A 72,089-nucleotide genomic window follows, 5' to 3' on the forward strand; every position below is an offset into this window, starting at 1 on the left:
TCCCTTGCTCTCCATGCCACTGGAATCAAGCTATCCTGGCTGACGAGGGCTGAAAGCCCGAAACCGGTCCTAGGATGCTTGTTTGCAGTCCAGGGAGGACCTGGCTTGGCAGTTCGGGCTGGACTGTTCCCATGGGCACAGGATCAAGACTGATTTGCATATGGCTGGGTTCAAACTGGAATGGCATGGTGAGCAAAAAAACGATGGATTTAGGCCCAGATCTCTGTACTGGGGTGAATGTATGACATTGTTCTGCATTCTGTCCATCAATTGTTGTTTTTGCATTTGTCACCCCGAGTGGGAAGGGTATGCTCAGACGTGAGTTCCTTGCTCTCCATGCCACTGGAATCAAGCTATCCTGGCTGACGAGGGCTGAAAGCCCGAAACCGGTCCTAGGATGCTTGTTTCCAGTCCAGGGAGGACCTGGCTTGGCAGTTCGGGCTGGACTGTTCCCATGGGCACAGGGTCAAGACTGATTTGCATATGGCTGGGTTCAAACTGGAATGGCATGGTGAGCAAAAAAACGATGGATTTAGGCCCAGATCTCTGTACTGGGGTGAATGTATGACTTTGTTCTGCATTCTGTCCATCAATTGTTGTTTTTGCATTTGTCACCCCGAGTGGGAAGGGTATGCTCAGACGTGAGTCCCTTGCTCTCCATGCCACTGGAATCAAGCTATCCTGGCTGACGAGGGCTGAAAGCCCGAAACCGGTCCTAGGATGCTTGTTTCCAGTCCAGGGAGGACCTGGCTTGGCAGTTCGGGCTGGACTGTTCCCATGGGCACAGGGTCAAGACTGATTTGCATATGGCTGGGTTCAAACTGGAATGGCATGGTGAGCAAAAAAACGATGGATTTAGGCCCAGATCTCTGTACTGGGGTGAATGTATGACATTGTTCTGCATTCTGTCCATCAATTGTTGTTTTTGCATTTGTCACCCCGAGTGGGAAGGGTATGCTCAGACGTGAGTCCCTTGCTCTCCATGCCACTGGAATCAAGCTATCCTGGCTGACGAGGGCTGAAAGCTCGAAACCGGTCCTAGGATGCTTGTTTCCAGTCCAGGGAGGACCTGGCTTGGCAGTTCGGGCTGGACTGTTCCCATGGGCACAGGGTCAAGACTGATTTGCATATGGCTGGGTTCAAACTGGAATGGCATGGTGAGCAAAAAAACGATGGATTTAGGCCCAGATCTCTGTACTGGGGTGAATGTATGACATTGTTCTGCATTCTGTCCATCAATTGTTGTTTTTGCATTTGTCACCCCGAGTGGGAAGGGTATGCTCAGACGTGAGTCCCTTGCTCTCCATGCCACTGGAATCAAGCTATCCTGGCTGACGAGGGCTGAAAGCCCGAAACCGGTCCTAGGATGCTTGTTTCCAGTCCAGGGAGGACCTGGCTTGGCAGTTCGGGCTGGACTGTTCCCATGGGCACAGGGTCAAGGCTGATTTGCATATGGCTGGGTTCAAACTGGAATGGCATGGTGAGCAAAAAAACGATGGATTTAGGCCCAGATCTCTGTACTGGGGTGAATGTATGACATTGTTCTGCATTCTGTCCATCAATTGTTGTTTTTGCATTTGTCACCCCGAATGGGAAGGGTATGCTCAGACGTGAGTCCCTTGCTCTCCATGCCACTGGAATCAAGCTATCCTGGCTGACGAGGGCTGAAAGCCCGAAACCGGTCCTAGGATGCTTGTTTCCAGTCCAGGGAGAACCTGGCTTGGCAGTTCGGGCTGGACTGTTCCCATGGGCACAGGGTCAAGACTGATTTGCATATGGCTGGGTTCAAACTGGAATGGCATGGTGAGCAAAAAAACTATGGATTTAGGCCCAGATCTCTGTACTTGGGTGAATGTATGACATTGTTCTGCATTCTGTCCATCAATTGTTGTTTTTGCATTTTTCACCCCGAGTGGGAAGGGTATGCTCAGACGTGAGTCCCTTGCTCTCCATGCCACTGGAATCAAGCTATCCTGGCTGACGAGGGCAGAATGCCCAAAACCGGTCCTAGGATGCTTGTTTCCAGTCCAGGGAGCACCTGGCTTGGCAGTTCGGGCTGGACTGTTCCCATGGGCACAGGGTCAAGACTGATTTGCATATGGCTGGGTTCAAACTGGAATGGTATGGTGAGCTAAAAAACGATGGATTTAGGCCCAGATCTCTGTACTGGGGTGAATGTATGACATTGTTCTGCATTCTGTCCATCAATTGTTGTTTTTGCATTTGTCACCCCGAGTGGGAAGGGTATGCTCAGACGTGAGTCCCTTGCTCTCCATGCCACTGGAATCAAGCTATCCTGGCTGACGAGGGCTGAAAGCCCGAAACCGGTCCTAGGATGCTTGTTTCCAGTCCAGGGAGGACCTGGCTTGGCAGTTCGGGCTGGACTGTTCCCATGGGCACAGGGTCAAGACTGATTTGCATATGGCTGGGTTCAAACTGGAATGGCATGGTGAGCAAAAAAACGATGGATTTAGGCCCAGATCTCTGTACTGGGGTGAATGTATGACATTGTTCTGCATTCTGTCCATCAATTGTTGTTTTTGCATTTGTCACCCCGAGTGGGAAGGATATGCTCAGACGTGAGTCCCTTGCTCTCCATGCCACTGGAATCAAGCTATCCTGGCTGACGAGGGCTGAAAGCCCGAAACCGGTCCTAGGATGCTTGTTTCCAGTCCAGGGAGGACCTGGCTTGGCAGTTCGGGCTGGACTGTTCCCATGGGCACAGGGTCAAGACTGATTTGCATATGGCTGGGTTCAAACTGGAATGGCATGGTGAGCAAAAAAACGATGGATTTAGGCCCAGATCTCTGTACTGGGGTGAATGTATGACATTGTTCTGCATTCTGTCCATCAATTGTTGTTTTTGCATTTGTCACCCCGAGTGGGAAGGGTATGCTCAGACGTGAGTCCCTTGCTCTCCATGCCACTGGAATCAAGCTATCCTGGCTGACGAGGGCTGAAAGCCCGAAACCGGTCCTAGGATGCTTGTTTCCAGTCCAGGGAGGACCTGGCTTGGCAGTTCGGGCTGGACTGTTCCCATGGGCACAGGGTCAAGACTGATTTGCATATGGCTGGGTTCAAACTGGAATGGCATGGTGAGCAAAAAAACGATGGATTTAGGCCCAGATCTCTGTACTGGGGTGAATGTATGACATTGTTCTGCATTCTGTCCATCAATTGTTGTTTTTGCATTTGTCACCCCGAGTGGGAAGGGTATGCTCAGACGTGAGTCCCTTGCTCTCCATGCCACTGGAATCAAGCTATCCTGGCTGACGAGGGCTGAAAGCCCGAAACCGGTCCTAGGATGCTTGTTTCCAGTCCAGGGAGGACCTGGCTTGGCAGTTCGGGCTGGACTGTTCCCATGGGCACAGGGTCAAGACTGATTTGCATATGGCTGGGTTCAAACTGGAATGGCATGGTGAGCAAAAAAACGATGGATTTAGGCCCAGATCTCTGTACTGGGGTGAATGTATGACATTGTTCTGCATTCTGTCCATCAATTGTTGTTTTTGCATTTGTCACCCCGAGTGGGAAGGGTATGCTCAGACGTGAGTCCCTTGCTCTCCATGCCACTGAAATCAAGCTATCCTGGCTGACGAGGGCTGAAAGCCCGAAACCGGTCCTAGGATGCTTGTTTCCAGTCCAGGGAGGACCTGACTTGGCAGTTCGGGCTGGACTGTTCCCATGGGCACAGGGTCAAGACTGATTTGCATATGGCTGGGTTCAAACTGGAATGGCATGGTGAGCAAAAAAACGATTGATTTAGGCCCAGATCTCTGTACTGGGGTGAATGTATGACATTGTTCTGCATTCTGTCCATCAATTGTTGTTTTTGCAATGATACATGTGTGCGTGAAAATGAAATCGAATCACTGTTGTAGAAATCACCCGATATAACTCCTCCATCAACCCTGAGTCAGAAATTCATGGTTCGGCAGGTCCGGTGACCTAGGCCTGAGGCAACGGATTGACAGATCACAGGTGGGGTGGCACCTAACCACCAGAAGAAACGTGCAAACAAGGAAAACCCAGACTAGTCCCACAGATAGGCAGCAACACCACAGTGGTCGGGGGAGATTGGCCCCAATAAAGCACAGATGGCCGAGAAGCGTTCATTCCCAAAAGACCATAAAGTTAGATGCCACATGAAGTCAGAAACACTCAGCCAATCAGGACATAGTACAGACAGCACATGCAGTGATCACATGCTCCCCATGCCAGGAATCTAGTACATAACCCACTGGCCCGCATTGTGTCCACGTGAGATCAAGAGCCATTGGATTTGCTATTAGGTGGAGAAAAATTATGGTTGCATGACTATGCTCACATTCCTCACCCTTAACTGGGTCAATGAATTGTTTTATGATGCTCCAAGAAATATATAGAAAGGCGCTCCAAACTATTATACTTTGAGTCAGTCCTAAGACCCATTTCTGTATGCTGTACTCCTAGCTGCAGTGTTTAATTAAAACAACTGTTCCTGGTTTGACGAATGCATCTTGTCTATGTTTTTCCAAGCTAATTTCATATTTGAGCAACATTTTTATAGATATGAACATCATATATGATTGGTTCCTTGTCTTAACAAAAAACTCTATCAGAAAATAGCATTATAGATCCAAATTATAAAAGGAAACAAACATCCAAAATATCTTCAAACAATGTTCATGGTGTTGTCAGGGCTTTAAGTAAGAAGAGAAAGGTGGCACGGGGGTCTCAAAAAATGGGTGTAACCTAAGAAGTGTGACCAGGAATCCTGCCAGAGATGGATGATCTACATAATTAGGGGATTGCTAACACATGTAAACTAAAATGCTTCCCACATTTTATCTCCCAACTACTATTTCAGTGCCTCTCTATTAACTGGTCTGTACCTACAACATGCCAAACCTATTGGATTTCAAAATGCTTGCTAACAGTATCAGATGCATGAGTAAGAACAATCATTTTGTTGTGAATCATTAGAATTGAAAGTGTTTCATTTCTGAAAATATGAGACTGTGAATTACAAATTACTAAGGTCTGTGAAATGGGTAGTGATGTTCAGAATGTCTCCATCACTCACATTCTTCCCTTCACACCACTTTACCCTGAAGATAGCCTGTTAGACAAATACGCTTTTTTTCTCTACACATCTTTCTGAAATCTTACATCTGCATAGCTCACATTTCATCACTTTCCTATTCAGCTCTCTTCTCCGTGTACTTCCTTTCATCATCCCCCCCTTCCCACACTACACCCTCACTCAACTGTGAGCACTGCTTTTTCTTTCACCCTATCATATTTTGACAGCTGTGTATCTAATCCACACATACTTCTGGAATCACAATTACAAACACATACATGAGCATAGCTGAGTATGATATGCAGAGAGGCCAAGATTTAGATGAGCATGTAGTTGAACACCTTTATAACCCACTCACAGGCACCCTGAGCAACACAAACTGGCCTCAGACTCAAATTCAGGGCTGTCCATTGTTGTTAATTACAAACAGCCACTCACAACCTGAACCTGCATGGACACCAGTTACAACGCGCACTATAAAAGAGTAATACTCAGCCCAAAAAAACACTACTGAACATCTTCGAGAAAGCAAGCACTCTTGGGGATTTCAGGGTTAAGAAAAACATGTCAAATGTGAACTGAATCCACATTACTGACATTGATCACCTAATGGTTTTTACAGTCATTGTTTAGAAAAAAACTGTGTGTTTGCCTGCAAAGTTCAGAGCAGGAATATGGGGCCTGACAGGGACACGTTTCAATGTCAGTTTTTAATTACTGCAGGGTCTGAAACAAGGTAGGACCCGCACCACTTAAAACCCGTGGCTGTTGTAAATTGGAAAATTGTCAAACGAGTTAATTTAATTGTCACTTCAATTGTGATATGACACATATTAAGTACAAGTTTAATGTAATTCACCAAACGTTTTTTCACTTAATTTAACTAAGCAATTGTATACTTTACATAAATCACTATAGAAAACATAGAGCACAGCTTTCCAAACTTTTCATGTTGGTGACACACTTTTTGGAGATGTATCATTTTGGGACACAGTAAGGCAGTGTAGCGAGCGAGCGTTGCAAGCGAGCCTGAACCACTTAAGAGGGGTTCGGGGGGAAAGAAAATGTTGAAATAAAAGTGGGCAAATGGTGCATTTTCAAGCAAATTTGAGACCATGAGGTTGAACACAGGCCCCTGCAGCAGATGCCTTTGTCCACTGAGGCACCAGACCCGGCATACACACATCTCTCTCTCTCTCTCTCTCTCTCTCTCTCTGTCTCCCTCCCTCTCTCTATCTCTCCCTACCTCTCTCTGTCTCCCTCCCTCTCTCTCTCTCTCTCTCCCTCCCTCTCTCTCTCACTCTGTCTCCCTCTCTTTCTCTCTCTCTCTCTCTAACTGTCTCCCTCTCACTGTCTCCCTCCCTCTCCCTCCGTCTCCCTTTCTCCACCCTCCCTCTCTCTCCCTCTGTCTCTCTCCCTCTCTCCCTCTGTCTCCCTCCCTCTGTCTCCCTCTGTCTGTCTACCTCCCTCTGTCTCGCTCACTTTGTTGCCCTCCTCCCTCTGTCTGTCACCCTCTGTATGTCTCCCTCCCTCTGTCTGTCGCCCTCTGTCTCCGTCCCTCTGTCTCCCTCCCTCTGTCTCCCTCTCTCTCTCCCTCTGTCTCCCTCTCGCTCTGCCTCTTTCTCCCTCTGTCTGTCTCCATCTGTCTCCCTCCCTCTGTCTCCCTCTCCTTCCCTCTGTCTCCGGCTGACTCCCTCCCTCTGTCTCTCTGTGCCTGTCTCCCTCTGCCTCCCTCCCTCTATCTCACTCTCTCTCTCTCTCTCTCTCTGTCTCCCTCCCTCCCTCTGTCACCCTCTGTCTCCCTCTCTCTCTCTCCCTCTGTCTTCCTCTGTTTCCCTCTTCCACTCCGTCTCCCTCTCTGTCTCTCTGCCTCTCTCTGTCTCAGTCTCTGCCTCTATCTGTCTGTCCCTGCCTCTGTCTGTCTATCTGTCCCTGTCTCTGTCTGTCCCTCTATGTCGCTGTCCCCCTCCCTCTGTCTCCCTTTCTGTCTCCCTCTCTGTCTCTGTCTGTCTCTGCCTCTATCTGTCTGCCCCTGTCCCTGCCTCTATCTGTCTCTGTCTGTCCCTGTCTCAGTCTGTCTCTGTCTCTATCTATGTCTGTCTGTCTCCCTCCCTCTCTCTATCTCTCTCTCTGTCCCCCTCTCTCTCTGTCTCCCTCGCTCTGTCTGTCTCCCTCTCTCTCTGTCTCCCTCCCTCTCTCTCTCTGTCTCCCTCTGTCTCCCTCCCTCTCTCTCCCTCCCCCTGTCTCACTCCATCTGTCTCCCTCTTGTCTGTCTCTGTCCCTCTGTCTCCATCCCTCTGTCTCTCTCCCTCTGTCTTCCTCCCTCTGTCTCCCTCTCTCTCTCCCTCTGTCTCCCTCTGTCTGTCTCTGTCTGTCTCCCCCTGTCTCCCTCTCTCTCTGTCTACCTCCCTCTGTCTCCCTCCCTCTGTCTCCCTCCCTCTGTCTCCCTCTCTCTCTGTTTCCCTCCCTCTGTCTCCCTCCCTCTGTCTCCCTCTATCTGTCTCCCTCTCTCTGTCTCTGTCTCCCTCTCTCTGTCTACCCCGGACTCCCTTCCTCTGTCTCCCTCCCTCTGTCTCCCTCTCTCTCTGTCTCCCTCCCTCTGTCTGTCTCCCTCCCTCTGTCTGTCTCCCTCCCTCTGTCTCCCTCTATCTGTCTCCCTCCCTCCCTCTGTCTGTCTCCCTCCCTCTGTCGCCCTCCTCCCTCTGTCTGTCGCCCTCAGTCTCTCTCTTTGTCTCCCTCTGTCTCCGTCCCTCTGTCTCCCTCCCTCTGTCTCCCTCCTTCTCTCCCTCCCTCTCTCCCTCTCTCTGTCTCCCTCTATCTCTGTCTCCCTCTCTCTCTGTCTCCACCTCTCTCTGTCTCCCTCTGTTTTCCTCGTTCTGTCTCCCTCCCTTTGTCTCCCTCTCTCTCTCCCTCTGTCTCCCTCTTGCTCTCCCTCTTTTGCCCTCTGTCTGTCTGTCTCCCTCTGTCTGTCTCCCTCTGTCTCCCTCCCTCTGTCTCCCTACCTCTGTCTCCCTCCCTGTCTCCCTCTCTCTTCCTCTGTCTGTCTCCCTCCCTCTGTCTCCCTCTCTCTGTCTCCCTCTCTCTCTGTCTCCCTCTCTCTCCCTCTGTCTCCCTCCCTCATCTCCCTCCCTCTGTCTCCCTCCCTCTGTCTCCCTCTCCTTCCCTCTGCCTCTGCCTGACTCCCTCCCTCTGTCTCCCTCTGCCTGTCTCCCTCTGCCTCTCTCCCTCTATCTCCCTCTCTCTCTCTCCCTCTCTCTGTCTCCCTCCCTCCCTCTGTCACCCTCTGTCTCCCTCTCTCTCTCCCTCTGTCTCCCTCTGTTTCCCTCTCCCTCTCTGTCTCTTTGCCTCTCTCTGTCTCAGTCTCTGCCTCTATCTGTCTGTCCATGTCCCTGCCTCTATCTGTCTATCTGTCTCTGTCTATCCCTCTATGTCGCTGTCTCCCTCCCTCTGTCTCCCTCTCTGTCTCTGTCTGTCTCTGCCTCTGTCTGTCTGCCCCTGTCCCTGCCTCTATCTGTCTCTATCTGTCCCTGTCTCAGTCTGTCTCTGTCTCTATCTCTGTCTGTCTGTCTCCCTCCCTCTCTCTATCTCTCTCTCTGTCTCCCTCTGTCTCCCTCTCTCTCTGTCTCCCTCACTCTGTCTGTCTCCCTCTCTCTCTGTCTCCCTCCCTCTCTCTCTCTGTCTCCCTCTGTCTCCCTCCCTCTCTCTCTCTCTGTTTCACTCCCTCAGTCTCACTCCGTCTGTCTCCCTCTTGTCTGTCTCTGTCCCTCTGTCTCCATCCCTCTGTCTCTCTCCCTCTGTCTCCCTCCCTCTGTCTCCCTCTCTCTCTCCCTCTGTCTCCCTCTGTCTCCCTCTGTCTGTCTCCCTCTGTCTCCCTCTCTCTCTGTCTCCCTCCCTCTGTCTCCCTCCCTCTGTCTCCCTCCCTCTGTCTCCCTCTATCTGTCTTCCTCTCTCTGTCTCCCTCTCTCTGTCTACCCCGGACTCCCTTCCTCTGTCTCCCTCTGTCTCCCTCCCTCTGTCTCCCTCTCTCTCTGTCTCCCTCCCTCTGTCTGTCTCCCTCCCTCTGTCTCCCTCTATCTGTCTCCCTCCCTCCTTCTGTCTGTCTCCCTCCCTCTGTCACCCTCCTCCCTCTGTCTGTCGCCCTCTGTCTCTCTCTCTGTCTCCCTCTGTCTCCGTCCCTCTGTCTCACTCCCTCTGTCTCGCGCCCTCTGTCTCCCTCCTTCTATCCCTCCCTCTCTCCCTCTCTCTGTCTCCCTCTATCTCTCGCTCTCTCTGTCTCCCTCTCTCTCTGTCTTCCTCTCTCTGCCTCCCTCTGTTTTCCTCCTTCTGTCTCCCTCCCTCTGTCTCCCTCTCTCTCTCCCTCTGTCTCCCTCTCGCTCTCCCTCTTTCTCCCTCTGTCTGTCTCCCTCTGTCTGTCGCCCTCTGTCTCCCTCCCTCTGTCTCCCTACCTCTGTCTCCCTCCCTGTCTCCCTCTGTATTCCTCTGTCTCCCACCCTCGTCTTCCTCCCTCTGTCTCCCTCTCTCTGTCTCCCTCTCTGTCTCCCTCTCTCTACGTCTCCCTCTCTCTCCCTCTGTCTCCCTCCCTCTGTCTCCCTCTCCTTCCCTCTGCCTCCACCTGACTCCCTCCCTCTGTCTCCCTCTGCCTCCCTCCCTCTATCTCCCTCTCTCTCTCCCTCTCTCTGTCTCCCTCCCTCCCTCTGTCATCCTCTGTCTCCCTCTCTCTCTCTCTCTCCCTCTGACTCCCTCTGTTTCCCTCCCCCTCTCCGTCTCCCTCTCTGTCTCGCTGCCTCTCTCTGTCTCAGTCTCTGCCTCTATCTGTCTGTCCCTGTCTCTGCTTCTATCTGTCTATCTGTCCCCGTCTCTGTCTGTCCCTCTATGTCGCTGTCTCCCTCCCTCTGTCTCCCTCTCTGTCTCTGTCTGTCTCTGCCTCTGTCTGTCTGCCCCTGTCCCTGCCTCTATCTGTCTCTGTCTGTCCCTGTCTCAGTCTATCTCTGTCTGTCTGTCTCCCACCCTCTCTCTATCTCTCTCTCTGTCTCCCTCTGTCTCCCTCTCTCCCTGTCTCCCTCACTCTGTCTGTCTCCCTCTCTGTCTGTCTCCCTCCCTCTCTCTCTCTGTCTCCCTCTGTCTCCCTCCCTCTCCCTCCCTCTGTCTCCCTCTATCTGTCTCCCTCTCTCTCCCTCTGTCTCCCTCCCTCATCTCCCTCCCTCTGTCTCCCTCCCTCTGTCTCCCTCTCCTTCCCTCTGCCTCTGCCTGACTCCCTCCCTCTGTCTCCCTCTGCCTGTCTCCCTCTGCCTCCCTCCCTCTATCTCCCTCTCTCTCTCCCTCTCTCTGTCTCCCTCCCTCCCTCTGTCACCCTCTGTCTCCCTCTCTCTCTCCCTCTGTCTCCCTCTGTTTCTCTCTCCCTCTCTGTCTCTTTGCCTCTCTCTGTCTCAGTCTCTGCCTCTATCTGTCTGTCCATGTCCCTGCCTCTATCTGTCTATCTGTCTCTGTCTATCCCTCTATGTCGCTGTCTCCCTCCCTCTGTCTCCCTCTCTGTCTCTGTCTTTCTCTGCCTCTGTCTGTCTGCCCCTGTCCCTGCCTCTATCTGTCTCTATCTGTCCCTGTCTCAGTCTGTCTCTGTCTCTATCTCTGTCTGTCTGTCTCCCTCCCTCTCTCTATCTCTCTCTCTGTCTCCCTCTGTCTCCCTCTCTCTCTGTCTCCCTCACCCTGTCAGTCTCCCTCTCTCTCTGTCTCCCTCCCTCTCTCTCTCTGTCTCCCTCTGTCTCCCTCCCTCTCTCTCTCTCTGTTTCACTCCCTCAGTCTCACTCCGTCTGTCTCCCTCTTGTCTGTCTCTGTCCCTCTGTCTCCATCCCTCTGTCTCTCTCCCTCTGTCTCCCTCCCTCTGTCTCCCTCTCTCTCTCCCTCTGTCTCCCTCTGTCTCCCTCTGTCTGTCTCCCTCTGTCTCCCTCTCTCTCTGTCTCCCTCCCTCTGTCTCCCTCCCTCTGTCTCCCTCCCTCTGTCTCCCTCTATCTGTCTTCCTCTCTCTGTCTCCCTCTCTCTGTCTACCCCGGACTCCCTTCCTCTGTCTCCCTCTGTCTCCCTCCCTCTGTCTCCCTCTCTCTCTGTCTCCCTCCCTCTGTCTGTCTCCCTCCCTCTGTCTCCCTCTATCTGTCTCCCTCCCTCCTTCTGTCTGTCTCCCTCCCTCTGTCACCCTCCTCCCTCTGTCTGTCGCCCTCTGTCTCTCTCTCTGTCTCCCTCTGTCTCCGTCCCTCTGTCTCACTCCCTCTGTCTCGCGCCCTCTGTCTCCCTCCTTCTATCCCTCCCTCTCTCCCTCTCTCTGTCTCCCTCTATCTCTCGCTCTCTCTGTCTCCCTCTCTCTCTGTCTTCCTCTCTCTGCCTCCCTCTGTTTTCCTCCTTCTGTCTCCCTCCCTCTGTCTCCCTCTCTCTCTCCCTCTGTCTCCCTCTCGCTCTCCCTCTTTCTCCCTCTGTCTGTCTCCCTCTGTCTGTCGCCCTCTGTCTCCCTCCCTCTGTCTCCCTACCTCTGTCTCCCTCCCTGTCTCCCTCTGTATTCCTCTGTCTCCCACCCTCGTCTTCCTCCCTCTGTCTCCCTCTCTCTGTCTCCCTCTCTGTCTCCCTCTCTCTACGTCTCCCTCTCTCTCCCTCTGTCTCCCTCCCTCTGTCTCCCTCTCCTTCCCTCTGCCTCCACCTGACTCCCTCCCTCTGTCTCCCTCTGCCTCCCTCCCTCTATCTCCCTCTCTCTCTCCCTCTCTCTGTCTCCCTCCCTCCCTCTGTCATCCTCTGTCTCCCTCTCTCTCTCTCTCTCCCTCTGACTCCCTCTGTTTCCCTCCCCCTCTCCGTCTCCCTCTCTGTCTCGCTGCCTCTCTCTGTCTCAGTCTCTGCCTCTATCTGTCTGTCCCTGTCTCTGCTTCTATCTGTCTATCTGTCCCCGTCTCTGTCTGTCCCTCTATGTCGCTGTCTCCCTCCCTCTGTCTCCCTCTCTGTCTCTGTCTGTCTCTGCCTCTGTCTGTCTGCCCCTGTCCCTGCCTCTATCTGTCTCTGTCTGTCCCTGTCTCAGTCTATCTCTGTCTGTCTGTCTCCCACCCTCTCTCTATCTCTCTCTCTGTCTCCCTCTGTCTCCCTCTCTCCCTGTCTCCCTCACTCTGTCTGTCTCCCTCTCTGTCTGTCTCCCTCCCTCTCTCTCTCTGTCTCCCTCTGTCTCCCTCCCTCTCCCTCCCTCTGTCTCCCTCTATCTGTCTCCCTCTCTCTGTCTCTGTCTCCCTCTCTCTGTTTACCCCGGACTCCCTGCCTCTGTCTCCCTCTGCCTCCCTCCCTCTGTCTCCCTCACTCTCTGTCTCGCTCCCTCCCTCTGTCTGTCTCCCTCCCTCTGTCTCCCTATCTGTCTCCCTTCCTTCTTCTGTCTGTCTCCCTCCCTCTGTCACCCTCCTCCCTCTGTCTGTCACCCTCTGTCTCTCTCTCTGTCTCCCTCTGTCTCCGTCCCTCTGTCTCCCTCCCTCTGTCTCCCTCCCTCTCTCCCTCCCTCTCTCCCTCCCTTTGTCTCTCTCTCTCTCTGTCTCCCTCTCTCTCTGTCTCCCTCTCTCTGCCTCCCTCTGTTTTCCTCCCTCTATCTCCCTCTGTCTGTCTCCCTCTGTTGGTCACCCTCTGTCACCTCACCCCAGCTTGCCGGGCACACACACAGCCGCACCCGAGTACTTTGCAGGTCTTTAAAAGACCATTTACTGGGAGACGCTATGCAATAGATGAGGCATAGTGAGAACAAAGCTTTCAAAGGAATGCCTCTTAATTAGCAGCAGTTATGTGCTAAGTGCCCGTTAATGCCAGTGTCATTCCGCGACACACCCACCATTTGCAGGCGACACAGTACTTTGTCGGGACACACAGTTTGGAAATAGAGAGACACAATGGGAAGCGTAGGACGAGAACTGCATCTGTGTTTTTCTAGAGCTTTGTTCGGTCAGCCAAGGAGAGGACAGTTTAATAAAAATCTGACACTTCTCAAACACTGAAGCACACAATTAAAATATGTACTCTCATGCTCATTTCTCTTTTTGATAAGATGGCTTTGCCCAATTCCCCTGGAATGTGTTATTTACCTTCCCTTCATCAAATGATTGAAATATTGAATCACTCAATTATGGAACGTATCAAAGGAAATGCTACACACAATTTTAAGAATTTTTTTTTCCAGGGGTGGATTTCAAACCACAAACCAGGCACGTTCTCAGCTAAGGGCGCAAAGTGTCATTTTGAGAGGGATCCCCTGGTGCCGTCCATCTTCTACCTCAGATAAGAGCAATTGTGCATTCCTAGAACCTCTGTACTACTAAGCAAACCCCTTCCTCTTCCCTTATCCTCTCAAACTTACTTTATTTTCAGGGCTGGACTGAGGAACACAAATCAGCCCTGCTCCCTTCTTCTGCTTGCATGCTCTTTCTCTCTCTCTTTGTCCACCCAATCTCTGTCTTTCTATGTTTTCTCTTTTCCCTCTACCTTCCCCACTCTCGCCCCGTTCCTCTTGTGAAGCCTCCACTGCCTGCTGCAATTAACCTTAGGGAGATTAGGAAAATGAAAGAGGCATCAGGAGTGCCCTAAGCATTCCAAACCAGTTTCATAGGGCTCCAGCCCACTGTTGAAATGACTGGTGGAATAAAAGTAAAAAGAACAATTGATGGACAGAACACTGAACTATGTCAAACATTCACCCCCAGGACATACATCTCGGCCTAAATCCATTTTTTTTTTGCTCAACATGCCTTTCCAGTTTAGACCCAGCCATATGCAAATCAGTCTTGACCCTGCTCCCCGTGGGAACAGGCCAGCCAAAACTGCCAGGTCAGGTCCTGCCTGGACCGGAAACAAGCATTCTAGGACCGGTTTTGGGGTATCACTCCCCATCAGCCAGGCTAGCTTGACTCCGGTGGCATGGAGAACACAGGACCCATGTCTGGCCATACTCGTTCCATGAACAATTGATGGACGAAACACTGAGCTATGTCAAACATTCACTCCTAGTACATAGATCTGGGCCTAAATTCATTGTTTTTTTCCTGACCATGCTATTGCAGTTTAGACCCAGCCATATGCATTTCAGTCTTGACCCAGCTCCCAATGAGAACAGTCAAGCCCGAACTACCAGCCAGGTCCTCCCTGGACCGGAAACAAGCATCCAGGGCCGGTTTCAGGGTTTCATTCCTCATTTGCCCGGCTATCTTGACTCTATTGGCATGGAGAGCACGGGATCCATGTCTGGGCTTACCTGTCCCATTCAAGGTGACAAATGCAAAGAAAACTTTTGATGAAAGGAACGCTGAAAAATGTCAAACATTCACCCCCAGCACAGAGATCGGATCCCCAAATCTATCGTTTTTTTCCGCCATTCCAGTTTAGACCCAGCAATATGCAAAGCAGTCTTGACCCTGCTCCGCATGGAAACAGCCCAGCCCAAACTGACAGGCCAGGTCCTCCCTGGACTGGAAATAAACATCCTGGGACCGGTTTCAGGGTATCACGCCTCATCATCCAAGCTGGCTTGACTCTTGTGGCATGCAGAGTACATTACCCTGTCTGGGTGAACGATGGATTTGAATCAGATCTCTTGACTAAGGGTGAATGTTTCATTTGTTCAGCATTCCGTCCATTATTTGTTTACGCAGCATTTTTCACCCTAAGAGGGATGATGATGCAAAGTCATCCTGTGTGCCCTGTGCACCCCCATTTTATGTTGACTGGCACTGGTGGTAACTGACTCTGACTGTCCCTGGGCTCTGTCTAACCAGGCCCAGTGGTATGTTGACTTCCCTCTGAAAAGCTCCGGAAGTCCGACTTCCAGACTTTGACCCGCAGTTCCCTGAAAAGCAAGCCAGCGAACCCTCACCTAATCCAGACCGGTGAAGCGCATCGAGGGACCCCGGCAAAAAAAGCTCCAGAAACATTTCTAAGTCAGAAGGTAAAATCTTGATTGAGGCCTACCATGAGGGGCATCCGAGCAGGGCTCCATTGTGGTTTACCTGAAACTTTGACTTTGTCCCGGTCAAGCACAACCAGATGTCCCAGAGTGGTACTACAGGTTTCTTAGTGCTATATAGTGCTGCATCTTTAAAAAGTGATATCTCCTGTTCCATCCATTGATTGTGCCAAGAAGCGACATATGGGCACTGCGTGTAAACAAAGGGGATCAGCGTGAAGCCGATCCCCGTTTAGTGCCCGCGGACAAAAAATGCCCAGGTCCAAGGTTGGGAGCGCAAGGTGAGTGCTGACCACCGGACCAGAAAAAACGGCAGAGCCTCAAGGGATTCCCCTACCCTCCCTCTCACCACCTCCCAAGATGGAAAGAAGAGTTCCTGGCAGTGAAGGGAGCCTCGCCTTCACCTCACCTAGAGCAGAGGAGCTCCACTAACGTCATGCGATGGTCTGGGCCCGGCAAGTAAGGCTGTGCCAATCCCCTCGCAGCCACAGCGGACAGAGCAGCTTCCCCCGGGACGCGGGGACTGCTCTACACACACCCTGAGGAGCACCTGTGGTGCAGCCAGAAGGAGCCGTGCCAAGGATTGCAGGTGTGAGCACCCTCACACCTGGAGGTCACTGTTGGGGGGGCACTTGCTCTTTAAGCAATCCTCAACGGTGGTCCCGCTCAGCCTACTCCCCAGCTCTTTGTTGAAACCACAAGCCATTGCACCACTCGAGAGATGGCAGCGGCGCTTTCACTCACTTTTGTGCCATTGATTCGTTAATGCACTGCACAGTGAGACCTTGATGGAGGTCCCCGATCGCCAAGAGGTATCCTGAGCAAGGAACTCACTCTAACATTACCATGGAGCCCCTATTAGGTGTGCAGGTCTGCCTCCGCCCAAATTAAGAATCCAAACTACCACATAACTTGAAAGAGAAGCGCAGTTGAACTGTAGCTACATGGTGACTGCTTCTATGGTGATATGGTGATTGAACTGATGTTAGGACTAATGTTTTTATGGTGATGTTCCCTACATGTGCAACTAAGAGGTAATTGGTGTGTTGCCTTAACTGTGAGGTTAGGCATAATGTGTTCTTATGACCTCGGCAATATATATGTCATTACGTTATTGCCCTCTGATATTTATGACCATTACCTTATCCCCTTGCCTTATGGTAAAGGGCTGATGATTGCCTAGTGGCAAAGTGATTATTGATTTCTGGGAATGTGGTCTAAAGGCGCTTTATATGCATTTTTATGACAAGTGCCTGGTGGCACTGTGTTTATTGCGATTGTGGTCTAATGTGTTTTACGTATAATACAAAGGATATTTTTATATCACCTTGTGTGAAGTCTCTTTGTGTGGTGTGCCTAGTGTGCCACTGGTCTTTGTGTGTGTGTGTGTGTGTGTTGCGCAAACGCTTTACACATTGCCTCTGATGAGAATCCTGACTGCTTTGCCAAGCCACCAAGGAGGTGAGCAGGGGTTAGCTTGTATGTGTATCTACCCTACTCTGACTAAAGTGGTGGGCTCTGCCAGGCTTAGGTGCATACCCTAGTCAACCAGAACCCCATTTCTAACAGTCTTTTTTTAAATATAGCTGCTCGGGTTTACTATCTTTGGACAGAAGGTAAGTTGGTTAAGTAATTTGTCACAGCAGCATTTGTCAACATCAGATAGGTTTAAGGGTCAGGGTGGATTTACAACAGGAGAAACAAAAAGAAAAGCTTCACTGTTTTTGCAAAGCATTTGGGGCCAGTAGCACTGGTCGTAAGTGGACAGGATATAAGACTTCTTTACAGGGAAGCTTGGGAGTGATTCTTCTGAAGAAACTGCTGACAGAAATGTGTTGCAAATATTGAGTTCTGAACATATTGAGATTGTAAAAGTGGTGGAAATATGACTTACCTCATAGGTTACTCTACAGGAGAGGGTCAGAGTGTTCAGATCTGAGCCTAATCAGACAATTGTTCTGCTGGAAACACTGTGATTCAAAATATCACTGCGTTTGCTACTACAAACTGGCTACAGTGTACAAAAACATTTTAAGAGTCATAAAAGTTTTTCTGACTCTAAAAACGGGTTTTGGACCCATACTGAATCACAATTTAGAAGGGGCATGAAGCTGGGGTTCCTTTCGAATTGCAATTGGGTATGGTATGTGTCTAAACGTTGTGACCACAATTACAGACACAAAACATTGACTAGTTACTGACTCCACAAAAGGGTTGAAAACTCAGGCTCCTAGTTTCTCATTACACACCGTTTTTTCACTACTGGATTCAGTGACAACAGATTTATATAAACCTCACAAGGATGAAAGGTTAAACGTAGAAAACAGAGCTCAAAGCGTTCACCTGCAGGTCACGAACGTTCACAAGCAAGTGCTGAATTGTCTCTCAGGAATTTGGGATTGTGGACAAAATAGTACATTGAAAGAGATATTGTCAGTTTCTTTGACAGAAAGAAGATAGGATTTTAGAACTTAACATGTGCAGGAAGGGCCCAATTTACGTGGCAAATGCTGTATTTCACAAAACATTGTAGCACTAACCGCATTAGTGTTCGGTAAACCCCTAATACAACAGGGAAATGCCCCTGGGACGGTAAACAACCATCATCCCGCATCCGTAACCCCCCATGTTGTTACAATGCATACCATTACCCCGCAAGTCGTTACAACGACTTGGGGAGGGGGGAGAAGGTGTTGGATTTAGAACACTTTTCCTACAGTCCTCACAGACTGGAGTTGGAATGGTACATTTTACTATTCCAACATCCAGCGCTCCCCTCCGCAAGTCGATGTTACGACTTGCGGGGTAATGGTATGCGTTGTTACAACGCGGTCGTTGTAACGACCGCGTTGTAACAACATGCGGGGTAATGGTATGCGGGAAAAAGAGGCATATTCCCCTGGGACAGTACATTGACACCAATACATCTATAGTACTCGGGCAGAGAGTTCATTTACATCCATGTAGATAAAAAGAATGGCATTTAATTAAATGTCCAAGTACATGAATTCAATTAAGGGTGTAAGGGTTCATTTTATTTCATTTAATGGAATTAAATAAGTGTTAAAGTTTCTAATTTATCTTAATTCAATGGGCCTAATTAATTAAGCTCTAGGTTACATTATTCAACCACATTTATTTGTACTTAATGTAGTTTACATTAAGTTAAGGTTTTTAAACATATTAGTCTGCAGTTAGTCAATCCGAATTTTCACAAAATGATTGACATTTATGTCACTCAGAGCATTTAACTTGATGCATAAATAAAGTAACAAATCTAACCTAGGCTGGCCTTCATCTTAACAGTATTGCTGCTCTAGCATAGGATGGGTGAACGACTCCTATTACAGTCTCTTTCATGCTGTGTGAGGGGAAATGGAAATTGGGAGAGAGCAGAAATTCTCCTTGTCTTTGTAAATATGGATCAGTTTAACTTTTGTAATTCTCCACATTTTTGCTGGAAAAGCTGCTGCACTGGCCCACTCTGCATCTATCAGCTGTCTAACTCAGGGGTATATGTGCAAGAAAATGGTGCAGCACTGTGGCAAAGTTTGCAGAGTCATGCTGCACCATTTACAAAACGCAGGGATGCACCATATTTGCAAGAATACAGCTCAACCCTGTGTTTTACCTAGTGCTGGTGCTAAAAATAGCTGCCTAGCTCCAACACAGACACCCTTAGTGTGCTCTGTCCGAGGGTGCCTACATTGCAGGGATGATTGTTTATGTGCAGGAAAATGTCCCTCAATAATGGCAATTTGCTACTTCTCTGTGTGCTGCATTCTGCACACAGAGAAGTAGCAAATCGCCATTAGTTAATGATTGTTTTTGTGCATGAAGGGACACGTTCCTGCACAAAAACAATAATTAATGGCTTTTTGCTCTTTTTATGTGTGCTGCAGAATGCAAACACACATTGAAACAGCAAAAACAAGGAGAAATAAAAGTATTTCTCCTCGTTGCCCCAATCTAATATCTGCTTTTGCATGGTGTTAGTTGTTGGTGCTGCGTCAGATGTACACATCCTCGTAAATCTGGGGCAGTGTCAAAAAGCGATGGGTTTTGCAGTGGAACACCCAAAGCAACACCCCTTGGAGGCTGCTTTCAAGCAGATACTGCGTGAAAGGGTACCATATATACAAAGCTGCGTTAAGTCACAAAAGGTGGTTTAATGCCACTTTGTAAATATGGAGTAGGGCATTTCACCACCGGAACGTCAGTAAAAGTGTTGTTCCAGTGGTACATATGCCCCTAAGCCCCCATCCCTTCTGACTCTGAGTCAAGACGTCCCAGGTGGTTTAGTCATACTGCAATACATCACTGTTATTGCTTTACAGGCTTTTTCATTTGAGGAACGTTTGAAGAGCTGTTTGTGTTAGAGGCTCCACATCAGTGTATCCCCACGTCAATCTTATCATCCAGATGAGGGTACCAAATGTCAGGAATCTTCCCACTGGTACATCATGGGATTGGCGTACTGGGTCAAATGTTTGCTGTGTCCCATCTGACAACTGGTCCCCTAGCGGCAGAATGTCAGGTCTGTGCCATTCTGTAACATCAAATCTTGGTCTCTGTAGTTGAGGAGAAGGGTGTCTAATAGGAGGGGCAGAGATACTGGAGGTGGCAGAGCTGCAGAGTTCCTGTGCACTTTCTCCACAGGGGAAAGTATGGAGAGGCTAGCTGGGCAAACCTTTTTCTCCATCCACTTTTTAAAATATGAAGCCATGTTCTATCCTTCTTTTTATCTAATATGCTCACTTGCTATTCAATCTGGACTTCCGTTAGGAGTCCTCCGCCCTGTATTCTAGAAAACAGACATCCTCCAATAGGTGCTTTACACATAGAACAGTGCAACTTCATGTTTTATACATACATTCACTGGTTGCTTGCATATGCAATCGGATACTTACCTGTGTGCACTGCACTTATCAAAATGTTAGTGGGTGACAGTATCATCTATATTGAAAGCCACCTTTACATATTCATGTAAACTATTGTACTTGTTCATGTCAACTGTATTTGTTTTACTGGCATTTTCTTTCTTAACATTTGCCTGACTGTGACTAAGTCGAACTATTTGAACTGTTTTTTATTAACTGCACTGTGAGTTTCACATTCTCCTTTCCTCTGCAGGTGCCTTATAGAAGATCCCTTTTTAGTTAGAATAGACTTTTGTTTATTGTTGAGAACTGTTAGATTAGACATTTCAATTAGAACTTGGACGTGAATGTGTATGTGGAGATGGGAGAGAGTCTCCGGTACCAGGTCATCTGGGTAGTTGCTACCTTCAAGGCCGTGCAGGTGTAAGTTTATTTGTTCAGTGATGGGAACCTAGGGAGTCTATCGGCTCCCACAAAACTTTGTCTTCTGATTGGACTGTCCAGAGGTAGTTGGTGGTTCAGGGAGAAGCTTCCACAATCTTCTATTGCATGTAATTTGTGTGTTGGCTTTGCTGAGAAAAATCCTTTCTCGAACCTGCTGATCCTCCATGGCCAGTTTGTCGAGCGTTATGCTTGAGCACTCGTCCCTATCTCCTGAACCCTAATTTGATTCTTCCGATGCTGACGGTGATGCAGCGAGCACAAGCTAAGTGGTTTTATTTGTTTACATTCATTATTACCTATCCCGTCGTCTGTTAACTTGCACCCCTTATCCCACCCAACCCGCCCTGCCGTACCATCGCTCTTACCTGTGATGCCCACCACTGCTTACTACCTATGCGCAGAGGTGCAGCTTTTTCCTTTTTTGCATGGGTGTCTGTGGGTGGCTCTGGCATTAGTCTATGTATTTTTGAGCTGCCATGCAGGTCAAGTCGCAGCAATACAATGCTTCTTCTTTGCTGCAACAAAGAGATGTCATTTTCCCACAGAATCATGTCATCAAGCACTGTTACTCATCTTAGCAGTTGTTCAGTACCTGCTCCTCTACAGTTATGTCACTACCTCTTGTAGCTCCCCCCAAAAAATTTCTCTGAGCTATCTTAACTGCCTCGAGATCCAACATATTGTTTTTACTGCCCTTCCCAGTGTGGCGCTAATGAGCTGCCATTTTCCCTCACCAACATGTTATATAGCACCAGCACTTGTCTTTGCTGATAGGTTCACACCTGCCCATATGCACTGTGTTAGAAACTGGATTTCTGGTTGGCGAGGGCATGCGCCAAAGCCAGACAGACACCACCACTCTAGTCAGGGCAAGGGAGTTGCATGCTGAAGATAACCCCTGCTCACCCCCTTGGTAGCTTGGCACGAGCTGTCAGGTTTATCCCAGAGGCAATGTGTAAAGCGTTTGTGCAACACACACACACAGCAGCAACACCCTAGGCACACCACAAAAGAAACTCCACACAACGTTATATAAAAAATAGCCTTTGTATTATCCAAAACACATTAGAATCACAATCACATAATATACACTGTGCCAATTGGCACTAGGCAATATTCACAGGGGATTAGATACAGGACAGGACCAATCAGGCCACTGTCAGAACCTTTAAAAAACACTAGTAGCACATATAAAACAAAACCAGTGACTACTGGTAAAATACTGTACTTAGCATTAGCACCTGCAACATAAACACATTATGTCTGCATCACATTAGGCATAAAACACATTACGCATAAATCACAATGAGGAGGGCACCTGAATGACACTCCCCAGGTGCATACATCACCTTCCTTTAGGGTCTTGCACCCTCCTGGTACACACAGGTACCAAACCTGACCCCAGGCTAACTGGCCTTCGACTGGTGCTCAAATGCCCTTTGTCCAAAATGTCAGGGCTGACTCTAGGGCCTTTCAAGTGGCCCTCTGTCTGCCAAAACAGCAAAAACCACTGTGCACAATGCGCCGAGGCGGAGGAGTGTATCTCACTCCTTCATTCTCAAGAAAAGAAAAATGCCCCCATTGTTGCAGCTGCCCACTCTCTCGCGGTGCAGCTGGAACAAGTAGGCCTGGCACAACTGGAGGAAAGGCCCTCTGCGCACTTCAAAAGTCCTTCTTTGAAATCACCCCCACTACAAAGGCACAACGAGGGATAAGTATTGGGTCCCTGACCCCACCAAATCAGACACTTCTGGACCTAAAACTGGACTCTATCAGAAGAACAGCTGTGCTGCATCAAGGACTGACCCTGTGCTGGACTCCTGACTTGGAATGCTTGCGTTTCTGCTGTGCTGCCCTGCTGCCTGCTGCTTTCTGACCCTACTGAGGGAGAGCTGGACTCCACCTTGCAACTGAGGTGATCTCCAAGGGCTTGTTGGTCCTTCTTCTATCGCTTGAGACTTGGGGCTATCAAAGTGCCTACCCCAGCTCCTGTCCCTGGTTGAATGGAAGTGGACCCAGATACCCCCTCAACTGTGTGGCAAAACCCAGAGCATCGCACATCGGAATCAATGCATCTCGGTTCAGCGCTTCATCTACTGAACCAATGCATTGCCATCACTGCATGGAGAAGATTGACGTATCACCTTGACTCTGGGCTCGACATTGACCCATCGCTCGTCTGCAAATTCATAATCAACTTCTACTTATAGGATTTTTGTCATTTTGCTCTCGATTGATGATAAAATTATTGCCTATTTTTCTAATCCTGTGTGAAGTCTTTTTGTGGTGTTTTCATTGTATTACTGTGTGTGTGTGTTACACAAACACTTTACACATTGCCTCTTTAGATAAGCCTGGCTACTCTGTGCCAAGCTACCAGAGGATGAGCACAGGTTATCTTTTAGTGTATGTCTAACTTACCTTGACTATGACTGGGATTCCTGCTTGGACAGGGTGCATACATCTGCCAACCAGAAACTCAATTTCTAACAGCGGCTCACTCCGAAGGTTGCTTGACTTGTTTGGAGTCTCAGTCAAGAATTTTCAGGCACCACATGTAGCTATCCATTCAAGGTTTTCCCTTTTTGGCATTCTCATTTGAGACTGTACCAGGATTCTTAAGCAGCGAGTGCGGTCGGGCTTGGAGCTCATCCCTGCATTTCCTGTTCCATCTGCAGCTGGCCATGCACTTTAAGGCATATCTATTTAATTTAAATTGACATTAAGTTAATTTAATTAATTAAGGGTCAAGAGGTTATATTTGCAATAGGTGTTAACTTAAAGCTACTGATTCAATTAAATGTAATGTTATATAATTCAAATTAAATATGGACTGTTGCGAATTGTTCAGTTTACTTGAAGAGAAAGTGAATGTAAATTAAGTAAGAGTTATTTTAGGGTTACTTAGTGAATTTATATTAATCCAATTAAATTAAAATATGACGTATGGATAGGATTCACATTACAGTCATACGAGGCTTACTTTTCAATTTAGATAAAAGAAAATTTAATTAGGGATTAGATTTCAAATAAACTTTATCTAGGGAAATTATTATGGTTTTATTGGGTATAATTGTTCAAGGTTTTAAGATTGCCATTCAGTTACTTTAAGGTGCAGAATTATATTTGGATTATTGTAATTTTATTCACAATTAGAGTTCTATTGAGGTATGATTTAGATTATAGAATACATTTAAAAACAAGTTAATTAAGCTCATTTTAAATTAAAAAGATCAATATACCATAGGCCTACTGTATGGTGTTAAGTAGTTGTAGCATACATTTAAACGTGCCTAACAATGTAGTTGCTCTGAAAGTTGTGGCACTGCTGTTGTGGTACCTTGTGGTAGTGAGCTAGAAGATAGTAAGAAACATGTAACCCCAGTTCCTGCAAAACCTCAGTAAACACACATTGCAAAGTTACATCATTATTTCATTTAACACAATATTTTAAATCTTCATAATGCCCACTTCACTTCATCATTGCCTCTCTTCTTTTCATCTCTTACCAACTTTTCTACCCTACTCTTGCAATCGATTCTGATTACTCTTCCCACTTCCGTCACTTGTTCTATCATGCCTCGCGTCTCATTTTTCCAGCTCCGCTCTCCCGGACAACATCTATTCCTTTTTTTCTTTGTATTTCCCTTCTAGCTTTATTTCCACTATTTTCACCTTTGTCTGCATATTACGTTTTGCATCATGTGTCTCTTTCCATCTCTCTCCTTGTTTACTACATTCATTCCACCCTATCTCAATTTTTCCTGTGTTTTTTTCGCTCTGTGGCTCTTTCATTTCCCTATCTATGTGTCTTTCTCTCAATCTCTCATCCTTTTCACTGTTCAATCTCCATCCTAATCCTTCTAAAGGTTTGTCTTCCTCATCCAATACCTGTCTGAAGCACAGTCTCCATTTCTGCCTAGTCACCCTAGACTTTTTGTCATTTTTCCAACTTTGTTTCAACTTGTATTATGGCTCTGTACACTGTTCTGTGCCACAGTGCATGCACGTCGCCCTAAAATAGCACTGCCAAAAATGTTTTTGACCTGTTGGTATATTTAGCACTCATTTATCCATTCATCCAATGCCCATTCGTTGACAAGATAATTGAAATAGGAGTCCATGTTCAATTTTAAGATCAGATTGATTCTACCCATCCCCTGTATGACTAGCGGTCTTGCTTCAGATCACACTGCAACATGGACACTGCAAGATTACACATTGTAGACAATGCACTTCTGATGACACATGACGATGACCCTGGTCTCCTAATACAACTCTACCTATCATCTGCCTTTGACAAAGTTGATCCTCACACCCTCACACACGCTGAGTTTTGAAAGGCATTCACAGGTAATATCCTTCACTGGGTCTCCTCTTACCTTTCCGACCAACACTCATATGTTCACATGGGCATTTACAGGCCCCAAACACCCTTATCTCCTGTGGAGTCCCCAAGGGTTCCACACTGCCCCCTGTCATCTTAAGCTTTTGCATGGGGCAGCTTGGTGCTTTTCTCACAGATAACAGCATCAAGATTCACCAGTATACCAATGATAAACAACTCTACCTGAAAGTATCCTCTGTTTCAAACATCAAGTGCCTTAAACACTGCTTCTACATCATCAAGACCTGGATATTCAGCTCAACCCAACTAAGACAGAATTTCTGTTGTTTGCCACTAACAACAAACAGGAAGCATTGCAAACCTTGCTCAACAACATGAATATTGCTGACTTCGAAACTCACCTTTCACTGAATGGCATGGCACGACGATTCACCCTGGACAACAACCTCACCCACAAGGAACACAAGACTAATAATTTTTTTTTAATGGTCTTGTACCAGCTTTTTCTTCTAAAGAAAGTGAAACAATGTATTTTGGAAAGCGAAATCAGAACTGCTGTTCAACCACTCATACTCTCACATCTAGATAGTTAAATCATCACTCCATGGCCTCCCAGGCTCTTCACTGACACCCCTTAAGGGCATGTTATTCGTTGCAGCACATCTCATACAGGCCTTAGGAACCCTGATCATATCACCCCCATATTGATGGAACTCCCTTGGCTCCCCTTGCGGGCCTGCATCACCTTCAAAATCAGCGGCATCATTTGCAAAGCCATCAAGACCAGCATCCCTGCTTATTTTGGAGATAAGTTCACCATCTCTGGTGCTTCGCAGCACACCTCCAGCCAGTATAAAACCCCACTGCAGACTAAGTGTAGAAAAAGAAGAAAAAAAAACTTTAGGCCTTTTCCAACTGTGCTCCCAGGATCTGCAACAACATTCCCACTCAAAATTAGGAAACCATTGAAGGTGCAATAGGCATACAAGATCGTGCTGAAATTCTCGATGTAATTTTGGGCGTTTAATTTGTGCAATGTAATGTACTCTGTGTAGTCTGCTGTCCAGTGCACTGTGGTATGCGACAATTGTATCTATGTCAGCAACCCATTTGCTTTCCTTCATCATTCTTTGTTTTGTTTTCTCTACTGTTGTTCCTAGCAGTTCTCACCATGTCCAATGCACCCATGCCAAGTTGTGAGTGACGTGTCTGATTTTCATTTCTTAAGGGAAATGTATTTGATGATAGCTACTTGTGCCATCATTACTGCTCTGTTTCAGCTCATGATTGTGCTTTACATTATATTTTGCTTTCTTCATTTAAAAGGATTATTTTGGCTCCAGACCACTCACTGTGCTCATGCCTACAAATGCTGGTAATAAGGCCAGCAGCATCTATAAGTATATTAAGGGGCATGTTTACGAGCCCCTTTGTGCCGCTCTTGCACCACGGAACATGGTGCAAGAGCCACACAAACTAAAAATTAGATTTATGAAGCCACTCAAGGCCACTTAGATTGGCCCTGAGGGGCTTCATAAATTCTGAGTAATCCTGCAAAGTGCATTACTCTGTGCCAGGAAGGCATTTCCATGGGTTATCCTTGGGTGTTTCCATGCAACATCCATGGATTTTGATGCATGCCCAGATTTACCAGAAGAGGTGATCTGGAATGCCCCAAAACTCAACACCTGCCTAGGTGAGGTGTAACAAGGAGAAGTATGTTTATTTCTTCTAGTTTTTTCCTCCTTCTGTATGTGCTGCATTTTGCAGCACACATAGAAAGAGGAAAAAGGCTCAGGGGATTGTGTAGGAAAGTGCCCATTCCTGCTCCAAAACAATTCTCCTTACAATGCAGGCACCCTTGCTCCATGATGCAAGTGTGCCTGCATTGGCATTAGGCAGCCAAAAGGGCAAGAGCCTAGGTGGAAAGGCACAAATGTAATATATTGCCTTATTATGGCATATTCCTGCCCTTTTCCCGTCACGCAGTGCAGCGCAACAACTTTATGCGCTACACTGCGTGACTTGCCCATAAATATGACCTTAAGTGCGGAACTGTCTGCAGCAATGGCCATGGAGTGACCCATACATTGCCACAAGGAGGTTAATTCCCAATGGTTCTAGAAGCACAGTATCAATTATCACACTATTTGTTATGGACGGCTGAATGTATCCCTTATGTAATATGCATAAATATTTTGAAATGTGTGCGAAACTGTGCGTATTAACACAAAATGCGCTTGGCTAGCAATTTACATGAAATTCGTATCTGAGGACAATGCTAGAGTACAATAGTCACACTGTATAAGAGCAGGAAATTTGTTTGAGCAAAAAATATATGACGGCTGCAGCACACATCAGTTTCACAGATTCCACAAGATATTTTCTACTCAACTAATGTGCCTGGGAGAAAATCATGCAATTTATAATCTGCAATTATATCCCTGTGATAAAATTTTGGCCCAAGACCTCCTGCTTACATGCAGCAGTTTGTTACAAAATGTTTTCCTCGGCACAGATATTTTAAAAAGGTGCTAGTGTGTTGCTTTGCATTACGATCTGCGTTACCCAAGTTTTGTTCTCGGGCAGCATCATGTTTTCTACTGATGCCAACTGCAAAAACACAGCTTACATACATTTGTAATACGTCAAGAGGGGGGATTTGTGAGAGAACCAGAAAAAGAAATGCCAAGTTTAATCATGAGGAGGATGAGATTTTGATATTTGAGGGAAAAGACAAGAGAAATATTTATTTTGCTATTGCAAAGCTCCCACAGGCCAAGAAGGTATCCTTGGTAAAGCAAAAAGGATAGTCTTCAAAGAGCCAGTGTGGTTGCACCAATAGACAATGCTGTAGAGCAGTACAAAAGGAGGTGTTATTTTTGCAAGAGGAGTACAAAGGAGATGTTAGCACAAAGATTGAGGGCTGCTATGGCACTGGGTGGTGGTCCTGACATTCAGCAGCAGCTGACAAGCATGGAGCAGCAAGCTGCAGCAGATATTGTACCTAAGATGGTTAGCAGTATTGATGACAAACAAAAGCATTATATCTAGAGGATCATTACATACGGAACTAGGTTCACAAACTCAATGACCTTGGTCACATGATCCAGTTTTAAAATCTACTTTGAAAGGTGGGATGATAATGCAATGGCTGCCTCAATTTGTCAATTATAAGCAATATGTCCCATAAAAATTCAAAATCACTTTTTTCAGTGAGTTATATTGTGAATTAATTCCAGATATGCTAACAAGCTGTCTTCTCTGTTTACTAACCATTCTACTCATTCACTGTCCAGGCTACTACATGCCAAAACTACTCACACAAAGTCTGGCCTCAACACTGGCCACCTGTGATTAAGCATTTGTTTTCATTCAAGAACAGACAATGCCTCAGCAAAATTATGTTTTCTGGGATTAAATATTCTGGAGACCTATGCTCCTTCACTTCAAAGAGTGAGGTTTTACTTCTGTCTCCTCATAGAGGACTGGGAAACTGTCTTGAGTCACAGTGCTGTGTTCTGATCACAATGTAATAATGGACGGACTTTATTATCCATATGTATCTGTTTCATCACCAACATGTTGCATTATAGTACTTGTAGTTTAGAATAATATCAAATAAATCTATTGAGATGACACACAACAAACAATGTATGGTGTGAAGGTAGCTCACTATGGGCCAGGTGCAGGTTACTGTATCACTAGTGACTTTGACTGACTTATTACTCATGCAGATATCTGTTTGTTAGAGGTAGGATTAGTGAGCATAAAACTGCTTTCACATTTCATAAATAATAATGTAAAATATTCTGCAAGTCACAAGTTAATTTATTGTAGATAAAGACGACATATTTGACAAAGTGGCTGTGGAAAGCTACCACTTTTTTCCCTGTGCTTGACATTTTGCTGACCTGTGAATGTGTCACCCCACACAACTTGACTTTCAGGGTAGATGTAAGTAGTCCTAGGTGTTTTACTCTCGGTTTAACATTCAACTAACATACTTAGGGCCTGATTTATTGTTCTGTGGATCGGGTGTCTGTTCTAGTATTGTATTATCCCTGGAGATGGCTGCCATATTATAATGCAGCCAGTGCTCTGGACTCTGAATCTGGAATGTGGCAGAGAGAGAGAGAGAGAGAGAGAGAGAGAGAGAGAGAGAGAGAGAGAGAGAGACATGGAAAGAGTTGGCAGAAGAACTTGGTGAGCTCCCAGGGGCAGTTCCTGTTATCCTAAATAAAATGATTTAACCATTTAAGAGCATCTCATCTTAGAAATGGTGACGAGGAAGGAATACATCCAAGGAAGTCTGGACCGATGTAAAAAATCTTACAACTGACTTTGGGAAAATTCAAGAAGATATTTATGAGAAACTGTGGCCCCGGAGCTCAGCATTAGACAGATATCATACAAGGTGTGGCGTATCCAACTATCAAGGTGACGAAGCAGATGCATATGAAGGTGGTTTATCATCTCTGGAAGAGAACTATGGCAAAAAGCTCAGCATCGCAGTGGAGAGACCCAATTTTTTTTTTCACTTGATCAGGGACCTGTGGAGTCGATTGCACAATATATTCACATATTGAGAAGACTAGCTGTGACATGTAAACGTAAGGATCTTAGAGATGAGGTCATATTGACCAATCTCAAGATCCTTGAAAAGTTACTTCATTGAAATGATCCTACTTTGCATAAAATATTTGAGGTTGCCAAATGAATGGAGAATCCTTCTAGTTACGTGAAGGAATTGGGGGGAGGTGAATCTAAAAGCAATTTAGATGCAGAAAAAGTGAGTCAAATTGGAACAATCAATAATCAGACTCCTAAGGGGAAGCGTACTGGGGATATCAATGAGAAACAACAGTTGTTTAAAAGAAAATTCTGTTTTAGATGTGGTAGTGAGAGGCACACTGCTGAAGCAAACAATTGTCCAGCAGTGGCATGTATATGTTTTAAGTGCAAAAAAGTTGTGCACTTTGCTAGAACGTGCAATGAGTGATTTTGGAAGAGGGAAGAACTCTGTGAACTTAATTAGAACAATGGATGTAGATTCTCATACTGGGAAATCGGAAGTTTCAGAAAAGGAAAAAATTGAAGTATTAATTGCTGATGATGACATGAGTCACCATTCATGTACTATGTCTCTGGTGTCTGGGGAGAGTTTTGATTCTCAGAGGTTAAGTGCATAGAGAATCATGATTTTATTAAAGGCAAGGAGGCTGGTATTATACACTACCTTTTTTGTTCACCAACTTCTGAGAAGCACTTTAAAAGCTTCCAATATAACTGTATGAAGTCACAAAACATTAGAACATTCAACATAACATAAGCCTTCGACATTCTATGCTCTTCCTCTTTTGTTTCTCTTCTGTCTTCCCAAAAAATTTTCTTTCCTCCACTCTTTCCACGACTCCTTTACTGAGTTTCTGTAATAAAATGAAATTAACTCCTTTAAACATATTGCTCAGTACCTAATAAACTCTGTGAAGCCTTAACTTAAAACTTCATACATATCAAAAAAATCTTTACTTCATAAAAGAAAAGGTATAATATAATCCCCTTCGCCCACCAAGAGGGTAGGGAGGGCGGGATAATGCTAGCCTCCTTGTCTTTAATGAAATCACGATTCTTTATGCACTTAACCTCCGAGAAGCGACATTTTATGACAAGACAGGAGGCTAGCATTATGCATGTTTAAAGTCTTATAGAATTTTCTCTGTTACATGGTCAACTGGCCTAAAATAGAAATATCTAAACACTTTGTCATCTGACAAATCCGCTGCTATCAGAATTTTGGTCAAACTACCTCCAGAAACAAACTTTTGAAGCCATAGCTTCACCAAAGAGAATTCACTCCAAATTCACTCCAGATTCAAGCATAGTCTCCGTAACCCATCTTGCAATCGTTGCGGTTGAAACTGCTCTGTGGTTTTGCACATGATTTCAACAACTGATCCTCACCACATTTCTAATCTCACTAATCTCACTAACTCTTGACTCATTCGCTTATTCATCTTTCCACACACAATTTAGGATGACCAACAAATCTAGGGTAAAATATCTTCTCTGATATGGTTTTTGTTCTACGTTTAATTTAAAAAAACACTCCTTCTGGATGAAAAAATCTCCCAGAAATATCCAAAGCTTTCACATCTGAAACCCTTCTAAAACAAATCATACATAATAATGTAGCCAACTTCCATGTCAATTGTTTCAGACTCAAAAATCTGTTACATTGCCATCCTTCAAAAAAGTTTTCAAGTTAAACATACCTCACATAGAGTATTATACCTTGAACCTCGACGTTTTCTTAAACAAATCCCTTTCATGATTCTACAAACCAATTGACTTTTCCTAACTGAAACTCCATCGACCAGACAATGACCAGCTGCTATAGCTGACCTATAACAATTAACAGTTCTATAGCTTAGACCCTTTCTGTATAAACTTTCCAGAAAATTTTCAATCATAACTTCATCCGCTTCAACAGGATCCAAATCCCTTTCCAGTCACCTGCAAACCCAAACTTTCCATGCACTTGCATACCTTCTCCTAGTTCCTGGTGCCCTTGATTGATATAATATCTCTGAAGCCTCTCCTGATAATTCTGCGAATCTACCTGATTTCCTGAAATGCTCCAAACTAGAAGTTTGAGCACGCTGACTCCATTAACAGATGCTCTCTTCCATTTACATCTTTCAAAAGACCCTTTTCCGTTACTTTTAAAATTGGATCCTGTGGCCAATTTGAATAGTAACGGAGATGGTGTTACTAAAACTAGTCTGCTTGCTTGTCTCCTCACCTGCATCAGAACCGTAAGAATCATTGAAAATGGGGGAAAAGCATAACGTCTCAGACCTTTGCAGTCTAGACTGAGTGTCCACACACATTGCTCCCAGATCTGGCCTCCAACTCACATAATTCTTCAACTGATTTGTTAACCTTGACGCAAATAAGTCTACCTTCTAGGGTCCCAATATTTCTTCTATTTTCTTAAACAAAACAATGGGGCAGTTTCCAGTCACTGTAGTCCTTTAAAAAATGAGAATTCCAATCTGCTACCATATTTTCTTTCCATGCCAGATACTGAGCAGCTATGCTTGTGTTATGTTCCATGCAAAACCTCCAGAAATCCTTTGCCAGTTCTGCTAACCTCTTTTTCCTGCTTACCCCAACTTTTTTATGTAAGTCACAGCCGAAATATTGTCCACCTTCAATAAAACCGTTCTTCTCTGAATTTTCTCCTTGAAACTACGAACTGCCAAGACCCCTGCTTTCAGTTCCAAACAATTTATATGATCTTTTCTCTCTTTCAAATTCCATCGTCTTCCTGTTCCTTGCGTCTCTAATCTGGCACCCCAACCTAAGTTGTTCGCATCTGTTTCTAACATAATCTGGACTCGCCCCAAAAATTGCTCGCCCATTCCATGCATGCAAATTCTCTAACCACCAATTCAACGTCTCCTTCGCTTCTACATCTAATCTCACCTTTTCTCCATATCACAGTCGTTTGCAGCGACGGCCCGTATAGGGCGTGTTACCGGGGCGGTGACGTGGGGCAGAGGAGGGGCAGGGTGGGGGGTTGCAAAATGCAGCATACGGCCGATTGTAGGTAAGTTACGAAAAAATAAATAAAACAAAGTTCGTTGCGCGCGCAGCATCGCCAAATGCCATGCAGCGCGCGCAGCAAAATTCGTTTTCCTTATTTTTTTCGTAACTTACCTGCAATCGGCCGTATGCCGCATTTTGCAACCCCCCACCCTGCCCCTCTTCTGCCCCACGTCACCACCCCGGTAACACGCCCTATACGGGCCGTCGCTGGTCCTTTGTATAAACTTGCACCTTTTACTCTCTGTAATGCCCTGTAATGCAACTGGCCTGGAAAAATAGCCTGAATCGATGATGGCAAAAGACCTATCATTCTTGCTAACTGTCTTAAACGTAATTCCTGTTTTTTTAACAATAATTTCACCTCTCTTCTTATCAAGACAATTTTTCTGTCAGGTAACTCCAACTGTCTCTTTACCGTGTCCACCACACTCCATCCTCTTTGCCGCCTTCAAAAAGGATTTCTCCTAGTTTAACACAAAACCTAAATCTGTCAGTAACCTCTGCTCCAATAAAGTCTGTACCCATCCATTCATGATAAGAACGTCGTCTAAATAAATCAACAATCAAGCCCATCGCAAGAAACCCAAGACCGGTCTCATCAGTTTTGAAAAACACCTAGGGGCTGATGATAGTCCGAAGGGCAGACAAACAAACTGAAATTTCTAACCCTTCCACCTGAACTTCTTGTCTGACACTCTTATCATCGCCTTCTTTCCCAATATTTATTTTACCAACTTCTTTATAATAATATGAACCTCTTTTTAAAAAAAATATTTCTTTTGGTTCCATATCTTGTCTTGGATTTGTTACAAAATCTATTACAAAACCTTTCACAGTTTCCAAAACCGAACAATCTCCCGTTATCTCTCTCTATTTTTCCTGAAATAATGTGTAAAATCGATAGTATTTCTCCTTCTCACCTTGTCCCATCTGTCCTACTGCCTGAAATCCTGATCTTCCACAACTTGTTCTGCTCCTTCCTCCACGTCCTCTTTGAGGATAGAATGAAATTTGGTATGGGTTTCCTCTGAAACTACTCCTTCCTTGCAAACTTCCACTTAATTGATAGAATGGGCCTCTGAAAACTTAGAAAATCCTTTCTCATGGATGCATGCACTTTATCCAGAGAAATAAATGTGTGAACTTGCTTTCCTAATGACTTAACCAGTCCGTTTTCAAATTGAAGACCTTTTGACTCCTCACTGCTCTCTTTGTAAAATCGCCCAATTTAGGAAAAATACTGAACATGATTGCCTTACGTCTTTCTGCAATTAATCCAGCATTTGAGTTCCCAATAAAGCACACAGCCCTTTGGCTCCAACCTCTGAACAGATCTAAATCAAGTTCTGTTCCATTTAAGCAATATCTTTTTACCATGCCAAATATCCTTGCCACTGGACCTAGAATATACAAAACGTTATTCTCCATTGCTTAAGCAATCTTTCCAACCCCTTCCTTGGGTCACGACCCAATTTTAATAAATAAGTAATTAGGTCCGGGTCAAGATTAGGAGACAAAGTAAATATCAATTACTGGATGTGAGCATTCCACTTTCATGAGATTATGCTCGTTCCTTTCCAATGGCGGTCTTATCCAGAATTTAATATAATCTGAAACGTGTTCCATCGGCCACCATTCTGAATTTCTCGGGTGTCTAATCAATGCGGGATTAAATGGTGACTGCCCAAAAGGATCTCTCAAATCCTTTTTGGAATGAATATTAGTATTACCATACTCCAAAAATTCATCTTGATCCTCATTATAATCAAGGTCTAAAACATACTCATCAAAGTTCTAATCTTCAATATTTGTTTGCCATGTGGTTGTCCACCTCTTTCATTCGCAGAGTCAACCTGCCTTTCTTTTGTGCATCTATGGACACCTGTCAAACCTTTACCTTTGCTTTGTTCACTCACTTTCTTATTCTCTGTACTGGAAATATTTTCCATGTTATTCCTGAGTTTCTGTTTCTTATAACATTTTCCACCAGGTCCCCTATTCTGTGTTTCCTCCTCCTCTGATAATGTCCAAAATTCCTCTTCCTTTACATTATCAATTTTACTTTACCCTTCCTTTGGCAACCTTTCCACAGTTTCCTGCACTTTACTACCTATTTCTTTTTCCTATTCTTCTTCTTATATTCTTTTCATTTACATCTTTTGAGCTTGTTTCTGCTCCCTCACTCATTTTTATCTCCTTCCAAAAAGACACCATGTGCCCCCTCTGTCAACAATGTTTTTTTATAAACTTTCCCTTTTCTTTTTATGTATGTATCCTTTTGATCCCTGTGTTAATCCTTCATTTATTTATTTATTTTTTAGGCAGCGATCTTCCTCACTTAATATAAAAAATTCCTTCTAACCCTCCGATCGGCAACTGTCAGATGTGAACTGACAGCCTGATGCTGACTGGAGTTTTGTTTCCTAGCAACCTGACATTTCCAAGCAAAACCTCTTCTGTAAGTATTTCAGGCTCTATTTCCTTAAGAAATAGACGCGTCCAGATTCGCGTAGTCCAAACGCACTCTATTTCCCAAAGAAATCCACCCTTCTGTATCGCTTCAGTGAGCGAGAGCGAGACGTGCGTCACGCGATAATCTCTCTTCCATTAACTGTAACAGTACGTTTCTATTTCTTTTTTCAAATCATTTACCTATTAAATACACATAAACTCTAACTTTAAGTAAAAAGATTTTGCCACAAATAACTCTTTCTTTCTACTGCATAATAATAATCCATCTGATCATATCCCTCACCGAAGACCCCCACACCGCCAAAGCCAACCTCCACAGAGGAATGAAGGCCGTTGCCGACTGGATGAAGGACAGCAGACTGAAGCTGAACTCAGACAATACGGAGGTCCTCATTCTCGGACCAACCCCTTCAGCCTGGGACGACTCTTGGTGGCCCACATCGCTAGACACAGCCCCGGAACCCACAGACCACGCACGCAACCTGGGGGTCATCCTCGACTCCACCCTCTTCATGACCAGGCAAGTCAACGCCGTCTCCGCGTCCTGCTTCAACACCCTCCGCATGCTCCGCAGGATCTTTAAATGGATCCTTCCCAACACGAGGAAAACCATCACCCAGGCCCTCATCACTAGCAGACTCGACTACGTGAACGCCCTCTACTCAGGAACAACAACCAAGCTCCTGAGACGACTACAACGAATCCAGAACGCCTTGGCATGACTGATCCTCGACGTTCCCCGACGCAGCCACATCTCACCCCACCTGAGAGGCCTGCACTGGCTCCCCGTCAACGAGAGGATCACCTTCAAACTCCTCATCCACGCACACAAAGCCCTACATAACACTGGACCTACATACCTCAACAACCGACTCAGCTTCCACACCCCCACCCGAAGCCTCCGCTCAGCCAACCTCGCCACAGTCCCTCATATCTGGAAAACCACCGCCGGCGGCAGATCTTTCTCCTACCTCGCCGCCAAGACCTGGAACGCTCTCCCCACCAGCCTACGACAGCACTCAGGACCTGCTGGCCTTCAGGAGACTCCTCAAGACCTGGCTCTTCGATCAGTAGCGGCTCCCCCTCCCCCCCAGCACCATGAGAACCTACCGGGTATGTAACGCACTTTACAAATGAATTGATTGATTGATTGATTGAATCCCTAATCATATATCAACTAAATCAATAAATACCAGAAAATTGGGTTGAGTTAACCAAAAAACAACTAACAAACATTTCGATCTAACAAAATACTATCAAATACTTAAAATCTTAAATAAACTCAGTTACTTCACATATTAAAAGGCGTTTCTGTCATGGAAAAGTAGTGTAAATAAAAGTATACTTATATGCTCAGAAACAGCATACAAAAGAGGAAGAGCCTAGAATGTTGAAGGCTTATGTTATGTTGAATGTTCTATTGTTTTGTGACATCATGCAGTTATATTGGAAACCTTTAACGTGTTGCTAAGAGGTGGGTGAATAAAAGTTAATGCATAAATCTGGCCTCCTGTCTTGTCGTGAATTACCATACCCCAATATTTGTAGTTATAGTGAATGCTATTCTAGTACAATTTTGGGCAGATTCATGTTCGCCTTTCACTATTATCGACAAACTAACATGGGAAACCTGAGGAGCCCTGTATTAGTCCCTAAATATGTGGAACTAGAAGGTTACTGTGGGGACAAACTACCTGTGATTGGATACATCATGGCAGATTTAAAGTTCCAAGGGAGACATGCAGAGGGTAAGGTGTACGTGGTCAAGAAAGGGAAGTCACTAATAGGTGGGAGAGAACAACGTGTACTGAGTATGATTTTAAACCCCAATCATCCACAACAAGTTTTATTAACTCAAGGTGAATGTGAGTGAGTTACCCATTTCCTGCATTATTTAGTGGCAAGTTGGAATGTTTAGAAAAATTTGAGAACAAGATTATACTTAAACATGATGCTAAATCAATAGTACATAAAGTACGAAATGTACCATTATCAATGAGGAATGCTTTTAAGAAGGAATTACAAAGTTTATGCGATAACGGTGTCATTAAGTCAAATGAAGTTTCAGAATGGCTTAGTCCTATCGTTATCACGATGAAACCCAATGGCACTATCTGCATGTGTGTGGACTTGAGAGATGTAAATATGTGCATATGGGTGGATCGCCATACCCTGCCCTGGATTAATGAAATGCTGTCAGTAATTTCTGGGGGTAGATATTTTATCACTTTGGATCTATCTAATGCTTACCACCAGGTAAAGCTACATGAGAAGTCAAAACATCTAACTTCACTTATTACACCTCAAGGGGATTTTCGATTTGTCCGCATGCCATTTGGTCTAGCATCTGTATATGCAGTATTTCAAAGAGTAATGCAGAGTGGAGTGGGGGACATGAAGAAGTGCTCGTATTTCAAGACACCGTCTTAGTGTGGCGTAAAGTCATGATTTAACACAATTAAGTTCTTAAAGAAGTGCTCACAAGGTTAGAGAAAGCTGTCTAATGATAGGATTGGAAAAATGTAAGTCTGTTCAGACAGAAGTTGAATATTTAGGACAAATGTTAACATTAAGTGGGGTCAAGCCTAAGCATAAGTTATTGGAAGCTATGGAGAGTGATCTTGCCACTCAGGATAAAGAGCAGCTCAGGTCATTTCTAGGGTTGGCTAAATATCATGCCAAATTTGTGCATCATTTTGCTGACAAGGTACATGTTTTGCATGATCTCATCAAAAAAGTGGTAACATAATCATGACAAAAGAGTGTCAAAAGGCATTTGACACGATAAAGAAGGAAACTAAAATGGCAGTGACACTAAAACCTTTTGGTCCAGCTGACCAAACTAAGATTGTCACCGATGCTAGTGGCTATGGTCTGGGGGCAATTCTAATGCAAAAACACCAAGGGAAGGAACGGGTAGTAGCGTTCGCCTCGAGGACCTTAAAAGGTGCAGAAACATCTTACGCATTTTCAGAATTATATCTGGGGTACCTAGGTTTGAATTCTGTATAGATCACAAACCATTGGTAGATGTGTTCTCCACTGCTCGTGCAGCAAAGGCAACACCACGTATTGCTAAATGGTTACATTGTTTGCAGGAATATGATTTTTCCGGGAAGTATGTCCCAGGTATAAAAACATAAATGCGGATTGCATGTCCAGATGACCCTTGGATGTTGGTGTATATGAGGAGGAGGATGAATATTGGATGGTGGCAGACATTTCATAGGTGTGTCAGGGGATAGACAAGAATGAATGGAAGGATGCAGTAAATGGAGATCCTGTGTTGGTGAAAGTGACAAGCATGTTACCCAAAACTTCTTGTTGAAATCTAGATGAATATTTATGTATATATAAGAATGTGAGGGAGGAACTATCAGAATTGAAGAGGTGACAAGTTGGTAATACCAGAAGGGTTTCGCAGTAGACTTATAGGGGTAATGCATAAAGGACATGGTGGTATGTCTGCCATGAATAGAAAAATCAGTATGTTTTTCTGTTGGCCAGAAATGGAAAGACAGATTGAAAGATATTTGAGAGATTGCATTTCATGTATGTGCAGTGATAAATCGCATTCTGTACAGTAGACCACTATTAATCGAGGACAGTGGCCCAAGAGGGCCTGGGAGAAAGTTGCTATGGATATATGTGGGCCTTTTGATTGTGTAGGGATGAATGATAGATTTGCTGTAGTGATGATGGATTATCGTTCAAAATGTCTGGAAGTGGCATTCATGCGTGAGGTGAAAATGTGATGGCATTTTGTGAAGATATTTTCTGCAGAGAGGAGTGTCCTGTAGAAATTCTGACAGGTAATATTCCGCAGTTTGTTTCATTTCAATTTCAGAGTTTTCTCCAAAAATGGGGCATTAGGCACATTAGAACCCCTGTGTATCATCCAAGGGGGAATGGCCTAATTGAGCGCTTCAACCGTATGTTGGGGGAAAGTGTGCAATTAGAAATAGCAAATAACACCTGTTGGAAGAAAGAGGTTAAAGAGATGTTGTGGAATTACGGGACTACGACCGATTCCATGACAGGGGAGACTCCTTTTAGTTTATTGAAAGGAAGAGTACCTTGTACAGTGGCTGTTCCTGTATGGATGGTGAGGTATGGAGAAAAAAAATTCAGGAGGAAGAATTATGTAAGAATTACCAATATCATAATGATAAAGTAATCATGTGGACATGTGGATGAGAGTTTGTTCAGGAAATATGGTGATGAAGGGTTATTCCAAATGGTCAGAGCCAAGAAAGGTTGTAAAGGTACTAGGAAATCTGTTTTTATTGTCCGATGAAAAGTGGTGGAATGCGAGAAGAGTTGGGAAATGTTCTGATATGGAAGTGTGTGAGTGGAAGAGAAGGAAGAAAAGAGGATCAAAATTGAGGAAGTAACGGTGATGGACTGGTCATGAGTGAGAAAAGGTTGCGTAAGAGTGAGACAAAAACCTGCATGGCACAAAGACGTCTCTTGTAAGTAAAATGTTATCAAGGTCATGAGTGGGGTTTATCATTAAGTAGTACTTCTAAAGCGTTGCAAGTGTAGTTGTCTTTATGTGCTATCTAAATTTTGATTTGTTAAAAGAAGGGAGATATGTTATATTCTAGTATTGTTTTATCCCTGGAGATGGTTTCCATGTTATGATGCAGCCAGTGCTCTGGACTCTGAAACTAGAATGTGACAGAGAGAGAGGGAGAGACCAGGACACAGTTGGCAGAATAACTTGGTGAGCTCCCAGGGGTCCTTCACGTTATCCTAAATAAAAGAATTTAACCATTTAAGAGCATCTCATCTTCTTAAAAGTTACTTCATCACAATTTTGACGGATATCCTGTCTGCTGGATTACAATCCCTTATATCATACGGCACTTGTAATATGACAGACCTGATATCCATCTTGTTTGTGACAGAGTAACCCGTCCACCAAACTCTAAATCAAGCCCTGAATATTTTCTTCAAGCTCAGTGATTGTTCATAGCTTAATACTATGACATACCTACAAGTATTCACGTATTCACAACAGCATATAAATATAGGTTGGAGGTACACAGACTAATCAGGTGTGAGGTCAACGTTGGATGCACAAGCAGCTTATGTGATCTGAAGGTCCGTCATAAGTGTTACTAACACAGAGTATTTTTGTTTAGTCATAATGCCCCAAAGATAAGAATTCTTGTTAAAAGTTGGCTTTTGAGCCTCTTCCTACAACATGCTGCATTATATGTGTTTCTTATGCAAGGAATGCTTTAGGTGAGGTGCTCTACAGGTATGGATATGGAGGTGTGAAGAGGCTGCTTTGAAGACCACAAGCATGCAGTTTTAGTCTGTTCCTTGTGCCAGGCATGATTGTTCATCTTTGTAGCCTCTGGGATTTCTTGTTTGTTTCACCCTTGGCAACGTCAGCACAAATTCTTGCCTTAGCTGGAGGTTCAACCTGCACAGCAGAGACGGTCTCATAGCTCTGCTCTATTCTGTGGTGCTGGTCAGTACACATCACTTTGATAGGTTACACTTCACTGGAGGAAGGCTGGGGACCCACTTCAGCACGCTGCTTAACCCTGGTCTGCTCCTTTGTTTCTGTCTGCTTTTCTACGATTCTGCCAAACACTGAGCACAGCAACTGAGCTAATGTTTAAAAACAAAAATCACTGTAATGAGCCAGTTATAGTTTAGTGAACTAACTGTAACTTGTGCCCCCATCATGCACTGCTTATTACCTCACATAATCCATTACTCATGACATGTTAGGTGACATCATTGATGACATCACTCATTCATAGCCTTCAGTCAGATACTGCAGTCAATCCACATTAGGACTTGGATTTAGTGCCTAAGTTCTTGCAAGACTCTGCACCCAATACTACCCAGCCATCAAACCTCCACTGCAAGCGATCTTCAGCCATACAGGGCTTAGCCTGTGGGCAGGGTCTGCACTTACCCTTTCACAAGTGGCCAACCCTAACTACATACATACTTTCAACTTACACAGTGGAGGTTGCCTGCAAAGTCTAGTGTCACATGAAACCTTGCATTCAACATACAATACACAGTGGGCTTTCCCTATGGCCTGATCCTGGCCCAAAGCTCCATGACTATGTCATTTAGAATTCCATGAATGATGTAATATTTGAGGTCATAAGCAGTGAATGATGGTGATGCAAGTTATAGTTAGTTCACAAAACTATAACTGCTGCATTTCACAGTTCTTTTTTTTACGTTATCCAACTGTAACGTCACTTTAACCATTGTTTTCAATGAATATATATCACAAACTTTAACGATTGAACAAGAACTTTACTGAGTGACTTAAGAACTGTGATCTGCCCAGGAATTTTCAAAATGCACATGGCCACCTCATTGGGTTTAGATGCATCAAATATATTTTTTGAAACACAGAAAGCTATTTATTTTGAAATTATGTCACTGATGTATCTTGATACTTACATGCTGATAAGGAGTGGCCTCGTGGCTGCATGGATTTAAGGCACCTGTGTTTGTGCAGTGTTATCCTCGCAAACTTATGATTAAGGCAGTCGCCAAAATGCATAACGGAGAGGAAGAACTTCTGTCACTTTCAGCATGGATAATAAAACGTAAAAAGAAACCGTGATTTGGCCTCAGCATCCTTCTTGTTTGCATTGAGTAACAGGATGCTCTGTTCCCGCCGCAGAGGCTGCCCTGCGGGGCTGGGGGCCCCCGACAACAGAGTGCATGCAGTGCTTCAAAATGGGGGTCTTGGCCCTCTCGAATTCGTGCACAGCAAGGATTTCCGAATATTGGCACGCTTCAGAGGTGAGATAGGAAGAAGGGAGAGGTTTCCTCTCAGTGGGAATCACAAACTTTAACGATTGAATAAGAACTTTACTGAGTGACTTAAGAACTGCGATATGCCCAGGAATTTTTATTTTCAAAATCCACATGGCCACTTCATTGGGTTTAGATGCCTCAAATATATTTTTTGAAACACAGAGAGCTATTAAGCAGCAACAAAGTGGATATTTTTAAATGATGTCACTGATGCATCTTGGTACTCACATGCTGATGAGAGGTGGTTGCATGGATTTAAGGCACCTGTGTTTGGGCAGAGTTATTCCTCGCAAACCTATGATTAAGGCATTCTCCGAAATGCGTAAAGGAGAGGAAGAACTTTGAGCATAGATAATAAAACAAAAAAAGAAACCGTGATTTGGCCTCAGCATCCTTCTTGTTTGTGTATATATATATATATATCACGCTCAGGACTCCGTCTTGTTCTCTTCACTCTCGATCGGGTGCTCTCATAGCGGTGACGGACACCGCGTGTATAATCAGGCTCGTGGTACTCTAAATGAAATACCAGCACTCACGGGAACAGTGTCTTCAGTTTATTGAAAGACAAGCCTCACGACAAGACGCGTTTCGGCTGCCGCCTTCGTCAATTGTGGTCGGCGCGCGCGTTCGGTAACCAGAAATACATTTCATGTGTCATTGCAATGAACATAGGACTTCCGTCAGTCCCGGAGTGGCAGCCATTATTAAACGTGCAAAATCTGCCATAAACTTAACATTTCTTGTTGTTTACAAATTGCAACATCCCGCCCTGAATGGGCTTTTTTAAACAATTGAAACAAATTAATACATGTAAAACAATTACACCCTGGATGGGTTATATTGCTGCCCTGAAACTTCAGTACTGCATACTAAATTCAAAACAGATTCTTACTGTTACAGATGAACGGACATTTCTTCTCCACTGTTTAAACCAAAGGGCATCCTGGTCTGGTTATCTATTATGTGTCTAGATTCTAATCTTCTCAATTGAAGTTGTCTATCACCCCCTCTAACACTAGATGTTACATGATCTATGCAAAAGAAACTTAGCAAGTCCCTATTACTTTGATGAAATTTTTCAAAGTGTCTTGCCACCGGGTAATTTACATCCTTGTTATTTATGGCCCTCAAGTGTTCAAGAATACGGATCTTGGTGGGGTGTATGGTGCTGCCTATGTAGCGCAAGCCACATGGGCACACCAAACAATACACCGTGAAGCGAGTATTGCAATTCAGTAATTTGTTGATCTTTCTGGGGTGATCAAGACCAGGTATGCTGTAATTAGTGACCTTCCAACTGTTTTTACATGCTCTGCATTTTGTACATGGAAAAAAGCCTGTAATCTTCCCAAAGGGTGGTATCGTGCTCATTTTGTTGCAATGACTCTGGACTAGATCGTCCCGCAGAGTCCTGGCTCTTCTGAATGTAATGAGTGGAGCTTTGGGTATCTCCCTACCAATAATGGGATCTACTTTCAAAATGTGCCAGTTCTTTCTAAAAATTTCCCTAATAGCTTGGGCATCCTCTGAGAAATCGGTAATCATTCTGAAGTTGTTATTCTTACCTCTCTTACTACTTTTTTCCCTGTTTGCACTTCCTTCCTCGATAATCAGATCAGTTCTGGATTTAGCTTCAGCCTTTCTCTTGGCCACTTCTAGAATATCCTGATGGTACCCTCTAAGCCTGAATCTATTCATGCTCTCTTGTGCTGCGGAGACATAATCGCAGTTGCGTGTGCAGTTTCTCTTGATTCGAAGAAGTTCGCCATATGGAATACTAGTTTTGGTTCTTTCCGAATGGCAACTTCGAGCATGCAACACGGAGTTTCCCGCGGTGGGTTTCCTGTGCAAACGAGTGCACAGTCTGCCCTCCGCGGTGAACACCGTGAGGTCCAGGTAGTTCACGGAAACCTTGCTTATCTCCCCCGTGAACTTGAGGTTAAGGTCATTGTTATTCAATACTTTCACATATTCAAGTGCCTGTGTTTCTGTTCCTTTAAATACAATGAATAAATCGTCAATGTATCTGGTCCAACTTACGACCCTATGGGTCCAGTTATAATTGGACTCCGCCCAGGCGACCTGCTCCTCCCACCAGCCCACGAAAAGATTCGCGTAGCTGGGGGCGAAGCAGGTCCCCATCGCGGTACCTCGTACCTGTCTAAATAGGAAATCCTGAAACAGAAAAATATTATTGCTCAGGCAAAACATTATAAACTCTATTAGCATGTTGTTGTGTTCTACCAGATTAATGGAACGATTGCTCAGAAAGTACTTGATTGCCTCCAGTCCTTGCATGTGGTCAATACTGGTATATAGGCTTGAAATGTCGAGAGTCATCATTACATAATCGTTATCCCAAGGCATGCTTTCTACTTTGATCAAGAAGTCCTTAGTATCCTTGATGTAGGAGGTGAGGTTTATATATATACAGTTTCACAAGTTCCCAAGCGAGGGCACTCACAAGTCGGCGTTTATAGGGTCAGGGAAGGGCCTCAACTCGCTTGGGAACTTGTGAAACTGTATTATATATATATATATATATATATATATATATATATATATTCACTGAAAAACCATAGGTTTCACACATGTTATAGTTAGCGGAAATTTTACTGATAAAAAACCTGTGAAATTGCCCCGTTATAGTTAGCGCAGGCAACTATAACTCACGCGACCGCAATCCTCTGCTGATGCTAATACTGTATTTAAACACTTATTTGCCCATGTCTTCTTCCATACATTTTTAGCTATACATATATTACAAATGTTTTTTTTTCATAAAGACACATATGTCATCAGCAGAAGATTGCGGTCGCGTGAGTTATAGTTGCCTGCGCTAACTATAACGGGGCAATTTCACAGGTTTTTTATAAGTAAAATTTCCGCTAACTATAACATGTGTGAAACCTATGGTTTTTTCAGTGAATTTGCAAGGTTTTTTAAATGCTAATTCCTAACTATAACGTGTGTGAAACCTATGGTTTTTTCAGTGAATTAGTACGGTTTTTTAAATGCTAAGTTTTTTTCCCTTATAATAAGCCCTGTACATTTGGTGGCCTACGGCCACCAAAAGCACAGGGGGTGGGGTAAGTGTGGATAGTGTTTTTTTCCATTGTAATAAGCCCAGCACATTTGGTGGCCTTCGGCCACCAAAAGCACAGGGGGTGGGGTAAGTGTGGATAGTGTTTTTTTTATTTTTATTTTTTTACCGTACGCTTACCGTAAGCGTACGGTAAGCGTACCCCGCGAAATTGCCGAAAAAAAAATAAAACCGTTTTTGCACTTGGGGGATGTTTGGGGACTCCCTCAACATGACTATGTGGGAGGGAGTTGTCAAAACAGCCCCTTTACATGTTTTTGGGCTTCCGATTTTAAAAATCTCTCTCAGTGCGAGAGACAAAATGGCGGCCGCCGCTTCCTGGTTTCGGCCGATTCGAATGTTTACTAAGATCTAAGAGCCAATCAGAATCGCGCTCGCGCACGCCACCGTACGCTTACCGTAAGCGTACGGTAAGCGTACCGTAAGCTGGCTCAGATATATATATTGATTTAAAGGCTATTTTCTCAGAATCTACTGAACAGATTTACACCAAACCTACAAAAGGCACTTCCTTGACCTAGGGACTACCTCTCTGCCAAATTTTGAGTAATTCTGTTCAGCCGTTCGGGCTGTAGCTCGTTCTAAAGGTCCTATGGAAAAATGCATGGGAAAAACGCGTTTTGGGACCCCCCTTTTATCTCAGCCCCCGCTTGACGAATCCCCCCGAGACTTTCAGGGTAGGAGCGGAGCATAGCGCCCCACCTATTTTGAGAAATTCGCGAGGATTCGTCGACCGGCGCCAAAGTTATTCAAAATAGAATGTTGAGGTTTTCCTATGGAAACGTGGTCCTAACTATAACTACCTACTGGCTATCGCCAGTAGGTAATATATATATATATATATATGTTACCTACTGGCGGTCGCCAGTAGGTAGCTATAGTTAGGACCTGGTTACTATGGGAAAATGGCAACATTATATTCCCAATAACTTTGGCGCCGATTGACGAATCTTCGCAAAATCTTTGTTGAGATCAGCTCCTAAGTTGAAAGTTTGGGGGTGATTCATCAAGGGGGGGCCGAGAAAAAAGGGGGGTCCCAAAACGTGTTTTCTCCATGTTCATTTCCATAGGAAACTTAAGACAAGGCTACAGGTCGAACGGGTGAACGGAATTACCCCAAATTGGGCAGGGAGAAGAGTCTTGGTCTAGAAAGCACACTTTTGTTTATTTGGTGTAAATTCATTCAGTAGTTATTGAGAAATATCGAAATTTACAGTGATCAATATTTGGGAATTCTGCCATCTGATTGGCTGAGGCGTTATGAGCACAAACTTGTTGCTGATTGGCTGCAAGCGGTACGAGCGGTTGCAACTAGGAAGTGTTGGCCGCCATTTTGTGATTCCGTTGAAGCGAGTAAGGTGAAAAAAGGGGGAAAAAGTGGGAAAAAAGTGGGAAATAGGAGGGTAGGCAGACTGTAACCTCTGTGGGGTGTTTAGGGTGTGCTATACAGGGGGGGGCAAAGCAAATTATTTACCCCTACCGGTAAGTAAGTGGTGGGCTACGGAAATTAAGTGAGGTATTGGGTAGAGTCTGATGCGGGTAAGGTGAGCTGGTGTGGGACTCAGGGATTAAAGCGTGAGCCCAAATTGTGTGTCTTATGTTGTGAAGTCATGTGCCATGGCCGCTGCACTACAGTTGTGGATGTGTTTATAACTACTAGGACGAACTGCTGACCCATACTGGTATGAAAGTCCTGGGGTACGGAATATATGTGAGGTTTTGTCTAGAGTCTCATGTTGCTAAGCTGAGCTGCTGCCGGAGTCAGGGATTAAAGCGCAAGCCCAAACTATGTGTCATATGCTGTGAAGTCATGTGCTCTGGCCGCTGTGCCACATCTGTGCAAGAAGTGTCGGCATGTAGTTATAGGTACTTGGATGAACTTTTGTTTAGAACATTGTAGCTTGTGTATGGTGCTTAGGTGGTGTTGTATAGGGAGTGCAAAGGTAAATCAATATGGTATTTGTAGAGCGCAAACTACTCACCCCTATGGGTGAGTAGATCTGGGGATCAAAGCGAGAGGTCTGTGCTGCAAAGTGAGATGGTCTAGCCGCTGCTCCACAGCTGTGTGGAGAATACATTTTGTCAAGGGTGCTGGAGTTGGCGTTATCTGGCCCTAAAATAGCGGGCCTAAGTTGTAAGTTATAGGGTGGCTCTAAAAAGAGCCCTTGTGTTCATTAGTTAGAGCTACATATAAGTGCGGATGCACAGCTTCAAGTTATTCAGGAAAACTCAGTTCCCTGATCTGTGAAGTGTACTTCATCACTTCTGTATATATCCGCCATATCAAAACGTATGTTGTTGTTGTATATGGACCCCATTTTGGGGTTTCTGAGGTATGCAGAGACAGCTTTGTTGACTTTTTTCTGACATTTTTCAATTTGAGGACAAAATTGATTTGACCATTTCCACTTCTGTCTTTGGCATATATTGGAATATACAAAGACAGTTTGAGGCAAAAGTAACATCAATTGTCCAAAGGTGTCCTTCATAAGCATTTCCTAATGTACCCCAGTCAATGTGCCTAGGTCGTTTCCACCACAGTGCACAATCATGAGGTTAGGGTGTTGGAGATGCAAACAGGTTTTAACCAAAGGCAAAAATTGGTGCCACCTCAATCCTCTCTGTCCAAACCATTTAATGTCCACATTTTGTAAACCTAAGTCTAAGTCAATATGGCTCTGTTCTGCATACCTCTTGCACCAGAAAACATAGCTATGCCCTACGATCCACACTAGCATTTTGAAGGTATGGCTGGAAGGTATGGAAAGATGCCTTTAGCTCATGCAGTTCCTTCGTAGAATAAGAGATATGTTTAAAGATGGGGAACTAGTTTCTTTTCGCATACAATACGGTACATGATTGGGAGATGAAAAGCATTGTTTTTTAAAAGTAGGGTGCACATTCGTTTTATGGAAAAGTATGTTTGTGATTGGTTAAGAAAACGCAGTTTGCACGTACATATTATAGTACACATTATGGGATAAAATTTGCTCAACTCAACCACACCTGCTACTTGCATTTGGAAGGCACTGTTCGAACTTAAAACAATCGTCAACTTTTAACCTGCACGTGCCGTTAAATGTTCGAGAAAATGTTGCAAAAATATATCGTTAGGTTTAAAATAATGATGAACTTTTAACCTCCACGTGTTGTAGAATGTTCTAGAAAGTGTGTTGATAGAATACGTTGCATTTCTGACTTGAATATTAAAAGTCTATTTATATGGAAAAGTAGAAAGACAGTAATAGAGAGAAGTTTTGAAAGCTAAAAGAATCAAGGAACTATTGTAATTATTTCTGGATTACCTACTGGCGGTCGACAGTAGGTAGTTAACACTGTTAACGGTCTGAAAGTGCGGTGTTGCTCAGAGTGGCATGGTGGTGATATGATATGGTGCTACACTCGGTTATGAAACCGAGAGTCTAAACCGTGAGGTCATTGCTGTAAAGTGATGTGGTCTGGTGTTTGTAGCATACATGTGCAAGTAGTGTTAGTAGACATTTATACCATACAGGGAGTGGGAAGCAAACTGCTGACTGCTACTGTGTGTTGATAGTATACCCGAAGCGGGAAGCGAAGTAGTTACACCTACCGGTGTGAAGACTTGGGGATGAAACCGAGCTGATTGCTGTAAAGTGATGGGCTCTGGGTGGTGTAGGATACTAGCCGCTGTAGTATATGTGTGTAAGTAGTGTTAGTATGCGTTTATAGTATATAGGAAGTGGGAAGAGAACTACTGGTGTGAAGACTCAGGGATTAAACCGTGAGACTAAATTGTGAGCTCATTGCTATAAAGTGATGTGATCTGGGCGATGTAGCATAATTGTGGAGGAAGTGTTAGTTTACGTTTATGCAATATAGGGAGTGGGAAGCGTAAAGTCTTACCCCTACCGGTGTCAAGACTCGTGGATGAAACTATGAGCTCATTACTGTAAAGTCATGTGCTCTGTGTAGTATTCCATTGTAAATCATAGTAGAATGTTAGTATGTAATTCTACTAGAATCTAAGGGGCATATTATCAAGGAACGGCGTTAAAATTTTGTCGCTTTAGCGGCAAGAAACTGCCGCTAAAACGGCGATAATGGGCTTGATAATATGCCGTAGAGAATTCCAATAGAAGCCCATGTTAACACGAGAACATGGGCTTCTATTGGAATTCTCTACGGCATATTATCAAGTCCATTATCGCCGTTTTAGCGGCAGTTTCCTGCCACTAAAGCGGCAATAATTTTAACGCCGTTCCTTGATAATATGGCCCTCAGTATGTAATGTTAGAATGTAGGACTGTCATGAGGGGAACCTTGCGGAGTTTGTACACGGTGCTGGATTAGAGGGTTGCTTTGCTGTCTGGTCCTGTTGGTGGTTGTTTCAGGTGTCTTGTTTTCTTGTAATAAATCTATTTATTGCATTCACTGCTGTCTGCCTCTTCACTAGATAAATTTGGCGACGAATGGGAGAAGGCAAAAAGAAGGCACCACTCAGCAATATTTCAAAATTGCTTGCGTTGTGCTGATGACCCGTTTTGTTCGTGTAGCTGTTTCTACTCATGCCAGGGTCGTCGGCTCATTGAACTATGTCATCCGACTTCTGGTAGAATTTATATTTTTACATTTTGTGCTTCCTCTGCTTCTTCACTACATTCTGGTCGCTGTACTACACGTGTGTAAGTAGTGTTAGTATGTGTTTATACTAACAAAAGGCATCATGGTAGTAGGGAGGGTGACCTCTCAGGCGCAGCTCATACAATGTCTCGGGGTGTGCATTCGCTGGACATTTGTGTTCGCTATTAGAGGGTGGTGCATGGCTTCCACCCTGTGATAGCAAATACTTGTTTGACTACTTGAAGCAAGAGGAGGAAAACCTCAAATTGCTGTACTAGAGGGGATGCGGATGGTAAAAATGGAGAGAAAAGTACAAAACAAAAAAAGCGGGGTCTCACCCATTCGTTTAAATGAGGCCCCTGGTGGGTGGGTAATGTTCCATGGCCAATCCAATTATTATGTTGCAGGGTCTCTGTAGGACTGGGGATCTTAATGTCCCATGTACATTAGGCGCGGAAGGGCACAGAGACGTTATACAGCCTAGGGGAGTGCCACCTTCCCGGGTCTTGTTTACTAATTGTTCGGGGGATTCGAGGCCAACTGAAGTCCAGGGATCTCCACACTCCGGGTCTTTATTTAAATATGCAGGGTGGGCCTCTGCAGTCCCTGAAGCCTCGGTGGTCCTAGGCAGTGCCTTATTTGTTCTGTAATCACACGGGCAGTACTTATGGTGTTATAAAGTGACACACTCATAGAACTCTTGCAGTTGTACAATTACCCAGGCCTCATTTCTCTAATAGTTAGTTAGATTATGTTTGGTAGGTGCACTCTAATATTAAATAACGTTGTCCTTAAAATCTCCTATAAATAGAGGATTTGCACAATAAACAATAGACAAGTGTTGTCAGAAAAAGAAGACCTATACACTCAGTTATTTATTTGAAAAAATAAGTAACCTTTATTAAAACAGAAATAAATAGAAATGTAACTTTAATAGAACAGTATAATAAAATAAAACGTGGGTTGGACTCCAGTGGAAGCAGCGTAGGAAACCTGCAAGACAGAAAAGAAACATAAGTATGTGTGCTATGTGGAAGAGGTAAAGAAAGGTAGTCCGAATGAAAGGACCAAAGTGAGAATGGAAGGGAGGGGGAGTAGGTGGAAGGGAGAAGGGGAGGGAGAGTCTAAAGAAGAGAGGGAGGAGGAGACAGAGCGTTGGCCTATTGCACCCAGCCCTTAGTGTTTACCCTCTGTCAACCGTTTGTCTAGGACGTTGGGGTCTGCGAGAAAGAGTGTGGTTCAGCAAGTCCCTAAAATTAAATACATGAGGCCAGAGATTATGGGCCATATTATGAAGAAAGGGCGATAAAATTATTGCTGCTTTAGAGGCAGGAAACTGCCACTAAAGCGGCAATAAGGGGTTCATAATTTGCCCTTGTGAATTCCCTTAGAAGCCCAGGTGTGAACCTGGCCTTCAATGGGAATTTACAAGCGCATATTATTAACCCCTTATCGTCGCTTTAGCGGGAGTTTCCTGTCGCTAAAGTGGTGATAATGTTATCGCCGTTGTTTGATAATATAGTCCTACATTATAAGCTACGGGAAAATCACTTGCATGCACCTGTGCACCCAGAGTGCTGCACCCCAACCCCTTCCTCCGCACTGTGCTCAATTGTAGGTCTTGCACACCGAGGCTTCACTGCTCACCTGCCACCACTGATGTGTCCCACGACGTGTTGGTGCAAGCTCCTAGTCTGGGGTATTTTTGTTCGATAGACCAGGACTCCGGTCGGGGTCGGTGTCTTGATACCACGATGGAGGGTGTCAGAATGCCAGGGCATCATTGCGGGGTCAGCTCCCGCTCCGCCCTTCTTGTGAGTTGAATGCATCCTTTGTTTTTGAAGTACGATCTACCAACTGTTAATGGTAATCGTGGTTCAAAGAGGAGTTGGAGTGCACGAGAATATAAAAGGTTAAATAATAATATGTTATGCCAATGTTCACATACAAAGGAACAGAGCGCATGCTAGAAGCATAATGTGTGCATGTAATGCAGTGGCGGGAGCCTGTGTGCATGTACACTTAGTAAGGTGCTCACTACAGTGTCCTAAAAGCCAATGCCACGTGTCTGTAGGGCAGCGGTGCCCGCTGGCTCAGGCCTACAGTACGGTCCAGCAGGTCCTTAAAATTAGACCGATGTGACTGAATGAGGTCAGAGATCACATCATTATGCACGGCAACATCGCTTTTTCGCACTTAGGGTGATGCACCCCACCCCTCCCGCAGAACCGCCCTCAACAGGTGTCTGTAGGGCAGCGCTATCCGTAGGTTCAGGCCTACCTTATGGTATAGCAGGTCTTTAAAATGAGACAGAGATGTGACTGAATGAGGTCAAAGATCACATCATAACACATGGCAATATCGCTTATTCGCACGTGCACAGTCTGGCTGATGCATCCCATTCCTCCCGCAGCACCACGCTGAAGAGGTGTCTGTAGGGCTGCGCTGCCTGCTGGCTCAAGCCTACAGTACAGTCCAGCTTTAAAATGAGACAGAGATGTGACTGAATGAGGTCAAAGATCACATCATAACACATGGCAATATTGTTTGTTTGGACCTGCGCAGCTAGGCTGAAGCACCCCACCCTCTCGCTGCAGCGCACTCAATTGGAGGACCTGTGCACCCAGGCCGCTCTGCTTACCTGCTGTCATTGTTGTGTGAGCAAACACTACAGGCAGCAGTGCTCACAATTCAGATGGAGTGTTGATTGCAGGAGAGTGTACACCTCATGGATCCCTTTCATAGACGACAAGCAGTAGGGCTCACAATTTAGAGCCCGTGTTGATTGCCAGGATTGAGTACACCTCATGAATCCATTTCTTTTTTTTATTGTGCATTGTGATATGCGAGGTGGATGCGGCAAATCATTTGAGGTAGTGTGGAAGAAGAGGGACGTGTGGTGTTGTGGTTATCCTATTTATACGTACGCAAAGTGGGCTGGGCTTGCATACGCCAGGCCAACATAGGGGTGTGAATAATTATTCCGGGGACTTGGGCGTTGTTCAGTTCCTGCCTGGCCAGGAAGTGTACTTTTGTGTGTTTCTTTTGTAGTTTTGACCTCGCAGAGTGTGCAATTTAGATTAGTGTAGCATGTGTCGGGAGGGTGGAAACTATCGTTACTGAGATGGCATGTAATCTGGGATGTGCAGTCTGCCCATGGCTGATGATGCTCCTTAGAGCCAGCAATACCCAGGCCAAAAGGCAGCACAATAATGCCAGGGGCATCGTGTAACACATATTTGTTTTTTGATGGAACGTTTGAGATGCATGGCAATCACACATGGAAGGCTAATGTACAGAGCATGAATATTGATCAAGATGATCGTTGCATGTTGTGTGTAGTATGTGTATACAGGAAAACACTTTTCAAAAAAGCTTTCTAAGCAGAAGAGGTGTCTCTCATCAAACGCTGCAGAGAGAATGAGTAAAATGGGTGGGGTCGTACAACTGTTATAATGGGAAATGTTATGAACCAATCAAAAGCTTTTTTTGAAGGTCACATGGCAATCGCGCACCGAGCGCAAGGAGGCCGCACCGACACGATTTTGACAAAATATATTTATCATAATATAAGTTTATTACGGTTAGAAATATATAAATGTTTAAAATAATTTAAGATTTTTGCGTGCTCTCATATACTGTTTAAGGTTATTTAGATATACTTTTGAGACAAAAAAAAAGGGAATGGTGCACCCGGCATGATTCTATACGTCTGTGACGTAACACAGGGCCTGGCAGCATGTACTCATCAAATACGCAACGCACAGCAGGCGTGACACCATACGTACATGACATAACGTGTGGCTTGGTACTGCGTACCCGTCAGATACCAAAGTAGTACCTGGGGTGACATGCGTATATGATGTTACGCAGGACGCGGTGCCACGATCTCGTCGGATACGAAATGCGCATCATTTATGAATTTAGCAATATGGCGGATAGGATTTGTGTGGTGATGGAGCTTGGTACGCTACCGGTATGGGAGTGCAGTTTTCACCCCCAAAAATAAAATATACATATTTTTTTGGGAAGATATAAAACATTACATGATTTTTAAAGTTATAAACAAGAAGCATAATAGAGTTCCAAAATATTGAAAAATATAATAGGAAAAATATAGGTTTTATAAATAATAAAATATGAAATTAATATTTAAAAAACCTTTGAAATTCATGGAGAAAACCATAGGTTTTACAGACGTTATAGTTAGGAATTAGCATTTAAAAAACCTTTGAAATTCACTCAAAAAACCATAGGTTTCATGGACGTTATAGTTAGTAGAACATTTGACTCATATACAACCAAAGAAATTCGCCTGTTATAGTTAGTTGAGCTAACTATAACTCGCACACCCGCAATGCACTGCTGATGGTGTCACATATTACATCACTCATGATATGGTCAGTGACATCACTGATGACATCTCAAATGACATCACTGATGACATCACTCATGACATCATCCACGTGACAATCTGATGCACATACTGGTGCTCTAATATAAACTTTGATACACCCATTCTAAAATGCTGACTACTATTTTTGAACCCATACACAGAAGAATGCCATATACTACATAGCACTCACTATTTCCTAGGTCTAAACACACACATCCAGTCCTTTATACATGTAGTTACTCATCAATAGAAGACTATAATATGCACTCATACATCTATACATGCAGTCACACGCTGCCACTCATCCATAGAGTTACTCACACGCCTAGTCAGTAATACAAAGAATGAATCACATACCCATTAAATCATGTATACAGTTATACACACCAACTTTGTTATTTTTAGACATACCACATCACTTATTTATACAGATACTAACACATATGTACTGTCTTATAAAATCACTGATAGAAGCAGACACTTATTTATACACCCACTCTTGAAATAACTTAGTCTCACGTATACTCATTTATATACTCCAACACTCACATATAGTGGCTTAAAACATATGTAGTTAGTCACAGATATACCACTGAGACATTTATTCACTCACCAACACACCCATAGACACACTAACTCACCTATACAGCCCTTTCCAGATGCACTTTTTAATCCATACAACCAATGAATCACCCACTCAGACATAAATGCACAGACTCATACACCCACCCACCCACACAGACACTCAGGGACCCATACAGATACTCAGACAACAAATCAATAACCTATATAGACTCTCATGTAGGTATTCAGCAACCCATGCAGTTGCTTACACACCAATGGAGAGACTAATACAGACTTTTACACAGTTTAGACTGTAACCCATGCATTCAGTAAGACACGTTCAATCACTCACTTATACAGTCAGTCACATACATACGAAATAATTCCTTTAGGCAGTTGTAAATGCATTCATTCTTCAATACACCTTGGCATATATACATAAAACATATTTACATTTTATAGAAACACACATTCACTGGATGATGTCATGAGTGATATCATCAGTGATGTCATTTGAGATGTCATGAGTGATGTCATCAGTGATGTCACTGACCATGTCATGAGTGATGTAATATGTGACATCATCAGCAGTGCATTGCGGGCGCGCAAGTTTTAGTTAGCTCAACTAACTATAACAGGCGAATTTCTCTGGTTTTATATGAGTCAAATGTTCTAATAACTATAACGTCCCTGAAACCTATGTTTTTTTTTGTGAATATATATATATATATATATATACATAGATACATACATACTTGCAGCTCCGCCATGCCACCATTTACAGTGTTGACATCAATGATGCCATTTCAAATGTTGTAGTGACGTTATCAATGATGTCATAGAATATGTCAAGAGCAATGTTATGTGTGGCACTCAATAGTGTCATTTAATTAAGCTTAAAGCCCGTCAATTCTCTTGTTTTCTACTCCGTAGGAGACTCTACTTTATGCTTCCCCTGCCTGCACATTTTGGTTGGGATACATTGTGACAAAAATGTTATTATGAAAAGAAGCACCAGGACACCAAGTCCCATGGAAACTGCTTCCAGTATCCACGTTCCCCATCTGCCCACATAGGAAGCCAGGAAATCCCATAATACTCCTTCCTTGCTTATTAATGGATCTTGTTTATTACCTGTGTCACTGTTGTCTGGTATACAGACACAACACTACTGACCCACCACCTGACACACTCCATCTTCCTAAGCATGCACAATATCTAGGGACATTGTGTTCTGTATAACTACCATCCTTATTGTGGCAATTTTATCTGTGATATTTCCTAGAGCAGATGTGGTTTCATTAGACAAGACCTCAACCAACTTTGCCAACTTATTTATCCTATGAGTATTAAGAGACACCCCTAGTGGTGATATAATTATCACTAGACCTGTTAGCATATTAGTAAGCCAATTTACCATTCTTCATGTGACTCACCATTCCTTTGCTTGCTCCAGGCCTCACTTCAGGCAAATGTTGAACATGGAATATCCTTGGCACAAGAAAGCATAGATATCAACTCCCACACCTGTATTTACATTTTACATATCCTGGTAGTGAAAAACTCCTACATTTGTCTTTCACTACTGCTAACTAGTGCTAACTTTTGTTTGGGGGCAGGTAGAAATAGCATGCCTGTACACAAAATACCTTAAAATCCTCTTTAATGGTAAAGTTAGATTTTAGATTACAATTTTGAAAATACCACTAAATGTTGAGTTCTTCTAGGAGTTTCCAGCTGCCTGAGCCTTTTAATTTCTCCCTGTGAGGACTTAAAGGGTCAGACAATCAACAATCTGACCTAAGTGTAGCTTGGAGTGGGCTACCCTGCCAGGATGGCAATGATGGAGCTGTTCCCTGTCCCCTATTTTAAAGGGCTCGTCCTTCACACTCCCAAAGGAAATTGACACCAGCCTTTTGTCACCCTTGACATCTTATAGCCTGGGCAGGGGAATAAAGGGGAAAAGAATGAAATTTCCAGAACCAGATGTGGGGTTAGACTAGATGTTTCCCTCCACTTCAAAGGATGGCATCATGTATAACTATTAGACTGCTTGAGCCACTCATCAGTACACAGAAGGCTTCAAAAGGAGTGACTTGTACTTTAGATAACTACCTGGCTGCTTGAAGCCTGCCTTGCTGCTTGAAGGAGAGAGGAACATCACCTGGAACCCAGGATTACCAGGGTGACTCTAAAGGTCAGTTGGCTGACCTACTGTTCTGAGCAACAGGGAGTCAAAAAGCTGCAGCGGCCTCCCTACAACAGCATAGCTGACCTGCTGCACCTGACCCTGCCTGGTGCTGCAACTGAACCTGCCTGTGACCTGCTGGCCTCTACTGGAGTGATTTTTTGAGCCCTAAGATGTACCTCCCCAGGTCCTACACAGTTGGCTGGCATTTGTTAAGTTCCTCCTGTGAAATCCTGAAGTTTTGAACTCTGTGCGTCAGACTTTGAAAAATAACTTTTCAGCTGGACTAACCTGGTTCTTGTATCCAGCCTGCATTCCATCACGGTTGGCCTGAACTTGTGACTTTAATCCGCTCTAACGCTACTAGATTCCAACGGATAATGCTTTCTGCTTTTTGGTGATATTTTTACACAAACTTTTTTAACTGCAAATCTCCAGTCTTACAGATTGGATCTTTGCCATTTTGATCTTATGTAGTTATTACATTTTACGGTATGTTTTTACATTGGTGTGGGATATCTCTTGTGTTTTAATACTGTACGTAACACAAGTTAAGCCTCTCTGCTTTTGTGCTAAGCTACAAAGGGGTTAAACACAGTTTAATTTAGTGACTTGTCTTGCAATCTGAAAAGGATTGTTGTTGTTGCTTGAGAAGGGTTTCTACCCACTCAGTCAAAAACCCAATTAGCTACAGCTGATGTTTCACATAAAAAACATTCCTTTATATCCAATGACTTATGAAGACAACCCCTCAGCTTTCCCTTCCTTCCCGCTGGAAGTAAATACATGTATCTAATGTTGGCAGGTGTTATTCACAGGATATATATATATAGATACACCAAGAGATTAATAGAATTGATGCACCAAGATTATTAGAATTGCATTTCTTTACTTCTCCTGACAATTTTTATTAGCAGCTTGTAAAAAGGATGGGTGGTAAATGCGGTGGCTTGGACGCACAGTGGTGCTACTTCTTAATGTTCATTCTCAATTTAGGAATCTCATGTTCTCTAGTGCTTCTAACACCCTGAGTCTGCTGTTCATTAATCCTATCCTTGGAAGTCTATCACACTGTCTTATTAGCGTTAATTCTTCTGGTTTGGTGTCCCTTGTTATGCAAGAGGAGATATTCAGTTGCTTATGTGGTCCTGTCCTAAACCGTCTCTGGTGTGTTTTCTTTGATTCCCAACTCATTCCATTTCTGTGTTATACTTGGAAGAGTCATTCAAAGTTCCTTCTCTGCCATCAATCTCTGGTATCTTTATATAGACCTTGAACACAATGAGCAGCACAGTTGTTTTAATTGCTGGCAAAAGGGTGCACAAGAATTCCACTGCCTAGTGCCACTTCCTGGTATTTCTTACTATGGTCTCTACCATCACGCACAGCAACAGTCACTAGTACTTGCACGTACACGCTCTCTGCGATCTTATCCGATTGTTCATTGCAAACAAGTAGGCTTTCCTAACCTTATGTATTAGCCTGTTTTTGGTCAAAGGAACAAACAGGTCTTCCTTGAAATTGTCGATCTGCTGTTGCAGTTCCAGTTGAAGAGTACACCCAAGAGGCCTGAAAGGGCCAGCAACATCTGGTAATGAAGGTAACGCAGCACTCTTTTAGTTCCTTGCAGTGTTGTGGTAGCATATCATCAATAATTAGTAAAGGGGACTCATAACTGGGCACAATTTAATAATTCAATTAGGATGCAACTTATTACCAGAAAGGTCAATGGAAGTGAATGAATTAAATGCAGCTAGGCAGTTCAGCAGATGCACAATCTGTTTGTTCTTTTAACGCTTTTTCGTCCCCTTTCCACTGCACCCAATATTGGTGGGTTATAGGCCCAATGGAGCTTCTACAACACCCCAACCCTTTGCAGATGCTTTTAACTACTTGGGAAACAAATGTAAAATATGTTGTCCAAGTTGAATCAATTCTCTAAAAAGGCATTTGATAACAGTTTATGCATCTCACTTCTTTTGCACGATTTCTCAGGTTGAAAGGGGCCATGGAACAAATCAGTCCTTAATGAAAATAGAGTCCTTGGATATCATAATTTCACATTTTAGCCTACCAATGCCCCTCCTCTGTTTGCACACATCCACACTGGGATCTAGTGCGTGCCTCATATGTTACAAGCTATCTCTAAATATTCTGCAGTATAAGAATAATCATGGCCTTTATCATTTAGGTTGAGGCTGGGAAGGGCACTAAACAACCTGAAACTCAAAGTTTGGAAGTGTTATTTCCCGAACTATAGAGCAATTCTTATCAGGTAATTGCATTACACATCAGTACACAGTGTGTAGACAATTGTGCATTTCATTAACCTGTTTTGTGGGTTGAATGTGCGGGAGCCCTCTGACGCAAAAGTGCTCATGTGCGGTGGACGCCTCCCGCGTGTCCAAGGCCATGGCACTGGAAAGTTCTCTGGTGCCTGCACCGGAGAAATTTCCTCCCCTGCCCCCAACAGCCTCGGGAGCTAAGGAAGGACTTCTGCAGCTCCAAGGCTGTTCCCTTGGTTTCTCTGAAACAACGATCAGCGGGCATGTGGCGCTGAGGTCGTTTCACATAAATCGAAACTGAAATGAGATGATCCGTTTCACTCGTGCTCGTGAGGCTATCTCAGCCCCGAGAATGTAGAAAGACTCGAGAGGTATCATTGGAAAGGGGAGACTTTCTGCTTGGGGTTCGCCCCAGGAGGACCATGAGATTTACTGCAGCTAAATTAGCGGTTTGCAGGGCATTCTGGGTAGGAAAACGCTGTGGGATCCATGCAAGCCATGCCTCCCAGGACTCCCCAGGGTGTCTAGTTTTCAGAAATGTCTGGGTTTGGTAGGTTTGCCTAGATGGGCGCCGAGCCCGGGCCTAAAAATGCAGATCCCCCTTGTCTCCACAATAGGTTTTGGTCCCTTCCCTGCTGCGGGCACTTGGCACACCCCCTCAAGTGAGGTAAAATTGTTATCGGGAGACCTTGGGAAATGCTGGGTCGGGCGGAAGTTTTAGAATCCACGCAAATTCCTGAACTTTCCAACACTGAAATATGAGGAAAATGTGATTTTTCAGCTAAATTTGATGTTTGCAGGGGATTCTGGGTAACAGAAGAACCTGGTGAGAGCCACACAGGTTACCCCATCCTGGATTACCCTGGGTGTCTAGTTTTCATAAAATTATAGGTTTTCTATGCTTCCCTAGGTACCGGCAGCGCTAGGGTACAAAATCCACAGCTAGGCACATTGAGAAAAGAGGGTCAGTTTGCACAGAAAAAAATTGATTTGTCCATGTTGTGTTTTTGCCCGTTTCCTGTTGCTGCCACTAAGCCTACCCACATTAGTGAGGTACTATTTTTATCAGGAGACTGTGGTAAATTCTGGGTAGTTGGAAGTTTATGGATCCACACAAATTCCAGAACTTTCCTTCACAGAAATTTGAGGAACAATCTGTTTCATTTTAACAAAGTTTGAGGTTTGCAAGGGATTCTGGGTAACAGAATCTGGTGAGAGCCAAACAAGTCACCCTATCTTGGATTCCCCTGGGTGTCTAGTTTTAAAAAAATTATAGGTTTGCCAGGTTTCCCCAGGTGCCAGCTGAGCTAAGGTCCAAAATCCACAGCTAGGCACATTGCGAAAAGGGTCGGTTTTCACTAGAAAAATGTGATATGTCCATGTTACGTTTCAAGACGTTTCCTGTCACAGGCACTAGGCCTACCCACACAAGTGATGTACCATTTTTATTGGGAGACTTAGGGAACACAGAATAGTAGAACTAGTGTTATTACAAATTGACTTTCTTTGCATTTCTGACTTCCAAATGTAAGACAATTTGTAAAAAAAAAAAAGTCATTTTGAAAAATGCCCTCTAATTCAAATGCTTGTACCTACAATTTTGGAGATGTGCAAATAACCACTGCTTCTAAACTCTATATTTTGTTCCCATTTCAGAAATTTATAGGTTTCCTTGGTACCTATGTTTCTCTTTATATTTTTCCAAATTAATTGCTATATAGCCGGCACACAATGAAAAACCATTGCAAGACGGAGCTACGTGATTGCCTCTGGGTTCCTCGTGTTTTTGGTGAACCTACAAGTCATATATATTCCACAACCAGAAGGGTCTAGCGGGTGTAATGGTATATCGCTTTCAAAAATCTGTAATAGTTAGAAGTTGCAGGTGAAAATGTTGGCATAAATGGCAGTTTTTTTCAACTCATTTTCAATATTTCTTATTTTCAACTGTTAGTTTCCATTAAAAAAAACTTGAACGATCAACTCAAATGACTCCTCGTTGAATTCAGAATTTTGTCTACTTTTAATAAATGTATAGATTTCCGGGATCCATCATTGCTTTAACACCCATTTCTACCACTAACTGGACGGAGGTTGAAAGCACAACAAGTAGCAAAAATATGCTATGTCCCAGTAAAATGCCAAAACTGTGTAGAAAATTGTGGTTTTCTGACAAAAGTCTGCCTGTTCCTGAAATCTGGGAAGATGGTGATTTCAGCACCACAAACCCTTTGTTGATACCATTTGCAGGGAAACAACTGATGCTTTCTTCTGCAGCACTTTCTATCAATTTTTCCCAAAAAACAAAAATGTAGCTGTATTTTGGCTAATTTCTGGTTCCCCTCCTGGGGAATCCACAAACCCTGGATACCTTTAAAATCCTCATGATGGTGGAAGAATGACACAAATTTGGCAGTGATACCTTTTGTGGACAAAATGTTACAGGGGCCTAAGCATGAACTACCCCAAATAACCAAACAAAAAGGCTCAGTATAGGGGTGGGGTTAGGTGGGTGCGGGATGGCCTAGCAGCGAAAGGGTTAGGGCAGTTTTTAGATTGCAATAACAGAGCCTGCAGACGGTATGCTATATTTCGTGCACATCAGGTAATGCCTTAGCATGATGAATTGTTTTCAACAATGGTTTACAATGTACCAGCCTTCAAGGTGATATGTCCTTTTTTAAACACTGAGGGGATGACAAAGCCAAACAACAGATTTGAGAAGTGCACAGTTTTTCACTGTTTTGAACCAGGCTTTCAGTACAACCGGAATCTGTAAAAACTCAATACAGTTGAGATGAAGCTGGGACAATATGCGTCAAAAGCATTGAAGAATAAATAAAAACAATGACCAAAACCCTCCTCTGATTGTTGTGGGCAACATAGGCCGTACATTCTGGAACTACTTCAGAAATCCACTTATAATCTGTGTAAATATGTGTTACTGTTCAGTACCCAAAAGCAGACAATATATCTGTTATGTTGTGAGCAATATGCATAGCAATTTGTGTGCAGTAAATGAATGTCTAAATAGTTGCTTTATCACAGAACAGTTGCCATATGTCATGGAACAAAGTAAATAACAGAAGGTGTGAATAAACAGCCTTGCTCATTGTCTAGACTGGCACCATATTGAATGGAAATCATCAACATGATGAAGTTAGTTAAGTGTCCTAGCAGCATTGTATTGGCATGCATACATATTGTAATCCCTTAACTCTGGAAGGAATTAGAAAGAAAGTAAAGAGACAAAAATACTCAATGTTAGAGCAATACCTTTGAACTGTAAAAGTAATTGCCGATGCCTGAGCATGTAAGTGCCACATGGAGGGTAGAAGGGGAATGTTATGACTACTTTGGGCTCATTTGCTTTGTGTCTCACCCACAGGACTCTTTCTCATTAACTCTGCTCCAACCCTCTTCACATGCTATTGACATTCATTCTGTTTTGCTGAACAGTCCATTTATTTTGCTATTAAGTTACAAACCTTTCACTTACAGTGAACACAAATTCTAAATACCACCTAGCCTAACCTTCTCCTCTTACATATGCTATCCTGTTGGTTTTAAGAGACAATGCTTTGAAACATATCCTGCAACAGGTCAGTCTGTGCACTTTTACCAAAATAGCACTTAACGAGTTTCACCCATTTTTGAAGAGTAGGAAGCCAATGGAAAATTAATTTTAGTATAAAATGAAGAACTAAACAAGCGCAGCATAATTAAACGTACATTTTCTATCAAAATGATGGCGAGCTTTCTGTTTCATGTATAAACAGCAAATCTTCAGCATCTAAAAAACAGCCATCAAATAAATGGTAACTCCAGAGGCTAAAGGGGAACAAATCTGACACGTGTGCATTGTATATATTGTTTGAACACATGATTTACATCTTATGAACGCCCTTCTGTAAATTAGCTGCTTAGAGAGATCGTCTCACCACTCTACCAGACTACGTTTCATTGGTCTCGTTGGAAATTGGGTTACTAGTTGAGAGGCGATGAAATCCTATTCAAACATAACCCAAAATCTGTCAGGGTGAAACAAAAGCAGTCCAAAACTAATCTATGCTTAAGCCTCTGGTAGCTTGGCACAAAACTGTCAGGCTTAACTTAGAGACAATATGTAAAGTATTGATGCAGTTCTTCAAACAGAGATAAAGTGAAAACATAAGACAAAATTCTCACAGCATTTTGGAAGAATAGAGTAAAAATGTGTATACTATTTGAGCCCAAAACCACAAACAGTCAACCAGTAAAACCGGAGATATACAATTTCAAAGAATTAGGTGATAATAGTGCCTAAAATTGCAACGCACCAACTATGGTTATCTAGTTGCACCAGAAAGGGACAAAGTCACAAAATCTGCCCGACCACAATGGAGCATGGGCCGCTACAGGGACCAAGTTAGGCCCTCTGAACAAAAGTGCCTTAAATCCTGGTTTGTGGAGCATTGCGAGACCCTGTGTCGAGGTTGTATCACACAGCAGCAGTTCTTAGGAGCTGCGAGGCTGTGATATGAGGTCCTGCATGATTATTGAAGATGCCGTTGATGGGGGGCTTAGATGCGGAGTCCTACATCATTCTCAAGGATGCAATTGACAAGGGGCTTGCGATGTGAAGGCCTGTGCTGGGAATGCATCACTCAATGGTGTTTCAGAGGAGACTGCGGGCTACGATGCAAAATCATACATCTGGGATGCATCGTGCCGAGGAGGGGCCGAAATAGAGCTGTGAGAAGATGCCTTCATGGCATGTGGGCACAAAGGTGGGAAAGAAACAATGAGGATGAGTTTGTGGAGGAAATACAGTCTTTACATGATCTGAAAAAAAGGTGCCTAAATGGTATGGTTATCTATGGAAGGCCAAAGATAAAACGTGACCACCAAAGTATTAAGTTTAGAATGGATACTTTTAACACACAAAACTACTTGAGGTTACTTAAAGTCCCAGTTATCCATTTGTAGTTAGGATTTCTTTCAAAGAGGGTCATCAAAAGATTATGGAGAGGTCATCTCACCCTTCACTTGTCAAGGCATATGTCATCATTTGACTACCTCTCACACTGGAGTAGAAACAATGCCACCCCAGCGAACTCAACCGAGGGCAGCTACTCTTGACCTTGGGAGTTCTCAGAAATCATTTGCCAGGCCAATGTCTTGGGTCATGTGGATTAGGCAGTAGTATACATTGTTCAAAATACCTAGAGGTATACTCAAAACATACTTTAATTCAGAATACCTCTGGTATGGTTAAAAACACAGACATTGGGTCATTATGTGAGAAACAATGGATCACATGACCCCAAACTATTCAACTGTTACCAGCATGTTTTGACCCCTATGCTAGCCTAATCAGGTCTTCGGCCCTCTTCAGGGTAAAATAAACCTTATAAATAGTATTTAGACACACAATAAATGAATGGTAAATACTAAAACCCGGCCAGTCCCCTTGTACTAATAGCACAACTCAAATAAACAAAAACAAAAAATATTTAGATGGAATAGATACTTGCCAGACGAGGTGTTGATGGAGTTATGGCAAGTGTCTTTTATCATGCTTTATTCCACTGTTACTCCAGCTTCTCTGAAAAGTAGCTATCTCCTTACTTTGCATAGGGCATACCAGACCCCCCACAACATGAAAAATTGAGCAGATCAGGGTGTGCAAGCCTGCAAGAAATGTGACATGCCCGATGCAGATAATGAACACATGTCCACAAAATGCCCACCTGTAAAAACATTCTGGGGAGGCATAAGAGGAATTGTTTCAACTGCTATCAAGAGTGACACAAAGGTTGGATTAGTATAGTGTGCAGAGTTAGGACGAGCGATCAAATTTGCTTCAGGCATAAGAAAGCACAGTTTTGGCAACTAATAATAACATGGCTGGAAACAGTAAACCTGGTCTTAGGACTCGGTCCAGAGTTCTAAAACAGATACAAAAAAAATATATAAGGGGGCGGGGTAGGGTAACCCTGACCACCCTATGCCTGGTGGTGAGCTCCCTAGATTTTATTGTGAATTCGTGGAGGACCATGAAAAAATAAAAAACATAAACACACCACACAAGCATGGGCTCCCACTCATGTTTTTTAAAACCTCCCTGGGTTGGTCGGGGCCTGGGGGGAGAGAGGAGTTTATTATTTGGGGAAGAGGGCGCACATGGCCCCCCCCTTCCTAGGCCAATTTTGACACTGAGGACACCAAATACCAGGGCCTGACATCTTGTTTAGGGGGCAGGGGGACACACAGCTAATTGTGGCCCTGGGGACCCTTCCCCTGGGGCTCGGTGTGTTTTTCAGGGGGAGGGAGGCACGTGGACTCCTGCCCAATCCGCTTTTGGTCTTGGGGACTCCATAACCCAGGGTCTGGCATGTTTGTGAGGGGGAGGGGGCACACAGCCCCCCTCCCTTTCCTACTTTTTGCCCCAGGACCCCATCCCCCGGGTCTCAGCATTCTGTTTATGGGTGGAGTGCACAAGGGACCCTGCCCATGCTGATTTCACCCTGGGGACCCCACCCTAGGGGCCTGGTGTGGTTTTCCAGAGGGCGCACACTGCCCCCCTCCATGACCCAATATTTGCCCTGGGAATCCCCATCCCCCAGGCCCCATCCCTCAGGTACTCACTCATTTCGGTATTCACAGAAGTTAGGAGTCCTAACTTTAGGACTCCTAAATGCGTTCTGTGAATACCGAAAGTCTTAAAGTTAGGATTTTTCTCAGTTTAAGAGTAGTAAAGTTAGGAGTCCTAACTTTAGGACTCCTAAATGCCTTCTGTGAATACCGAAAGTCTTAAAGTTAGGATTTTTCTCAGTTTAGGAGTAGTAAAGTTAGGACTCCTAACTTTAGGACTCCTAAATGCCTTCTGTGAATACCGAAAGTCTTAAAGTTAGGATTTTTCTCAGTTTAGGAGTAGTAAAGTTAGGACTCCTAACTTTAGGACTCCTAAACTGAAAAAACTTTGCTACTCCTAAACTGAGAAAAATCCTAACTTTAAGACTTTCGATATTCACAGAAGGCATTTAGGAGTCCTAAAGTTAGGACTCCTAACTTCTGTGAATACCGAAATGAGTAAGTGCCTTCTTTGAATACCAAAATGAGTAAGTGCTTTCTGTGAATACCAAAATGGTAGTAAGTTTAGGATTTTGTCTTAAGTTAGTTCTGTGAATCGGGCCCATAGGCCTCAGCATTACGCATTTCCCTGTGGAATGCTAAAAAGGGATGCTGTTAAGTTTGGAAATAAAAAATACACACAATTTGGAACACGGCGAGAATTCAAAAAATCTTTAAATGATTAATTAAACAGTGTGAGGATTAATTGTGTGCATCAGGGATTCGAATCCCACACTGCTCTCTATGTTTAGTTCACAAGTGTGTCCTGCTACCTTCATGCTATGTGTGTTACTTTCTATTTTATGTAATATAAAACATAAACTCAGATTCAGTCATAAGATTACTACAAATAAAATGTCAAATCATATTTTATGGCTATTGTAGAGCTTCAAATAGCTCTACTTAAATGTATGTTTAAAGCAGAGTTGTTCAAGCTGCAGTAGTTATAACCTCTTTCTACAGCACTTAATTTATCGACACTGGATAGATGAACAGCTTATTTAGCCTAAAGAGGAGTCAAACTCTTGTTTGGCACCACCCGCACCACCGGGCATGGCGCCCTTAGTTGCATATCAGGCGGAAGCCCTTCCTGCCCCCTCAGTGCACCGGAAGGGATTTCTGGATGGGCCGGCTAGTGATGTCATCAGAGGGTGCGAGGCTTCCACAAGGACAATAAAAGTGGCAAATTTGAGCAGGGCCATCTTCTTTGTCCCCTCCAGCGTCTCCAGAAGGTGTGGACCGGCAGCAAGTTACATTGGGGTCATCGGCGTCTTCAGCAGTATTCCCAGATTTACGGCAGTGCACTGTACATGAGGTTTTGTTTGGTGGACACAGATTAGTTCAGCTGGTCTGTAGCGTTGGGGCTTATGGGAGGGCCTCACTACGTAGTACTTGTAGTTAGAGGTCTTGTATTCTAAAAAGAGGTGGGTGAGTACACCCATTCGGAGGCACTCGCATAGCATACGAGAGGTAGCGGGAGCATTCCCCACATTCTCCAACGTACCTTTAGGAGATGTTTTGTAAGATAACATGTCTTACACCTATCAATAGTATTTAGAAAAGAAAAGGAAATAAATAATATGTGTGCGAGTTTCTGTTTGTGCATGCTTGTTGTGAGGGCTGGTTAGGTGACATGAGTACACTCACCCGCCCGCATGTTTGGAATATTTAAGGAGGCTTACTGGTGCAACTGGGGTGGTAAGTATCCCCAGCGAGTACCGAGCACATGATTGTTGTGCCCAGTGGCGGCTTGCCGAACGAGCGCTGCGCGGCAGTGGTGCGGGACAGGGGAGGAGCAGAGTGAGGGGTAGTAAACTACGGCATACGGCATAACAGAGTAAAGTAAAGAAATAAAGAAATAAAACAAATTACATTGCGCGCGCTGTGAACTCCAACTCGGCAATGCAGCGGGCGCAATGTAAATTGTTTTATTTCTTTATTTATTTACTTAACTGTGTTCCGCTGAATGCCGGAGTTTACTACCCCCCGCCCCGCCGCACTCGGGGGAGGGGCAAGGTGTGGGAGATAATGACATGATCCCCACGGGTCGGAGAGGACAGAAGGAGGCTTTTTCTCCTTGCTGTCTAGAGTACGGAATCTGTTGCCAGCAACTATCATACGTGAGTTAGAAGTAATCCCACAACATGTATGGCCAGAGGGTGCGGTACAACAGGGGGTGGTGATGGACGGAGCATCAGAACCAATCAAACACTCACACCCAGTCAACAGATCTGGGTTTGATCCATCACCGTTCTTTAGCCCACTCTGCCCCCCTTTTCAGACATGGCCATATGCAAATCAGTCTGACCCTGTGCCTCATGGAAACAGACCAGCCCGAACTGCCAAGCCATGCCTTCCCTGGACCGGAAACAAGCTTCCTAGGACCGGTTTCTGGCATCTCAGTCGTCTTCAGCCAGGCTTGCTTGAATCCAGTGGCAAAGTGAGCAAGGGACTCACGTCTGAGCATACCCTGCCAACTTATGGCAAACAAAGCGGTACAAAAGGGGGTGGTGATGGACGGAGCATCAGAACCAATCAAACACTCACACCCAGTCAACAGATCTGGGTTTGATCCATCACCGTTCTTTAGCCCACTCTGTCACTCCAGTTCAGACATGGCCATATGCAAATCAGTCTGACCCTGTGCCTCATGGGAACAGTCCAGCCCGAACTGCCAAGCCATGCCTTCCCTGGACCGGAAACAAGCTTCCTAGAACCGGTTTCTGGCATTTCAGCCGTCTTCAGCCAGGCTTGCTTGAATCCAGTGGCAATGTGAGCAAGGCACTCACGTCTGAGCAAGCCTGGCTGAAGACGGCTGAAATGCCAGAAACCGGTCCTAGGAAGCTTGTTTCCGGTCCAGGAAAGACATGGCTTAGCAGTTCGGGCTGGACTGTTCCCATGAGGCACAGGGTCAGACTGATTTGCATATGGCCATGTCTGAACTGGGGTGGCAGAGTCGGCTAAAGAACGGTGATGGATTAAACCCAGATCAGTTGACTGGGGGTGAGTGCTTGCAATGTTCAACACTCCGTCCATCATTTCCTTTGGTTTTTGCTTTGTTTGCCATAAGTTGGCAGGATATGCTCAGGCGTGAGTCCCTTGCTCACTTTGCCACTGGATTCAAGCAAGCTTGGCTGAAGACGGCTGAAATGCCAGAAACCGGTCATAAGAAGCTTGTTTCCGGTCCAGGAAAGACATGGCTTGGCAGTTTGGGCTGGACTGTTCCCATGAGGCACAGGGTCAGACTGATTTGCATATGGCCATGTCTGAACTGGGGTGGCAGAGTGGGCTAAAGAACAGTGATGGATTAAACCCAGATCAGTTGACTGGGGGTGAGTGCTTGCAATGTTCAACACTCCGTCCATCATTTCCTTTGGTTTTTGTTTTGTTTGCCATAAGTTGGCAGGGTATGCTCAGACGTGAGTCCGTTGCTCACTTTGCCACTGGATTCAAGCAAGCCTGGCTGAAGATGGCTGAAATGCCAGAAACCGGTCCTAGGAAGCTTGTTTCCGGTCCAGGAAAGACATGGCTTGGCAGTTCAGGCTGGACTGTTCCCATGAGGCACAGGGTCAGACTGATTTGCATATGGCCATGTCTGAACTGGGGTGGCAGAGTGGGCTAAAGAACGGTGATGGATTAAACCCAGATCAGTTGACCGGGGGTGAGTGCTTGCAATGCTCAACACTGCGTCCATCATTTCCTTTGGTTTTTGCTTTGTTCGCCATAAGTTGGCAGGGTATGCTCAGACGTGAGTCCCTTGCTCACTTTTCCACTGGATTCAAGCAAGCCTGGCTGAAGACGGCTCAAATGCCAGAAAATGGTCATAGGAAGCTTGTTTCCGGTCCAGGAAAGGCATGGCTTGGCAGTTCGGGCTGGACTGTTCCCATGAGGCACAGGGTCAGACTGATTTGCATATGGCCATGTCTGAACTGGGGTGGCAGAGTGGGCTAAAGAACGGTGATGGATTAAACCCAGATCAGTTGACTGGGGGTGAGTGCTTGCAATGTTCAACACTCCGTCCATCATTTCCTTTGGTTTTTGTTTTGTTTGCCATAAGTTGGCAGGGTATGCTCAGACGTGAGTCCCTTGCTCACTTTTCCACTGGATTCAAGCAAGCCTGGCTGAAGACGGCTGAAATGCCAGAAACCGGTCCTAGGAAGCTTGTTTCCGGTCCAGGAAAGACATGGCTTGGCAGTTCGGGCTGGACTGTTCCCATGAGGCACAGGGTCAGACTGATTTGCATATGGCCATGTCTGAACTGGGGTGGCAGAGTGGGCTAAAGAACGGTGATGGATTAAACCCAGATCAGTTGACCGGGGGTGAGTGCTTGCAATGCTCAACACTCCGTCCATCATTTCCTTTGGTTTTTGCTTTGTTCGCCATAAGTTGGCAGGGTATGCTCAGACGTGAGTCCCTTGCTCACTTTTCCACTGGATTCAAGCAAGCCTGGCTGAAGACGGCTCAAATGCCAGAAAATGGTCCTAGGAAGCTTGTTTCCGGTCCAGGAAAGACATGGCTTGGCAGTTCGGGCTGGACTGTTCCCATGAGGCACAGGGTCAGACTGATTTGCATATGGCCATGTCTGAACTGGGGTGGCAGAGTGGGCTAAAGAACGGTGATGGATTAAACCCAGATCAGTTGACTGGGGGTGAGTGCTTGCAATGTTCAACACTCCGTCCATCAGTTCCTTTGGTTTTTGCTTTGTTCGCCATAAGTTGTCAGGGTATGCGCAGACGTGAGTCCCTTGATCACTTTGCCACTGGATTCAAGCAAGCCTAGCTGAAGACGGCTGAAATGCCAGAACCCGGTCCTAGGAAGCTTGTTTCCGGTCCAGGAAAGACATGGCTTGGCAGTTCGGGCTGGACTGTTCCCATGAGGCACAGGGTCAGACTGATTTGCATATGGCCATGTCTGAACTGGGGTGGCAGAGTGGGCTAAAGAACGGTGATGGATTAAACCCAGATCAGTTGACTGGGGGTGAGTGCTTGCAATGTTTAACACTCCGTCCATCATTTCCTTTGGTTTTTGCATTGTTCGCCATAAGTTGGCAGGGTATGCTCAGACGTGAGTCCCTTGCTCACTTTGCAACTGGATTCAAGCAAGCCTGGCTGAAGACGGCTGAAATGCCAGAAACCGGTCCTAAGAAACTTCTTTCCGGTCCAGGAAAGACATGGCTTGGCAGTTCGGGCTGGGCTGTTCTAAGGGTGGGCGCAGTGGGCGTAGTGGGGTTACGTGAAGCAGCGCGTAGTGTGCCCAAATCTACACACACTACGCGCTCCGCGTAGCCCCACTAAGCGCCACCCGACTCCCGCCCGCCCTCCTTTTAAAACATACCCTGAATTTATAATAAATAAAAGTAAAGATACTTACCTGAAGCGTGGCGTCTCCGGGGCTCCCTCTTCCTGGTTTCCAACTTCTTGGAAGAACTGCACATGCGCGGACGCCCACGCATGTGCATTTCTTGCGAGAAATGCGCATGCGCGGGCGTCCGCGCATGCGCATTTGTCTGAAGAAGTTTGAAACCAGGAAGAGAGAGCCCCGGAGACGCCGCGCTTCAGGTAAGTGTCTTTACTTTTATTTATTTTACATTCAGGGTATGTTTTAAAAGAAGGGCGGGCGGGAGGCGGGTGGTGGGCGGCACGCAGCTACGCTTCGCCCTGGCGTGTGCGTAGCGCTGCCTGCTTCGCCTACTTCGAAAACTGCGAAGCAGGCAGCGCTACGTACACTACGTGGGTGAAGCGTAGTGTCACGCCCAGGGTTAGACTGTTCCCATGAGGCACAGGGTCAGACTGATTTGCATATGGCCATGTCTGAACTGGGGTGGCAGAGTGGGCGAAAGAACGGTGATGGATTAAACCCAGATCAGTTGACTGGGGGTGATTGCTTGCAATGTTCAACACTCCGTCCATCATTTCCTTTGGTTTTTGCTTTGGCCAGAGGTTGCACCCGTTCAGGCAGTGAATGAATCAGTACAGAAATTGAACCATGTTGTTGCTAAGATCCTGGAGGGCCGTCATTGCGCATGATTAGGCACAATTTGATCCAAGTATCCAATGCAGTTATATCAAAAGGATGGAGTGCATTTGTCTAACAGGGACCAAGAGCTATTTATCCAGACCATTTTAAGGGCCATTGCCGAAGTAAGGCTCAGCCAAACTTAGTGAGGGGAGGGCGAGAGTGCCAGTAAGCTCCTTGCTCTATGGCTGGGTCCCTGGCAGCAAAATAGTGGAGGATACCGAGATGTGGACTTTTTGTATTGACTGACTGACCCTTTGACTGGGGGAGCATTTAGTAGGGCTCCGGGCTGTGGGGAGGGGGGACTGACTGGCTGGTGGTCCTGGACTCTCCTACCCTACCCCAGATGCCAGATTTAAGAATATTTGGGGGGTCCACTTGTTTTCAGGAATCCCGGTGGGGCCAATGCGTTATGCGGTGCCCTGGTGTGTTGTTACCTCTGGGATGGAGGTTGGAGAAAGTTGCTACTAATGACTGGTGGTCAGTGTGTTTCATCAATGCTGCCGGTTGCCTTGGGTGGTATTCAGGGGCCTGTGCAAGTTGGGGCCTGCCTACACAGCATGCACAGGGGATTTTCACCACAATGTGCCTGTCTTGATGGTTACTGCAATGTTTATATTGTAAATAATGTCTTTCGCCTAACATATCCTTCTGAATATGTTTGCATGTTTTTGTCCTTCATAAGATTGATTTTTAAGATTTTGAACAAATCCTTGAGACATGATTGTGG

This window comes from Triturus cristatus, chromosome 3_1, assembly GCF_964204655.1.
Source record: "Triturus cristatus chromosome 3_1, aTriCri1.1, whole genome shotgun sequence".
Taxonomy (NCBI): Eukaryota; Metazoa; Chordata; class Amphibia; order Caudata; family Salamandridae; genus Triturus; species Triturus cristatus.